Genomic DNA, 71,453 nt, shown 5'->3' on the forward strand with positions numbered 1-71,453 from the left:
AAAGCAACCTTGTAAGATTGTCTGAATATTAAACACAATGGTCCCACCAAATGTCCATGTGGTTGTTAAATATTTTGACTATCACCCCTGCAGTCCGGGGAGGAGCCGTGACTTGTCTAGATACATAGGTATTTCACCCAACCAAGCTGTTTCTATTACTAAAAAATAGAAAATTAGCAGGCAGACAGATTAGCCTACTTAGATGTGCTCAAGCTCAGCTCAAATTGTGTTTTGTCGAATTGATGGCTACTCTCCTAAATAAGAACTCTTGTCCCAGAAAAGATGAATGAAGACAGTAATTTTTCTTGAAACTGAGAAAAAAACCACAAACATAGATTCTCATTTTGACTGATTTAACAGAAAAGTCACTAAGGTAGACATTGATTAATTCAAGTTTATTTATTTACTTATTTTCTCTCCCATATCTCTCTCTCCGTCTCTTATCTCATAGATCATGTACTTTTTGTTAACAGCTTTACTGATGTATAATTTAAATACCACCACACACCCATTTTAAGTATACAAATACTTTTTAGTGAATTTATCGAGTCGTGCAACCATCACCACAATCCACCTTTAGAACATTTCCGTCACCCCCCAAAAAGTTCCCTTCTGCTGTTTGCAGTTCATCCCTATTCCCACTTCCAGCCCCAGGCAACCATTGATCTGCTTGGTGTCTCTATGGATTTGCCTTTTCTAGGAATTTTATGTAAACAGAAAATGGAATAAGCATATATCAGCAATATTTACAATAATTCCATCATAAAGAATTTTGTTTATCCATTGCCCAGTCACGGATTGTTTTCATTTTTTGGCTGCCATAAATAATGCTGCTATAAATAGTCACATACAAGTCTTTGTGTATACGTCATTTATTTTCATTTTTCTTGGCAGATATCTAGGAGTGGAGTTGCTAATTGATGTGGTAAGTGTATGTTTAATTTTTAAAGAAACTATCAAACTGTTTTTCAAAGTGGCAGTGCCATTTTACATTCCCATCCCCAGTGGATGACGGTGCCAGTTTCTGCATGTCTTCACCAACACTTGGTATTGTCAGTCTTTCTATATAGTAACCATTATAGTAGGTCTGTGTGGTATCTCATGTGACTTTATTGGGTAGTTGTATTTCTCTAATGACTAATGATGTTGAGCATCTTTTCATGTGCTTATTAGCCATTTGTATATTTTCTTTGGAGAAATGTCTATTGACATCTTTGCCCCTTTACAAAACTGGGTTGTTTGTTTTCTTATTGAGTTGTAGAAGTTGTTTGTATATTCTGGATACAGGTCATTTATCAGACATGATTTGCAAGTATTTCCTTCCAGTTTGCGGCTTTTCTTTTCCTTTTTACAATGGTGCCTTTTGAAAAGCAAATATTTTAATTTCAATGAAGTCTAATTTACCAAAGTTTTCTTTTATGAATTGAGCTTTTGGTATCATATCTAAGAAATCTTTGCCTAATCCCAGGTCGCAAAGACTTACTCCTATGTTTTGTCCTAGAAGATTGATAGTTCTAGCCCTTAGATTAGGCGTGATCCATTGAGTTGATTTTTGTATATAGTGTGAGATAACAGTCTAAGTTTTGTTTTGTTTTTGTCTTTTCATATGACTACATTGATATCCAATTGTTCCAGCATCATTTGTTGAAAAGACTATCTTTTCCTCCATTGAATTGACTTGGCACCTTTGTAAAAAATCAATTGACTATAAATGTGTCTATTTCTAGACTTTCTATTCTGTTCAACTTATCTGTATGTTTGTCCTTAAGCCAAAATCATACTCTCTCGATTACCGTAGCTTTATAGTAAGTTTTGAAATCGAGCAGTGTAAGTTTTCCTACTATGTTCTTTATGTAGAATTCTCAAGATTTTCTGCATATAGATTCATGTCATTTGTGAACCTGTGAACAGGTTTACTTATTTTCCCATCTGTATTTAATTGCTTTTTCTTGCCCCTCTTACAGAATCTCCAACGTAATGTTGAATAGAAGTGTCTGATATCTTTGTCTTATTACTAATCTTTGGAGGAAAGGATTCAGTCTTTTTCCATTAAGTATGATAGTTGTTTTTTATAGATGCTGTTTACAATGTTGAGAAAGTCCCTTCTACTCTTAGTTTTTTAAGAGTTTTAATCATGAGTGGTGTCGGATTGTTTGGACGTTTTTTCTGCATCTACTGAAATGATCATGAGGTTTTCATCCCTTATTCTGTTAGTATGGTGTATTACATGGATTGATTTTTGAATGCTAAACCAATTTTGAAGTTCTAAGAAAAACCTTATTTGGTCATGGTTTATAAACTTTTTTATGCGCTGTTGGATTTGGTTTGCCAATATTTTGTTAAGAATATTTGCATCTATTGCAATAAGGACATTGGTCTGTAGTTTTCTTTGACGTCTTTGTCTGGCTTTCTTAGGGTAGCATCAGCCTTATAGAATGAGTCAGGAAGTCTCTTCTCTCATAATACCAATAATACTGGTATAATAATAGTTACTATTTCATCTTTAAATGTTAGACAGAATTCACCAGTGAAGTTATATGGGTCTGGGTTTTTCTTCACAGGAAGATTTTTTTTAACTATTATTTTAATTTATTTCCTTCTTACAGGTCTATTCTGGACCTTCAGTTTCCTCTTAAGTCAGTTTTGGGAATTTCTTTCTTTTTATGAATTTTTCCATTGCACTTAAGTTGTCTAATTTGTTGGCATAAAGTTGTTCATAATACTCACTTACAATCCTTTTGATTTCTGTCAGGTCAGCAGTGTTGCCCCCTCTTACATTCCTGATTTTGTTACTTTGGGTCTTCTCTCTTGTTTCTTGGTCAGTTAAGCTAAAAGTTATCAATATTGTTGATCTTTTCTAAGAACCAATTTTTCGTTTCCTTGATTTGTTCTAGTCTTCAGTTTTCTAAGTCATTGATTTCTATTCTGATCTTTCTTTCTTTCCTATTGCCTTCTTTGGGTTTACTTGCCTCTTTCTCTCTATCTCTCATGTTTCTTAAGACAAAAGCTTAAATTATTGATTTGACAACTTTCTGCTTTTCTAAATCCTAGTTTAGCTCCATCTCATTAATTTTGATATTTTGTATTCTTGTCTAATTCAGTTTAAAATATTTCTAATTTCATTGTGATTTTTTTCTTTGACTCCAGGTTATTTAGAAATGTATTGTTTAATTTCTAAACATTGAAGAGTTTCCAAATTTCTTTCTGTTTCTGATTTCTAATTTAATTTATTTGTGGCTGGAGAACATACTCTGATTTAAATCCTTTTAAATACATTGAAATTTGTATTATGGCCTATTAAATGGTCTAATGTAGAGAATGTTCCACATGCATTTGAAAAGAATGTGTATTTGTTATTTTTGGATAGAGTGTTCTGTAAATGTCTGTCAGTCAAGTTGGTTGATAAGTATTGTTCAAGTCTTCTATATCTTTGCTGATTTCCTGTCTAATTGTTTCATCAGTTGCTGAAAGTGAGGTATTGAACTCTCTAACTATAATTGCTAAATTGTCTATTTCTTCTTTCAGATCTATCCATTTTTGCTTCATAAATTTTGAGGCCCTGTTGTTAGGTGCTATTACATTTATAATTGTTATATCTGCCTAATGTATTTACCCTTTATCATCATGAAATGTCCCTCCTTGTCTCTAGTAACAAAAATATTTTTTATTTTAAAATCTATTTTGCCTGATATTAATATAGCCACTCTGGCCATCTTATTGCTACCATTTGCATGGTATACCCTTTTCATCATTTTACTTCCAACCCATCTGTGTCTTTTGTGTGAAATGTACAGTATCTGTTAAATCTTGTTTAGGGTGACAATCACTGCCTTTGGATTATATTGTTCAGTCCATTTATCCTTAATATGATTATTAATATAGCGTATTTAGTTCTATTTTGTTTTCTATGTCTCATTTTTAAAATCTGTTCCTTTGTCACTGCTTTTGTGCTAAACAACATTCTTAGCATACTGTTTTGACTCCTCGGTTGCTTTACTATATTTTTGTTATTTTCTTATTGGTTGCTCTGCAGATTACCATATGCAAATTAACTTACACCACCTACTTCAGGTTTATATTGACTTAATTCCAATAAAATACACCATTTCTCTTATACATCTTCATGTCCTCCCCTCTCCTTTGTGCTATTGTTATAGCTCTCTATATGTTACAAACCCAACAATATTGTGTTCAAATTATTGCTTTATATAATCTTATGTCTTTTTACAAAATTAGGAGAAGGGAGAAAAAACATATTTACCCTGTCATTTATGTTTCCTCACAGATACCATTTCCAGGGCTCTTCATTTCTTCCTGCAAATTCAAGTTATCAAGTGTCATTTCCTTTCACCCTGAAATATCCTCTATGGCAGGTCTGCTAGTAATGAGCTTTTGCCATTTTGCTGGATATAGAATTCTTGATTGAAAGTCTTTTCTTTGTCACTTCAAATGTCATTCCACTGCCTTCTGACATTCATTCCTTCTGATAAGAAGTCAGCTGCTAATTGTATTGGTGTTCCCTGTAAAGGATGAATCATTTTTCCTTGCTGCTTTTCAGATTTTTTTCTTTTCCTTTCAACAGTTTGATTCTGATGTGTCTAGGTATATAGCTCTTGTGTTTCATATGATTTTTGGTACAGAGCAATATGCTTGTCAGTAGCACATAGCTTATTTATATTATTGTTTAAAGGCAGCAGAGGATGGATTTTTTTAGCTGTCAAGACCTAATGCATATAAGTCATGATGGATATAATTAGGGTGAACATAAATTTCAATTTTCCCAGGACAGTTCCAGTTTACATCTATTGTTCTGGTTTTATAACTAACATTATCCCTCTCATACTTAAAAGTTTCTGATTTGAATTTAAAGCTATAGAATCACTCTATAATTACATCAATTGAATGAATGCACGTGAAACATCTTCTTTGGTTTCTGGGTGTATCAGACCATGTGATTCAGAAACAAATAAAAGCTACACACACATACACATACAAAAACCTATATGGATGTGTATACACACACATTTTCTTTTTTGGTTCTGTGCTCCTGATCATAAAACAATCCACAGAGTCTCATTGAGAGTTCAAGACTGATAGTTCTGTAGTACACAGATTCTTGCAATGCTGAAGAGAGGCAATCCCAAAGCATTTGATAGTAGCTAACATTTTTGGGCATTTCAGAAACCACTGGTTCTTTGGGAGATGAGAGAAGGGAATGCACTTTAGCTGCACTGAGCACCCGCTCTGTGTCAGATACTGTGCTTGGTACTTTCTGTGCACAATTTCATTTATTCATTGCAAAATCTCTGTGAAGCAGGTATTACATCCCTCTGTTAGAGTTAAGGAAACGAAGTCTTGGAGAGGTTAACAAGTTTTCCAGGGACACATAATTGGAAAAGGAAAGAGAATGCTCAGTTCATCCTACTCCTTTCAAGTCCTGGAAAAATCAGTGGAGAGGCAGCTGTGTGCTCATGGACATAAAGGCCTAAAAGTACTCTGCAGAAACGACACTAGGAGAAAGGGCTCCTATGGTGAGGCCCTCCTGCCAAGTCTGCCTGTGAGCAGGGTTAGTTCTCACAACATCTAACAAACAATATGGCAGCAGCATGAACCAAGGAGAGCAGGCACAGAACAAGCAGAACAGAAGACATATGCTTGTACTGGTGTGCTCTGCCAGAAAGCCTTGGTCCTAAGCCCTGCTCCTGAGAGGTAATGTGTTTTAAAATGCAGGTATTATTGTTATTCAAGTGTGTTGAGGTCAACAGAGAAGGAGACAGTTGCCAGTGAAAAGATAACTTATACTCACAGATCCCAAGGGTAGGGGGCCACCATGCCATGAAGGGCCACATGGGGAAGCCCTGGGATTTGTCAGAAGGCAGAGGGAGAGGGGGAACCATGGGCAGGAGTCTTTATTGTGGGAAGGAATGGGTGAAGCAGGTTAAGCAGGCTGAGGTTTGGCTAGTTTGAATAATTTCAGGGTGCTGGGGCATAAGGGCTATCCTTGTTTGTCAGGTACCTGCCCTGGGGTGATGACAGCAAGGGGATAGTGGCCCAGAGTATGAGAGACTAATAAGGGAGTTGTGTGTGTGTGGCGGGGGGCAGGCTCTGGATTGGTTGGTGTGCATATGAAAGGCATGCTTGCAGGCAAGTTGTTTGCTATCTCTAGGAATTGATCAGCCCTGGGAGGGGCAGTCCCTTCAAGGTCAGCAAGGCCCCAAGATGTCAAAAATCAAATACAGAAATTAGAAAACATCATTATTATACAATGCCCTTTCCTTCATTCATTCATGCATTCATTGGTGGGTGAGCTTGGGAAGGGTAGGGACCTGAGGGAGGAGACAATATTGCTCTGGCATCTTTAGCCATGAGTCAGGGGATACAGTTTTGATGAAGCTCCACTTTTAATTTGATCTTCATCCCAACCATTCTCTTCCCTTCCCACTCTGCAGACACCTCCATCCCACCTCATCTGTCACAAGTATATTAATAAGAAAATGAGACCTAGCGCTTATTTAGCCAATATCTTTTTTTTCCCCTGAGGAAGATTTGCCCTGAGCTAACATCTGTTGCCACACTCCCTCTATTTTGTATGTGAGCCACCACCACAGCATGGCTACTGATAGACGAGTGGTGTAGGTTCATGCCTGGGAGCTTGAACCTGGGCTGCCAAAGTGGAACACACCAAATTTAACCATTAGTCCACTGCAGCTGGCCTAAGCCAATATCTTATCATGTTATTTCTCATGATTCCAGTTCAGTGGGTTTTTCCTGTCTAGTGTCAAGGGAGCTACAGCAAGGCTTCTTCACTCTATAATTCCCCACCATGGTGGAAATGAACGAGATCAAGTCTGACTAGCATCTGGACTCCCTGAGAAGAAATAATATTGCATTTGGCTTTCCTGGCACAAAGACTATTGGACTGAACAGAGACAGACTCAGTTACCAGCTCTTGGAGGAGGAGGTAGAGATTTTCACATTGTTCCAGTCTTACCAGTGAACGTCCAGAATTCTCTACATTTGTCTCATTAAGGAAACACACTTACAATGCAGAAAATGCTTGATTATGACCTCACACCTTTCCCTTCTCATCTCCAGCCACACATTTATAAAAACGTCGTTCTGTATGGGATGTTCGAGTACAATGATTGAAGCTACAGTGAAGCCAGGGTTCTGTGCACTAGCACTTTGAATAATTAGTAATGGGATGAGGTAGGGAAAGTAGAGGGAGAAATGGCTTGAGATGCCTGATACTGGATGTAAGGCATTAGCCATCTTAGGGCAGAGATTTCATAAAGAGGTAGCATAAAGTCAGAGAGCATGGCTGAGTCCATTCCATTCTTCCAAGATCAGGAGCATGTGTAGCAGGTAGAGGGTTGGATGACGGAAATGGAGAGAGCCCTGGATATGACAGCTCTACACCAGGAGACGTTCTGAAGTTCATGGTCCAAAAGTCAAGGGTCAGCTGGACAGGCTGCATCCCCACCAGAGAAGTCTCAAATGTTCATTGTCAAGATGATGAACTGAAAATAAAAAGAAAGAAACAGCTAGGGCCTGTCATCTCTCCATTTCCCTAGCAGCCTCAGGAATGTCCCAAGTTTGTTGATGTCACAGGAGATCCGCCATCTGATTGTTTTGCCTACAGACATAGACTTCTGCCTCAACATGAAACCTTTTTAAAAAGTTAATTAATTTGCAGCACTTTATGTTTTCCAGAGGTTCTGAGCACCTTCTGAGTGAGCTCAGGTCAAGGGCAGATTGTGTGAGAGAGAGAGAGAGAAATGTGCTTTCTCCCTGTTGAAGCAGACAGCCTCCCTGAGGCACCGTGGGCAGGGCAGCGTAAAGGCCCTTTTCCTCTTTGGTGAGGGGTCCCCCCACCTTGAGGAAAGAGGTGATCCTCCATCACAGAGGGGCTTCAGGAAAGGGAAGCAGGCTCTGTGTCTGGGGCTCTTTACAAATGAACTGGTGGGGAAGTAGCATGAAGTTCCTCCTCATCTCTATCCTGAGTCTGTCCTGCCTCTTCCTCCTCACCAGCTTTCTTACCACAACATGGTGACTTGGGGGAACAAGATTATGTGGGACAGATTTTTCTCTCCCCTGTGCCCTCCTTCTTGGCCACAGCCTGTGCCCAGGCCAGGGTTATGAGAGGCTGGCTGGAGGAAGACACACAGGCTCTATTGGCAGAGTCACTGCAGGTGAGGCCAACTCAGGTAGAGGAAGGCTCTGATTGTTTCCTAGATGGAGGGGAGGGGGCGTTCAAAACAGTAGCCCTTGAACTTGGCTGCACACTGGACTCACCAGGGGAATTTAAAAAATAACAATGCTTGGGTCCCACCCATAGAGAGTTGGGGTTAGTTGGTCTTGGGCATGTCCAGGCCAATGGCGGGGGGGGGGGGGGGTTAAAATCTCCCCAGGTGATGCTAATGTGCAGCCAGAGTTGAGGATGGCAGGGTTAAAGGGAGAGGGAGAAGGAGAGGACTCAGAAGACTTTTCCTGTTGTCTTGGAGAGTGATAACTATGGGATGGGGCAAGAGCTTACAGCAAGTGACTTGGGTCTGTTGAAGTGAGAGGGGACAGGATAAGGAGCTCATTCCAGCCCCCACACCTGCGGACACTTGGGTTGAAAGTGACACCTTGAACCTGAAGCAACGGAATGCTTCCTCCATGATTCTAGTATTTTTGGGCCTTTGACCGACTAAGAGGCTACTGAATACCAAACCTCCCTTGCACTACGGACAGGTGTCAACTCTCACACTTTCTTCACGCTTATTAGTGGCAACACCTTGAAGTAAATGAGAAATAAAGGTGGGTCTAGGGGTCCCTCTTATTTTCACAAGGGACTAATTTGAGTACAAATATCTTTCTTTGGAATCCTGGGGTATTTTATAAAGTTATAAATCAGAGGAATTATATTTATTGAATGTGTTGTAGATGATAAGGTGAGAGAGAATACTAGAAAAGAAAAATGTCCAGTGTCTGTTCTCAATGAAATTATAATGTATCCAGGGATCTGAGATACACATATGAGAAAATTAGTGAAAAGTCAACATAAATTGCCAAATTACATGATATTATTATAATCCAAACTTTTGGTGTAAGATTAAGGCCTAGAGCTCTTTCTGCCAATGGTAAACTGAGGCACAGAGCAGTTGATTGACTAGACTCAGAGCACAAGGAGAGGAGTCATCCCATCTGCTATCTAATACATGCTGTCATCCTTCTTAATCTTGGAAAAGGCAATAAAATGGTACCCAAATCCAAAGTCGCCACTGACTTTGGAAAACAGACGCTGTGTGTGGTGTGAGCATGGAAATGGGTGGGCAGAGAAAGGACTCAGAGATGGGGAAGGAGACACAGGCTGCCTGGCTGTACCTCCCTAGGTCGGAGGGAAAGCAGAGCTGGACAGAAAGGCACAGGAAGAGAAATAAAAACACGGGAAATAAAGATCATGGGAACCACTGAAGGAAAGCACCCAGAGTTTTTCCCTTTGCCTTCAGGCAGAATGTCTAAGCAGTGTTCTCAAACTTTAATGTATTTAGGAACCGCTGGGGATCCTGATAAAATGAGATCTGATTCAGCAGGTCTGGGATGGCGCCTGACTCTGCATTTCTTTGTTCTTTCTTTTACTTTTTATTTTATTCATTTATTTAATTGAGTTATAACTGATGTGTTGTGTAAGTTTAAGGTGTAAGTTAAGTGTTGATTTGATCCATTTATATGTTGCAATGTGATTACCACTGCAGCCTTAGTTAACACCTCCCTCATGTCAAATAATTATCACTTCTTTTTGGGATGAGAAGAATTAAGATCTAGTCTCTTAGCAACTTTGAAGTTTAGAACACAGGATCGTTGGCTACCATCACTGTATGGCGCTCTGCATTTCTAACAAGCTCCCCTATGTGATGCCTATGCGGCTGCTGCCTGACCACAATGAGGAGTGGGGAGAGGGCCATCCTCACCTGGGATGCCTCTTTCAAGCCTCTGAAACTCTGACCCATGCTCTCTCCTCCATCATTTTTGCTGGAATCAGCCCCTGTAACTGGTGAAAGTGGTGTATTTCTCAGGGTTTTTGAGGTGTGCATACATGCACACACACATACCCCTCAAGAATCATGAGACCCACAGGACAACATGAGCAAGGGGAATGAATAAATTGGAAGCTAGAAGGCAGGCAGGCTGAGGGGCCCACGTGGCAGAAGGAAGAGAAGAATAAGGAGGCAGCGTTTGCTTGCTCACTCTCTTCCAGGTGATTAATCTCTCTGTGCCTCAGTTTCCACATCTGCAAAATGAGGATACTATTAATCCTCAGCCCACAGGACTATAGTAATGATTACATTGACTGCTAAATGAATAGTACTTCAAAAATATTAGCAATCTTATTGTTGTTATTATCCCCTGGCTAAATGTTAACCTCCACACGCAATCATGATTCAGCAAACGTTTACGGAGCGTGGGCTCTGCCTAGCTCTGGCGGGGTCCCTGAGCGGAAGGTGTGACTTGGTCCTACCTCGTTTATGTTGAGATGAATGAACTCCTTGTTCTTGGTGCTGAGGGCCTGGAACACCCCTAATAGGAGAGACAGGAGGAAAGCATCATGTAGGGAGAGTCCTTCTACAGGTTCAGTTATCTTCCCACGACCGAGGGGCCTTCCCCGGAGCCTGTGGAGGAGCTGCTCCATCTGGTGGTAGCAAGGATCTTCTAGAATGGCAGGCCAGACTCAGGCCCACTGAGTGGGAATTGCTCTTACCTGGTGGAAGCCTCTAGAATCTCTGTGATGGCAGAACCCAGTGGCTTTAGCACTGGGTGGCTTGTGCAATCATCTACAATATACCAGTCAGCCAGCCAGCTCCTGGAGCCACAACATCTCCCCTATCTTGACTTTTAGGGGCTACAGATCCCTTGCAATCCATGGACGTTCTCCCCAGAAAAAAAGCACATGTATGTAGAGTTTTGCATGAATCTTGAAAGCTGTTCAATCTCTATGAATCCCCTATGAGAAGGTAAGCATGGAGGGGTTCCCACAGGTGGGCAGAGCCAGGGTAGGAGAGCGAGCCAGTCTGAGCTGGACGCCATGTCTACAACACCGAAGAATCAGAGACAATTGTTTTCCTCTCTGGGCCTCCCCATCTGAGTCGAAGTGGTGGAGCCAATCAACCCTCGCCTCGCCTGAGAGTCACCCAGGGAGCTTTAAAAATACAACAAAAAGGGGGAGAGGACTGTCACAGAACAAAAGAGACAGAACCCAACAGCCAAATGCAGTGGTGATCCTGGCACAACCAGGCAAATGTGAAAGATGGCCTGGGGAATTTCAGCACGGACCTGTCTCAGACGATGCGAGGACTTACTGAGAATTTAGTTAGGGTGCAAACGGCATGACGATTATGCTAAAAACAAGTCTATCTGTTAGAGATATTTACAGATAAAAGGACTGAATTTCTGAGATCTATTATTAAGTAATTCAGGGAAAAAAATGTGTTAGGGGAACAAATGAAAATGATTAACAAGATGATAATTGTTGAGGCTGGGTAGAAGGCCCTGGAAGCACCTGGGGAATGTTATAAACACTGATGCTGTGTGTCACCCCCTAGATTCTGATTTAATTGGTCTACTGTGCAGCCTGGTCATCAAATTTTTTTTTTTTGAGGAAGATTAGCCCTGAGCTAACATGTGCTGTCAATCCTCCTCTTTTTGCTGAGGAAGACTGGCCCTGAGCTAACATCTGTGCCCATCTTCCTCCACTTTATATGTGGGACGCCTGCCACAGCATGGCTTGACAAGTGGTGCTATGTCCACATCCAGGATCTGAACCAGCAGACCCCCAGCCATCAAAGCGGAATGTGTGGACTTAACCAATGTGCCACCGGGCTGGCCCCATCAAAATTTTTTGAAGCTTTCCCAGGGATTGCAATGTGTGGCAACATTTGTGTGTGTGTGTGAGGAAGATTGGCTCTGAGCTAACATCTATTGCAAATCTTCCTCTTTTTGCTTGAGGAAGATTGCCGTTGAGATAACATCTATGCCAATCTTCCTCTATTTTATGTGGGATGCCGCCATAGCGTGGCTTGAGCAGTGCTAGGTCTGGAGCCGGGATCCAAACCTGCGAACTTGCAAACCCCAGATGGTGGAAGCAGAGCTCGTGAACTTAACCACTACGCCACTGGGTCAGCCCCAATGTTTGGCAACATTTGAGAAGCACTGGTGGAGGACACGTGAGGACTGATTATTCTTCTTTATACTTCATGTATCATTCAAAATTTCCAGAATAAAAAATTAAAATAATCCTGGGGTAAAGCCCCAGCCTTGGTATTTTTCAATCTTCTCCAGATGGTGAATCTAATGTGAGGACCCCAGAGTAGATAACATTAAGCCTAAAGCACCTTCTCCCTGACATTCCTCGATTATAAGAACAAGCTGAGAACACCCTGGAGGGAAGGATTCGTCCTGAGGGGGTTTAGATAGGAAAAGGGCCGTGAGAGAAGAGAAGCCGTCAGATCTCATCATTTCTAGGTCCGTCTGACCACCCTGTAAGTAATCAGTGACTCTCTCAGCAGCGTCTTTCTGAAGTTCACCTCTCACCAGCTACTGGTAACCACCCTAGAGAAAGTCCAGTCTCCTGGCTTGACGTGCAAGGCCTTCAGGACCTGCTTACCTCTGAAACTGGCATTATCAGTCACCACGTATGCCTTGCTTTCCTCTCAGTACGGCTCTCCTGGCGCTCCTAGTCTAGTGGAGACAGGCTTCAGACAAGTGACTATGGATATGTGTTCTAAGTGTCACAAAAGAAGCAGAGGGAGCTCTAGCACCGTGGACCTGAGGAGCACAGCCCCTGCCTTGGTTTACCAAGTGCTCTGAAGTCACCTACCAAACATACTTTAGAAAACGCCAAGCAAGACTGGCTCCATAATTTGTGGGGCCCAGGGCAAGATGGAAATACGGGGCCCCTTGTTCAGAAATTGCGAAAATTCAAGATGGTGACCCAGGAATGTTAAATCAGACATGGGTGTCCTTGGGGGTGCGGGGCCTCGTGTGCCTGCACAGATGGCACCCCCATGGCAGCTGCCCTGGTTCTGAGTTACAGGCCCCTGGATGGGCTTCATTCAGCTTCAACTTTGTGACCACCCTATCACTGTGGGGGGAGGTGGATATGACCATAAACTGCACACACTAAGGACCACCTACATAATGTCTGTCTCTTCTTGGGGTAACAAATCTTGTTTGAGATAACTGTGTCAGCATCCAGGGCTTACAAAATCCAAAGGTGGGTGGAGAGGGGGGGAGGAGGAGAAGGGGATGGGGGTGGGGCAGGATGGGAAGGACTGTTCTGATTCTATGTGCTATGATGGGATTTGACCTAAAATCCACCCTTCCTCAGATATGAGGCAGAACCCCACCCCAGCCCACCGTCCTTCCACAAAGACACTGTGGGTGCGTGTAGAGAATGACTGTTAAAATAAACGCACTGCAGAAAAGACACACATTCCCCCCACAGCTAACCACACACACGTCACATAGATCCGAAGATGGCTCCCTGTGACCTGTCTTTACTCTAATTTTTGGCAGGTTGCTTCTCACGTGCTCCTGGGAGGTGACTGGGGGGAGGTGGACTCTCCCCTGGGCCCAGGACACTTACGGCTCGCGTTCTCCAGCCGGACCATGCAGTTGAGGAAGTCGTCAAAGCCCAGTTGAAGCTCCTCGTCCGCGTACCTGAGGACGATCAGCTGCAGGAGGTGACTGCTCAGCTGGAAGCCTGTGGGGAGAGTGAGGGGTCACTGTCCTGCCATGGCCAGGCCAAGCCCCAAGGGGTGCACCAGGGAGCGCTCTGTCAGCAGAGGGGCGAACTAAGGGGAGGGAGCCAGCATTCCTGCCACAAAGCTTGGGTTCCCAGACCCAGCAGGGGCTGCTGTCCTCAGTGTGAATGCGGGTTGACAGTGTGTGTCTATGTTGGGGCCGTGCTGGTGAACTTACAGCTGTACCTTCTGAGTTTAATGAGTTTGGGGTCTTGGTTTTGATGCCCACAGCACCCATCGCATCTTGCCGACTTTTCAGGAAGCCTCTAACGCTGGACAGTGTCTGAGCCCCACTCCCGCACCAGCCTGCCCTCTCGGTCTATATCTGAGCTCACTTCTGGCTGCACTTCCAGCTTCTGCTGGGCCCAGGAGGATTCCAGCTGTGACACCTGCAGTACGTGGGCGTTTCTCAAGGGCATTTCAACCCAAAGGTGTTGCAGGCTCTAGGAATCATGTGTCTCTGAAGGGATGCTGCTGGCCACGGAGAATGAGGTGGGGCAGGGAAAGCCTCGTTCACACACACCCACGATGGAGTGAGAACACCAGGCTGGAGCTGGGGACTGGATTTGAGCTCTGGTGCTGTTTGGGCCAAGGGCGGTCTGCTTCGCTTCTCTGGGCTTGGTTTCCTCATTGGTTTGGGCGAGGGAAATTTCCTTTTAGAGCCAATAGTTAATGTTTTGATTTCTAACCAGCATCCTTATGACTTCGTCCCCCTTTCATTTCAGCCTACACGCTCACTTTCTAGGAAATGTTCAAAGTGTTGCTCACAAGTCCACCTGGGGTCTTCCTGCCTCCTCAGTCCCATTTCCAGACAGAGGAGGAGCCAATCAGATGCAGAGCACAGTTTCTGCAGCCAGCACAGTGGCGCTGGCTGCTGGCGGTGGCCAGAATCCTGGTGTCTGCTCTGGACGGGCTGGAGGAGGGAGGGTGGGGGGATTTCCTGTCCCCAAGTCACGATAGGAAAGACCTGGTCACCCCTCCTCTCTGAAGGGCTCCCTTTGTCCCCTGCTCTGTCCTCCTGCCCTAGAAATGGGGTCACTAGCCCCTAAGAAAATCCCGCCCTTCTCCTCTGTGGTATTCTCCGCGTGTCTTTCTAGTCTTGCTTTCTTCACCCTCACATAGGACCCAAGCTGCTCTTGATTTTGTACATTCTGTCCCTGTATCAGACCATGAAGATGACAGTGTTTCCAAATGTTTGGTTTATCCGAGAGGGAACCAGACTACAAGCTTTGGCAGGGCCCAGGGGACACACATATGAAGCATGCTTTGTGGAAACACCATGCAGCTTGGCAGGGGCTGTGGACTCCAGGGGCCGTCGACACTGCAGCTATATGCAAAGGACAGCTGAGCCCCAGAGACTCAGACTGCAGGACAATGACTTCCGGAGGCTTAGGAAGCCACCCTTCGTGCAGGGAGCCAGTTATAAACTATGACTGAGTCATCCAGTTTGGATTCAGTGCAAAGCCAGGGACAGGGCCACAGGTGGCAGAGGGGTACGTGAGCCTGTGAGCTCCTCCCTAACCCCAAACCACAGGATCGAGCACGCCCTGCCTCATCTGTGATGATCACCATCTGAAAGCGGGCATTAGAGGTTTGGAAGAACCGCGGCTTGCCACCAAAGGGTGATCATCCGCTCGGCCAGAAAACTTGACCCGAGGCCGAGAGGCCTCACAGGGTCAGGCTGAGTTCATCCTTAGTGGGTGCATTCTAAAGTTCCTGCCAGTATCGCACAGGGGCTTAAAACGTTGGACCTAGTGTGAGCCAGCGAGCCCTGAGTCTGAGGCCTGGCTCTGCCACTAAAAGCGCCGTGACCTTAAGAAGCATGGACTCAGGTAGAGACCAGCCTCCTGCTAGGGCCGTGACCACCCACAGACAGCACCTGACAGCCGTCAGCCTGCGCCTGACATCCAGGCTTCCCTTTACCTGCGGCTCTCAGGGCGGTCCGCAGCTCGTAGGAGGACATGGTGCCGGATTTGTCAGCATCGAACTGAAGGAAAAGGTTCTATGGGGAGGAGAGCAGAGGGATGAGAACCAGAGAGCACCAGAGGCCACCCATGGCAGTAACTGGGGGACGGCCAGAGCAGGAGGAGAGATTCCTCACAAGGGCCCCAAGAGCCGAGGGTTGGGTCAGGCCCTCCAGAAGGAGTTGGTCCCTTTTGCTTTCCTTCTCCTTCTGGGCAGAAACATTGCAGTACTTCCGTCAGTCTCAGAAGTAAGTATTGGGATTCTGTCACCATTTCTTCCCTTCTGACCTTTCCAGATAAAATCCTCTAGCCTGCAGCAACTTGGCCTTTTAAAACCCCCTTCTGCTCTAGGCTTCTAGAATCCCCCAGCGGGTTACATACCGTCCACTTCTTCAGTTTGTTCCAGAACACTTTGAATGCACTAAACTCCAGCATCCCGTTGCCACTGGTCTGTGCAGGGGGCATTAAGGAAGGAAGCCGTGAACAACCTTTCAACCCAAGGCTCCCGAAGACCCTCAGGCCTGGGACTTCGGTGCGGGGACAATGGGCTGGCACGGGTGACATGGGTCACACAGATTCAGGGCTCTGAGAGAGGTGGTTTAATTATTAAACCACGGACATCTGAAGAGTGCAGAGGAGAGGTGGGGCCAGCATGAGAAGTTTCGAAAAAGCACACACAAAAAAGCTCTCATGCCCTTGGATGGGCCCCCAAAGTGACAAGACCCCCCTATCTCTTCAAGAACGTTCCCCCCACTGGCCAGTCTGAGCCTTAATTCCATTCCAACTCTAGCACCAGGCGTCTCCCAGGTTTTGGTTATTCTCTGTGAAGAAGCCTATCCTGCTGGTTAAGGATGCCACATTCTAGGAAGGTCTGTACTACAGAAAAACGCTCAACATCTATTTCTGCCCACGTATTTGGAAGGATACGTCCATTAGAGAAATGATGTTTTTACAGGAAATCAGGCTTAGTTTCTTGAATTTGATGTCCTTTCCTGAAATCACACAGGAAAGCAGAATTCAGTTGACCCCTGATAAGATAAGTCTATCCTTGTCTGCTGAAAGTCTAAGAGTGTGGTTAGACCTGGGGCTGGTGAGGGTGAAGACGTGGTCACTCTTAGGATACTGGTGAGAGTAGAAATTAACATGGCCTTTTGAGAGGAAAATTTGCAAAATATGAAAAATGCCTTAAAAATGGAAATATCCTTCCATCCGTTTATCCTAGTTTTCTTTAAGAATCCCAAGCAAAGAATTACAAATTAAGATTTTTATCATTGGGTTATTTGTAATGGAAAAAATTTAGAAATAATATAAATGACCAATGGAAGGGTATGGGCAATAATTTAGGTTATGTCCATATGATGGATTAGAACACAATCCTTAAGAATCATGTTTTTGAAGCATATTTAATGACCTGGGGAAATGCTTATAAAAACTGAGTTTAAAAGGCATGCTTTAAAGTTACTGGAGAAATTTGAAAGCTCATACACGGCTAGTGGAAATGTAAAAGAATGACTCTGGAAAATACCTGGGCAGTTGCTTATAACATTAAATAGAGTTACCATGTAACCAGCAGTTCTCTTCGCTAGATACCCAAGAGAAATGAAAAGACATGTCCACACAAAAAACTTGTACACGAATGTTCATAGCAGCATTATTCAAAATAGCCAAAAAGTGGCAACAACCTAAACGTCCATCAGTGGATAAATGGATAAACAAAATCTGGTGTAGTCATACAATGGAAGAGATCCAGCTGCAGAAAGGAATGAAGAAGACCTGACAAATGCTACAACATGGATGGACCTGGAAGACATTATGCTAAGTGAAAGAAAGGACCGCATATTATATGATTCCTTTTATATGAAAAGTCCAGAATAGGCAAATCTATAGAAACAGGAAGTAGATTGACTAGCCAGGGGCTCTGGAGAGCGGGGAGTGACTGCTACTGGGTACAGGGGTTCTTTTTAGAGTGATGGAATGTCCTAAAATTGGTCATGGTGATGGTTGTACAACTCTATGAACATACTAAAAACCATTGAATTGTATACTTTAAATGGGTGAATTGTATAGTATCTGAGTTATATCTCAAAGCTGTTATACTAAAAAATAAAATTGTATCTATAATTTAATACCAATTACATGTGTGTACATGCACACACACAGAAACACACGGACCACACATATACATACACAAAGACACACGCACGTGTATGTTAACTGGTTATTTATGGGTGGTGAGATTATTGGTGATTTTCATCTTTGTCATTAGGTCTTTCTGCATTTTCTGGAATTTTCTACCATAAACCTGCATCATTTTTGTAGTCAGGAAATAAGCAATGAAAGCTGTTTTTAAACTCTACTTAAAGTCAGCCCTGGAAAGCAGGTCTGCAGCTCTGAGGAGCAGGGAGCCTGGGGGAGCCGGAGGGGACCCAGGCAGCATGCCGTCACATGTCCCCCACATAGGAGCCCTGGGGTCGCCGGTGGGTGGTGGGTGCGAGCACTTACTCTTTTGCAGCACAGCATTTAAAACATATTCAAGCTTCTCTGCTGTCACCTCCATGTCCTGTGAAAGTGGAGACAATTGTATGGCCTTTAGCACCTTCTTTGTTAGAGCCGTGTGCCCATCTCCTGAGTGGTTGCAGCCTGCTTACTTCTCAGCCCAGAAAGGTTGGGAAAACTGGGCAAGGCATGCTTCTGGACCCCTGATCTGAAGCCCCCAGATGGCGCTTATGTTAGAGGACATTTGGGTCTGAGTCCCCACACGTCTGCAAAGCAGAATCTCCTGGAGAGCTTTGAAAAATGCCCACGCCGGGGCTTACCCTAGGGACCATTTCTATCAGAAGCCCTGCGAGTGTGGCTCATTGATTATTTTCAAAATCTCTAAGGGTGCATTTCAGAATCATTGATCTAAGGTTGCCCACTAAATTCCACTGAACCTCCACATCCACAGCATGTAGAAGCCTGTTAGAAATGCAGAGTCTCAGGCACCACTTCAGATCTCTTGCTGAGGAATCTGCATTTTCCAAGATGCCCGGGTGATTTTTATGTACAGGACAGTTTGAGTAGCAGTGACTTAGGGCTCCTTTTGCCCAGGGTTTTGAACTAGCAGTGTGCAACACAATCACCTGTGGCGTTCTTTTCACACATGCCTGCCCGGGCTCTGCCCCTGGAGCTTTTGAGGCCTGGAGAATGGGGGTTTGGGATGTTCAGCCCTAGTGAAGCGTTGCTGATCCAGCTCAAGCCCCCACTGAGCAGAGGAGGCAAGAAGGATGGAGCCATATGTCCAAGTCATAGGCTGGTTGGGAAAAGAGCAGGACTAGGACCGAAGAACTGAACTCTGGAGGTGCTTTGGTTGTTAAAAAGGTGGAATGAACCTCCTGCAACATTCCCTGCTTCCCTTCCAAGCCAAGATCTCCATTTCTGGTAACTTCTGTCCCTCTCCAGGGACACCAGAGGCTGGGGCAGAGGCTGGGAAGACCCAGGTCCCCCAGGAGTAGCCAGGGCCCCCAAGAAGCAAGCTGAGCAACTGAGAGGGCAGGAAATGGGGGACAGACTGTCCTTCTCCAGTGGCTGGCCCTGGCCCTCAGCTTCCAAAGCTGGCCACGCCTCTGGTGTTAATGGACAAAGTGCTGGTACACAATTGCAATTTAATGGTGGCTTTTCTGAACAATACCGCTTTTGACCAGAGCAGAGAGAGCCTTCTAAAGGCAGTGATTGCTGGGCTGAGTTCAAAGGAGCCAGCTCTTTAAGGCTTTCTCTAGCCTCACAGACAGCTGCTGGGTGGGTCTGAGCTCCTTTGGGTGGCAGACTGGTGTGAGAGGTGTCCTGGAGGAGGTGGTCTTTAGGGCCTCTCAGATGACCAAGGCTGGTCTCACTGCAACTAGCTCCACCGTGCCTCGGGCGCCAGCCCTCTGGGAAGCGTTTCTGATGACACTCTCCTGCATCCCTGGGTGGGAAGCAGGCTCCTCAGCATCGTCGGGGATCAAGGGCAGCCATACCTCACCAGCCACTTGTTCAAACAGGGCCCGGAACTGCTGTTCCTCCTCTGTCTCTTGGCCAGAGAGCGTCGGCTTTGGAGGCTAGAAATCAACCAGAGGAACTTGCATTGGACCCAGAAAAAAGAAACTTGACATTTGCTTTCCCAAGAAATAGCAAAAAAGAAGAGGCTGGGCTGGAGGTGGTTCTGCCCCATGGGAGAAGTCGGGACCTCACGGGCTATTTGGTGGAGCTCAGAACTGGCCTGGACCATTAGCAACAGCTGTCTCGATTTCTTGCGAAGGCTTTTTAGAAGGAGAGTCTGGAAGGACTTCTCAGTGGGACTCTGTGAGCCTGCTGGCCTTAGAGATGAGCCTGCGAAAGGAAGCCAGACTCCTGCCGGGGTTGGGGTCCCAGCCAGGGTGGGCGTCACTCCCTGCACTTCCTCTGTCTTACTGCTCACCACCCTTGACTGTAATTACTTGCTTAATCATCTGTCTTGATAGGTGGTAACATCTTTGAGGTCAGGAGTCTGTTTCTAGCACGGAGCACCAGGACTGGTGCAGGGAAAGGGCTCAGTAAATGTTTTGGGTGTTTTGTCTTGTTTTGCTTTTGGCTTCATTAATAAGGCACAACCCAGAATGGGCAGCAAGGAGCGGCAAGTTCCCTTCTCAAAGCAGATCACTGCTGACTTTGGAAGCCTCAGACTGTGCCGGCCGCACCTCACACCTCTTGAAAGTCTTCCAGCCCTTGGACGAGTATAAAACCAGCCCCCGCCTCCTGACAACGCACAACATAGGGAGGAAGTTATGTGTTTCCCCAAGTCCACGGCAAAAGAATCTACCGGCCTCTCTTGTTTTCTTTTTATCGATTATTTTTCTTAAACTGAATATGTTTTAAAGATACTCCATCCCTTTTGCAAGCAGCAGCCGCCTCTCAGCGAACAGAGCGAGTCAGTAGCACAGAGAAAGATCAATCCAAATAAAGCTTTCTACCGAGCACCCACCTGGTTCCATGCTCGTGCCTGCTGGGACCCGAGAGACTAGGAGGGACAAGCCTTGTTCTCCAGGAGGTTGGAACCAAGGTGCCTACCTGATCGCACGTAACCATTTCCTGGACTTCAGAGTTTGAATTGATGCTATGGTTACAAGGACGGGTTCCAGGACAGTCACTGAATCCCACCCTCCCTGGGTCCATGAGAAGACTCACCTCAGGAAGCTCAATGTCTACATTTCCATCCACGTCCCTGTAGGAGCAAAAGCATGTGACTCATTGGCGGCTCACCTTCCTCATTAGGATGTGCTGCCCTAAAGGGCCCAGAGGTATCGGAAGGTTCTGTTCCAACTGGAGCCCTTCTTTTTCAGTGGTGTTTACATTTCACAAGGTCTGCAGACCCCCTGCCCTGACCTCCCTCTCCCCCGTCACTCAGCCCCTGCCCAGCAGGAAAAGAAGAGGGAGGGTGTTTAGCCATCACTCAAGGAACACTCGTAAATTCTGGCCTTCTAGAAGTAAAAGAAGCTAAGCCAGCAGTCCCTCCCTATTTCCTGAGTGCGCCTTAGCAAGGGATATTTATGAAGCGTGACACAGAACAGCAGAGCAGACCCAGAGCTGAGCTCTCTGCATCTTCTAAGGAGGTACAATTCCTTGGAGACAGTCATTCAGCCCGTTGAGGGTTAATCATTTGGGGGGGGCGGATTTTAAAAGATTATAGAGCAAGCTGAGTCAGAACAAAAAACGACTGCCCCGAGCCGCATCCTTTTCCCTGGCCCCGCCCTGAAGGATGTAAATCCTTGCTCCCACTGTGGGAGGTGGGGCGCTGTGTGGTTGTGTGCTTATGTTTGGGGAACGAGGGAAAACCTGGAAACACGTTTATTTTGCTGTTCATATATTTAGGGGAACCCACAGTGTTTGGAAAGCAGTAATACTGAGAGGAGGAGCAGGTTTCAATTTTTGCTGATACTAAAAACCTTTGGAAGAATCCAGTCTTTTAGGTTAAAACCTAAAGCGCTCGCAAAGAAAAACTGCTAAAAACTCAAAGGGAATACAAAGAAGCACACAGTAGCCTCTCTTCCTCCTCGCCCCCTGGCACACACAAAACCCCTTAGAGCTTTCTTATTGTTGTTTGGGACCCTCTCATGAGAACTAAACTGATGCAAATAGAGCTTAATGTGGGTCTTCTCTCCTCAACCTCCAGAGCTGACTCTGGGGCTCCATGTCACAGCAGATTAAACTATCTTGTTCAGGGCAAGCTGAGAATGGCGTCAGCTTTGCCACGTATAAGCTGCCGATAAATGCCAAGGACTCTGACCTCACCCACCAGCAGGACAGAGGAGACACAGAGTAGGATTGGCACAGCCTGGCTTCTCTCTCTCATTCTTGCACCCACAAGAGTCGCCAATCTGTGTGGATGTCGTATGGGTGGCTTTGTGTAGGCAGATACTGGCAATTCACCCTCAGTTTGTCCTGGTATCTGGGAGATGACTGGAGAACAGCTCTCCCGCAGAGTTTTTTAAAGACTTTATTACTTCTAATTAGCTGACGAGAAAAAAACATGCCTCCTGTAATCAGCTTAGGAAACTCAACCAGGCTTTATAATTGGGAGTCTTCTCAATGACTGCCACCAACCTAGTTTTACCCCACTAAACAAGAGATAAAAACCAGAGGAGACCATGTGGCCACAGTTGTCTCTCTCTTGTTGTCTCTGGTCAGTCCTTTGTTGTGGATTGATCTGACTTAAATACAGAATTAGTAGGTTTGCCATTCTCTGCAAACTCTAGAATGTCTCCATTGGGAAAAGAAAGAGATTCTTGTATCTTGAACCAGTTTTTCCTCTGCCGGAGAACAACCAATGGAAAATGGGCAGTAATGGGAAATTTTTTCCATGAAGTAACTGATACAAAATAATTTTGGTGACATTGCCCAGGAGAGGTGGCACAATGTCAGGAATGTAAAACAGTAGGCAGACTGTAGTATAAGCACCAGACCATTAGCTTTTTTGATGGCAATGTAAGTGCCTGACATTAAACTTTCGATTGCTGAGGTGTCCACTTCAAGGGAATTCATTTCAGATAAACAGATTGCCAGCTACACAACCGGATAAAAGAGCCAGGCCACCTCCCCCAGGAAGTTCCCTTTTGTTGGGAAAGCTCTGGTTGACCCAGATAACTGACCACTTGCTTTTCCCTTCCTGTGCTTTAATTCCTGCTCTTATATTTTAAATTCACCAAAAAAGAGTGAGCCCACGAAACCCTAGGCTCCCCACCCTCGACCCCAATAAAAGCGGAATGCCAGGTCCGCTCTGTCTCTCTCTCCCTATGACATTGCCCTGGGGTCCCAGGCTTGCCGTGTGTCTTCCAGGACTTCTGAGTAGTAAACCTTATTTTTTCAAAGTTCCCTCATGGTGGTTACTGAGGTGTGTCTTACAATCATAATAAGCACCACAAGGGCCGGTCCAGCCACAACATCGGCTGGGAAATGTCTGTGGAGGCTCGCCACACCAGGTCCCGGCCAGAGCCTCAGGCATTCTTCACCAATAGCCTCACTATCTATGGGCTGAGACCAACTGCAACAACACGCCAACATTTATTTAAACGGGAGCTGAAAGAACGTGCCATTTTTGAACCTTGCCATAGCCACTGACTTCATTGTGCACAGGAATAAGTCTAGCATCCCTAAATGTGGCTCCCACTCCAGAAGCTTCTTGGTAACAGGGTCTGGAAAACAAAGGGCTCCACCCTTCAGCTGGAGAGAGCAACTTTTTAATAGTTTGTCTGGAGGAGGGAAGGAGTGAAACTAAAGCGGAAATGTATCCTGCTTTGCAAACTGATTGAGAAACCCTCCCGCCTGGTTTCTCAGGTCGATCATGGAAAAGGCAGGAATGGGGTCATGGCTCCCACAGACCCCTGGTGACTTCTCTGTGAAGGAACCACTAAATGAAGAGGGACTCTTGAACCTGTTACTCACTGGGTAATGGCTTTCTTCTCGGAAAAGATCCTCAGGCAGAAATCGGCTTCCTGATGGGGCTCAAAAGTGCTGGGAATCAGGATGTATTCCCCAGGAGGCAGCTTGAAGCGGTCGGAGACTTCTCTCAGGTTGATGAAGGTTTTGCTTCTGGCCTGGGAAGCGTGGTATCTGAAGAAGTCCTTGCTCAGGTGTTCGTCTTTGCCGGGGCACTGTGGTGGGGAAGCAAGGGGGGCGGTTCTCTTGGGAGGGCTGCTGATCTTGGCTCCTTGGACACAGTTTGGGGTCTGGCCATTGAATCTCAGGCATGAGGCCAAGGAGGAACTGAGGACTTAGAACCCAGAGGGTGGACTCTGAAGAGCAGTCTGTTCCTACCCACCTTGTAAATGGCATAGCCGATGGTCAGCACGTTGGCACCAAATCTCTTGAGTTTCCTTCGATCTTTCTGCATCAGGGCTACAAGGAAAGTGCAATCCTCCTGTCCCTCATCTGTCTCAGTCAGGGACAGTTTTATTTGTGGATTGGTCCAAAAGGTATCTGCCATTTGAAAGACACAGGTTATTTCCCTTTCCTTTAACAAAACACAAAAGACACACACACACATATACTCACTCACGCTTCCCTATCGACCTCCACCACAATCTCCCAAACCTGAGAAAATAATTTCCTCTCTCCCTCTTCTGATCGCCTTCTTGCCCTAATTTCCATAAGCCACTATGAGAGGGCGAAGCGTTCTCCCTTTCGTCTCCACCTTGTTTTGAACCATTTCCCATGCAGTCTTTCAAAGACATTCTTCTATGTCTAGTTGGCTACAGTTTGTTCCATCTTATTCTTTCCATTTGGCATTTCAAGGAAATGTGGCTGTCCCCCAGCATCTTTTCAATGGTTGTGCAATTTGAGCAGAGTGGCCCTCACTCCCAGCTCCAAGGGTGAACTTGGATTGGTCTATGCTGGTCCCTCTTGCCTCGGAGAATTAGAACAAAGCCAGTCAGCCCACAGCATTCACCAAGAAATTTCAAGGAATTCCTAATTAGAGGGAAGCTGAGGACTTTTGTTTAATGACCCTTAGGAGTTGTCACTGAGCATTTCAGTGAGGGCTCGGGAAGCCTTGCATGCTCTGGCAGCCCCCCTCTGACTACAAAGAAATCCAGACGGTGGAAGAAGACAACAGAGGAAAGAGGGCAGAACAGAGAATTACAAACAAATGGGCTGATAGAACTATGCCCGAAGCCCGCCTACTTATCCTCTGAACTTTTCAATTATGTGGGACAATAAACCCTTTTTATTGCTAAACTAGTGTGAGTTGTGTTTTCTATTACTTGTAACGGAAAATAATCTAAGCGGTAAAACAAGGGAATTTCTCCAAGCAATTCTTATCCAACTTCCTGCTAAATTCCCGCAGCCTTCTTTTCCCGGTCAGCCCTGAAATCCCATGGTCTGACTCCACGTTTCAGGCTTTCTCTAGGGTCTTGGCCCTGATCCATTGATGGCCCCCGGTTGGACTGGACACTTGGGAATGACAGAGAGAATGACAGGCAGACTACCAACCCAGGAAATTGCGGCAGCCCCCAGCTGTGGAGCCCCGCACCCAGCTTCCTTGATGGACCATCACCTCCCATTTGTGGAGAGCACCCTCCTCCAGGGCATCCGGAGTGAGGTTGCAGATCTCTACTTTGTCAAAATGGGCCTTGAAGTCCCTAAACGCCATCCTGCAACCAAGTGGACAGAGACAATGCATAAGAGGTGATGGTCATGACATGGTCCATTCATTCATTCAATCATCTAACCAACAATTATCCAGTGCCTGCTCCTGTCTTCAAGGAGTGGGGAGACCTCAGGTGTGGGGAGACAGAAAATATACACACAGGCACAAAAGGCAAAGAAAGGTTAAAAAAAAGGTTTAAAATGGGGAAAAAAAGTAAAAACTTAGGCTGACTATATATAAATGCTACAAAGAAAAATAAAGTAAGGTGAAGGATGAGCATGCAGGGGTGGGCGCCATTTTAAACAAGGAGGTAAGGAGGACCTCACTGATCAGATGTGGAAACCTGAAGCATGGGGGACGGGGCACAGTGGCTCTCTGGGGGTTCCAGGCAGAGGGAGAGCAAGGTCCTGAGATGGGTAACTGCTTGATGTGCTCAAGGAACACCAAGAAGACCAATGAGGTGGCACGAGGTGGCATAAAGGGATAAGATCCAAAGATATCGATGGGTCAGGTAGGTCATCATAACGTTTCTGGCTTTGACTCCGAGAAGATAAAGAGCCATGTGAAGGTGTCAAACACAGGAGTAACATGACCCATGGCTGCTGTGTTGAGAAGAGACTTCAGCGGGCACAGAGCCACCAGCTGGGAAGTTAGTCCATCATCCTGCTGAGAGATGAGGGTGAGTCAGTCCAGGCTGGTAGGAGATTTGAGACATCTTCTGAAGGTAGATCCTACAGGACCTGCTGATGGATTGGATGTGGGGGAGGAGAGAATGAAAAAGAGTCAAGATGTTTGGTTTGAGCAACTGGAAGGATAGAGATGAGGGGAAGGCTGTTTTGGAGCAAGTTCGGGAGAGAAGCTCGTTGAGGTTTGGACATGTTAACTTGGGCTGTCTATTAGATATTCAAGGGGACTGTCAAGTAGGCAGTTGAGTATATGGATCTGGAATTCTGGGAAAAGGAGCTGAAGACACAAACCTGGGAGTTATCAATGTACAGACTGTCTTTAAACTCATGCAACAGGGTGAGATCACCTAAAGAGTGGGAGTAGATAGCGAAGAGGGGGCTCCTTGGACTGAGCACTGGGGCACTTCAGTGCTAACAGGTTAGGAGACTAGGAGGGACCAGGACAGGACCTTGAGAAGGAGCCCAGGAAGCAGGAATCCAGGGAGCCCAGTGGCAGCCTTGTCAGTGCTGCTGAGGGATCGAGATGACTAGATTCAGCCAAGTGAGAGCCTATGGTGTCCTTGGTGAGGGCAGGTTCCATGGCATGATGAGCCACACACCATAGCTGAGGGGAGTCAAGAGAGTGAGGGCAGAGAACTGGTGAGTTTTGCCGTAGAGCAGAGGAGAGAAATGGGTTGGTGGCTTGAGTGGGTCAAGAGAGGTTTTTTTCCTTTGAAATAGGTGAAATTATAGCATTGGAATGCTAATGTAAATGATTCAGTAGAAGGGAGAGAATTCATAAATAAAGGGAGCCAGAAAGTTGCAAGAAGTATGTCCTAGAATGGGTGAAAGATGAAAATGGGAAGAGATGGGCTTTTGCGTCAAGATCCCTGGAGGAAAGGCTCCTTACCCAGAGAGCTGATGACTTTAATACCGTGCCCTGCCTGGGGCAGTTTCAGGCCCAGGTGTCAGGGGCAGCTCCTTGAAGAAGGGCAGATGTGGTAGGGGCAGGGCAATGGATCGACCGCAAGGACACTCTTCTCTGCTGGGCCTCTCACTGTCCATTTCCTCATTTCCTCTGCCCCATTTCTCCTTCCTTCTGTGTCAGACCTTCCTTCCACTAGCTTCCACCTTCCACTAGCCTCTCACACTCTGGTTCCTCCCTCCTGCTCATAATTGCCAATTTGGGGGAGGATACTAATGCCAGATCTCAGCTTTTTTCTGCAAGTTCTGCTGTTTTCACGTAACTCATTAACCCAGAGACTCTGTACACAAAATTTAAGGTAAATTTGTCCCTAATTTCTGATTCAACAGATTGTCAATCTCTCAAAACACCTTGCCTGTTTTCCACAGATTTCTCTGACTTATGACCTCATGGTTCCCAATGCAGAGAGGGCTAGCAGGCCACCAAAGTTCATACACTAGGATGGACCAAGGACAGCACCCCACCCCCTCCATCTAGGGCAGGATGTCAGCAGTGATGTGTGTTAATTCTGGGCCAAGGCTCTTAGGAAGCAGGGATGTCTTCTCCAATCTTTCATTTTCCATCTTCTTGCAGATGAGTTTCCTGCGGATGACTGTGTGACGCCAGGGGATGGTGGAGCCACACAACGAAAGGAGCTTGGGTCCTTGAACCACTGCATGGAGAGCCACCCACAGGACAGGAAGGTCCTCCTGCACTGTTGCAATGAGTGAGAAATAAACTTTGTTGCATTTGAGTCTTTGTACGTTTTGAGACTATTTGTTACAGCATCTGGTGTTATCCTGAGTCAGGTGCCTGGAAGTATGGAATCATCATAACAGATTTCTAAAACATGTGATGTCAGCTTAGCAGTTGGGCCGGAGGTTGAAAGGCAATATTAGAGATGGAAAATGGATATCCATGTTGTGAACGGCAAAACATTTGATAAAAATGTTGTTTGTAAAAATATGGAAAACAGAACAAACGCCTAATAAAGCTGTGCTCTAGGGAAAAAGAATAGAAAAAGCTGGAATATTAGTGTGTGCAGGATTTGGCTTGTTGCATTTAATAAGGTGTTAGAAGAAAGAAATGAACTCTGGTAGGAACTGACTGGTTTGAGCACATGAAAGTGAATAGAACCAGAAATCAGAAACCTGTGGTCCTCCAGGGTTGGAAGAGCCAATTGTTTCTAGATCCCACAGGAAAAATAAGACTGAAAAAAGCTTCTAGAGTTGAAGGCCCATTAAAAATGTTCAGTTAAACAAAGAGATTCAGCCCTGTGGGAAGTCTAGATTAGGAATGCGTCCTTCTTCCTTAGGTCTGTATTTTTAGATGCTCTCAAGGCAGCTGCCTTCAAGGGTCTGCCACCAAGCTGGGCCTCGAGAGAATGGACTCTGAGCAGCAGGCTGCCTGTCTTCAAATTCACCGTGCAAACTTGGATGACAGAGAATGCAGACAGGGATGCTGGGCTGGAGACCAGAGGCCCTGCTCATGTTTTCTGGATCTGACTAACCCTCTTGAAACCCTTATACAAACCCGGAGATGGGATGAGTCCCTCACACACGACAGATTAAATTTTCTGCTGACAGGGATGAATATGAAGGATTGGAGACAGATGTATTTGATTTACCCCAAAAAATAAAATAAAAATAAAGAAAGATGGTGCTCCCTAAACCCAAGGTCCTGGGGCAAGTTCACATCCACTATGCAGTTAATACAGAAATGGAAACAGACATGAGCACTGTACCAGAATTCCCCATCGTCGAGGGCAGTGTGACACAGGCGTCTTTGCTCAGCTGGGCTGACGGAATGCCACTCAGAAGAACTAGGAGTGAACAAAGTCAGTGTTTAGGTAGAGGGTCGTGAACAGTGGCCAGAACAACCCCAGCCTTGGGGTGGGGGAGTGCCCCTCCGTAAACCGTGGTTTGCAGTTATGTGAGGAATTGATCCTGGTCAGTGACTACTCACTGGGCCCCAGAAACGTGCCAGGGGATCCAGAGGCTGGTCAGAAAGCACATCTCCAAATGCAGCTAACGGGACCATCTGACCCTCCTCCGTAGGAGACTATCATGGGACCGTCGCAGGAGTTGAACACCACCAGAGAAGCAGAAAGAACCCACTGGAAGCCACAGTAGACTGAAATGTGTGACCTGGAGCACTTGGCTACTCCTCTTTGTTTATAAGGTGACACTTTGAAAAGTGACAATAATTCCTTATGTTCACCCATGCTCGACATCTGATGTACCAGCTTCCTTCTTTACGTGACCTCCCTGGGAAGCCAGGTAGAGTTTTCTGACATATACGTGCCTGTCCTAGGGACAAGAGGGCTCAGGTGAGCAGCCGCCCACTTTCCTCCAAACTCAGGAGTTCCGCCCCCAAGTCCACTGTGTCTCTGTGAGCCCACAGCTGCCTCCAAATAGAAGTTCAGATTGAGTCCCTGCCACTGTGGTGCCATCCCTGTGTGGCCACCTCATCTACACCCTATAGATCCTGACTTCATGGGGAGGACTCAGGAGATCCGAGTGAAGGATTCAGGAGGAGCATCTCTCCAGGTCCCTCGCGCCAGGGTCAGAAGAGCAGACCTAAGAGCCATTATTTTCTTTCTGAGCCGTCACCCTCCAAGTGGCTCACACCCAGATAATGGGCCTGACAGGCTAAGCAGCACTTTCTGCCCTGTTCTCCTAACAGCCAGGGGCAGGATCACGATGGGAACCGGCCTTCCGTCACTCCCAGGCTGAGTGGGGGGAGAGGCGAGCTTGTTTCCAGCCTTGACTCCAGTAAAAACACACTTTCTTTATGTCTCCCTCTGCGTGTTTCCCAGGAGAAGGAAAAAGGGGCCCTTATCCTTTTACAGATCGCATTCTCTAAATCAAGGAACTCCACAGCTCTATTCACTATATGAAGCAGTCTCATTAATTTTGGTTTCAACATTTCTGTTCTTTCCATTTCCGCCAGGAGAGGGAGGCCGATCTCTTCCCTCCTCTGATGTTGGTCTGCTCTGAATCAGTCTCTGACAATGGCCCACAGTTCTGAGAAGGCGGAAGCCAATTGGGGGGATCAGGGGGGACGAGAGGTCATGCTGGGGGGCAGGAGGGATGGGACACAAGAGCAGCCATGTGGAGGACAAGCGGTCCTGGAAATGTGTTCTGGGCCCTCAGGCTGGAGTCTGATTAATAAAGACGAACACCAATGGTTGGTGGCCTGGTGGCTTTGTCTGAGCTGAGGACAAACACCGGCTCAGTTTTCCTCAAGTTCTAGACTTGCTGCAGGGCTCCTCAGAGCCCCACAAGCCATGGATGGGCCAGGGTAGTGGTGGTGGGGAGCCCAAGGGGCAGAGGCCCCAGCCGAGGGAGGAGGGAGTGAAGGAGAGACAGCTCAGGTGGGCCCTGCCTATGGATGTCTAAACATCCCCTGAGGCTAGTCACCTGGGCCACTTCCCAAGGGATGAGGAGGGGACACATATCAAAAATGCAGGCCTACCTTTATAATTGGGGACCAAATAAATAACCCTGGTTGACTGCTCTGTCATGGATGAATTTCCTCTTTCACTTCTATTTCTCTTCTAAGCCACTGGGCATCTGGCCCATGGTCACTGCCCATTAGAGAGAACCCTACAATGACCTGCTTGGCAATATTTCATGGATCCTCACCCCAAAACGCTCATTGCCACCCATACCTCCATCCTAAACACACACACTCATACACACATGTGCACATTGCTTATTACAGCTACTCATATGAGAGATAAAGCCTTTCACATGGGGATATGAAATATCCCATGGGAAGGAATATGTTCACTGACATAAATACAATTCTATGAAAGTTAAAGAGTCATTATAAGAGTCTTCAAGTTTGGGCCCGAGGGCTGGAAGGGGAGGAAGTAAGGCCACCCAGAAGCAGGACAGGACCCCGAATAAGAGCCAGCAGGGAACTGTAGACAAACTACTCCTCCTTCACACTTCTGAACAAGCCAGCCATGGCCCCACAAGCCCCATAAGCAGCAAGAAGGAGGGGACCCACCAGAGAGACAGGGCGGGGACTGACCTGTCGCTCCAGGACCCGTTCCACTCCACGTGACCCCAAGGGTTCCGGACTCTGATGAGTTCGATTTTCTGGCCTCGGCAGTTTACCTAGAAGAGAAAAGCATTGGGAAACATGAAATGATGAATTCATCCATGAGCTCCAGAGTGGGTCCTCTCCAGCCAGGGCTGCCTTTACTGGAAGTGTCGTCTACAACACGCTAAAGAGGTGTCAAAACTCATCAATTCTTAACTGGCTCTCAGGATTTTCTAATTCCTATTGAACACAATGGCTAGCATCACCAATGATATTATATTAATTTCCCCAGAATGGGTATGCTCCATCTGGGAAATGGAGTAGAACTGTAATTAACATGAAATTAGTCCACGTCAGTCTTCAAATGCGTGAGCTTTCTCTCTAGATCGGGATCTCCCCAGAGGCAGGGGTCAAGTCTTATTTGTCTGTGTGTCCTCAGCATCCAGCACAGTGAGTGGTAAAGAGTAATTTTTGGAAGTGCTCATGGAACCATTACTGAGTTTTCTTCATCCTTAGCATCTTATTCACAGGAGAACGATAAGAATATAAGCACATGCTGGGAATTGAAACAACAACAATAAACAAAAAAACACTTCTAAGTCTTCTAAATCCAACATTCTCCCCCTTTCAGGTGTCACATGAAGATCTCTGCTGTTCACACTGAGAAGCCTTGAGCCTGTAAAGACGGATGATTCAGCCACGTCCTTGAACACTCTGCCCTGGAGCAGGAAAGAGGACCAGCGCATTTTAGAAAGATCTTGGAGGAAAGAGAGTGGAAATAAAAGACTTCTATTCATTGACAACCCAGAAATTTTAGCTCTCAGAGCACTTTATCCACATGCATTTGACACAAATTGTAATTTTGATGTGTAAAAATAATTTAAGTTAGTATAACCTCTCCAGAGTTCAAGATGCAGCCTGTAGTTCACCATTTAAGAGGTTCATTGATTGAAATGTTCAGGGAAGGTAAATTCCTTATAGGTGGAGAGAAAGCAAAAGGAACTGAACAGAGATGATGGAAGAATTCTGTTGTTACCTGGAGTAATATTTAGAAGATCTAACATTAAAAACTGTGTGCCTACTCAAGTGAGTGAATGGCAAGGCACGCACGTACAGACAGAGAAGCAGGGACCAACACAAAGAGCTAAAATTCTGAAGAATCCAATTGCATCTCCCACTGTGAACACTCTTCTCACAAACCGCAGTGGGGAGGAAGGCCAGGGCTTCCTCCTGTGTCTCTACTCCTTGCTCGTTGGGAGTGTGTTACTCAAAACATGGGCAGTAACCGGAGGAGACCGGATGCACCTGTGTCCTCTACATACTGGGTTTGAGAGTTGTCCAGGAGAGGCATGGGGGCAAAGAGGGGGGCAAAGTCAGGTTTGGACTTCACTGATTGAACCTGAGAGGGCGCAACCCTTAGCTTGTCTTCCTCTGTCATCTCCTCCTCTTCCCTTCTCTTTCCCATGAGTCCTTCAAGGAGCTCTCCTCCCAACCAAACACTCACTAGAAGCCAGGACGATGCTGTGTGGGGGTCTAGGTGGCCCCCAGGGATCAGTTCCGCCCTGGACTTCAGCTGCAAAGACTAGGATTTGTGACGGTTAGTTTTATGTGTTAACCTCACCGGGCCACGGGGTGCCCAGGTATTTGGTTGTATTTGGTTGGTTCTGGGTGTGTCTGTGAGGGTGTTTCTGGATAAAATTAGCATTTGAATCAGTAGACTGAGTAAAGCAGATGGCCCTCCCTATGTGGGTGGGTCCCATCTAATCAGCCGAAGGTCTGATAGAACAAAAAGGCAGAAGAGAGAATTCACGCTCTCTGCCTGACTGCTGAGTTGGGACTTCGGTCTTCTGCTCTCAGACTGGGACTTATACCATTGGTTCCCCTGGGTCTCAGGCTTTGGAGTTAGACTGGAGCTACATCACTGGCTTTCCTGGGTCTCCACTTACAGATGGCAGGTCATAGGACTTCTCAGCCTCCGTGATCACGTAAGCCAATTCCTCATAACAAATCTCTCTACATATATATATATATAGCCTATTGATTCTGTTTCCCTGGAGAACCCTGACTAGCATAGGACTGATGTGGAATGAGGGAAGAGAAGAAAAAACAAAGACCGGGTTTTCACACCTGCTAAACAAGTTGGGTCCTGTGGTGGAATCACATGTTTCTCTCTTTCCTGCTTTGCTGTTTTGAATTCCAGCCTGCCTCCTTTAGATGAGACATTCTCTGAAATGTCTGAAAGTGTGGTTTAAACTGCGACACACTAAATCAGTATAAGCAACTAGCATTGTCGAGTCTATCCGTGTACTCTGTCAGCAGGGGTTCATGTCGCCTACCTGGTCAATTCCCGTCACAGTGTAGGCATGACCCTTAATGAGACCGAAAGGCGTCCGGGCTTCAGATTCTGCAGCATTTCTGATCTAAAACATGAAAAGAGCAATGTTGAACCCATTGTGTAAGTCAAGCCTTCCCTACCTGGCCAGACCCAGCTCTGTGCCTGGCCCGGCCACGCCTGCTCCCCCAAGTGAGGGCTGTGTGCCTGGAGCATAGAAAATGGGTACACAGGACACCCCTAAGATGGTTAGCAGTGACATACAGCAATTGCCCATCTCTTCCCAGGGTGAGGAGACTCTCATTCCCAGATCAGACTCCAATGAAAAGTTGACTCTTCTGCCCATAAACAGAACAGCTTGAACATCCCCATCATGCAGCACAGCACGAGACAGACGCACAATCACATAAGCAGAAGAGACGATGCGAAGCATATAACAGTATTACATACAGCCCCATGCCACAGACTTCAAAATGGAGAGGAAATGGATAATTTAGTAGCAAAGAATAAATTCCCAAGGTTAATCCAAGAAGAAATAGAAAACTTGAATAGGTTTCAAAAAATAGATGAAGTAAAATGATATGTGCATTTGTATGCATAAAGAAATCAGAAAACAATACTGTTTGATTTCTATCTATTGATATATTTCTTCAGGATATATGAAGTGAGAAAAACAAGTCTCAGAAGAGTATATAGGAAGATTCCATTTAGTACAATCAACCCCCTCCAACCTCCGTGTTTGTGTACATCTGTGCGTGCCTGTTTGTACGAGCAAGGAGAGTAGTATGAAGGGCGCACCCCAGGTATCACGGGGTAGGATTCGGGGAGGAGATAAAAATTTGCCTTTATACCTAATCTCAGGATTGTTCCACCTGACACAGCAAGTATGGCTTGCCTTTCTAATTTGAAAAACATTAAATAAACACTTTTGTTTTAATTAAAATAAACATTGACACCCCTTCCCCCAACAAGTGATACCCTTCCTTGCATGTGGCCAGGGCACCTGGCTTAGACCTCCAGCCCTGGAACAGCACCTGAAATGTGAGCAAGCGAGCGACTTACATCAATGGAGCAGCCCACCAGAGAGCTCCTCTTCAGGGCCTTCTCTAGAATCTCATAGAAGTTCTCTGGAGCCTCTTTAGTTTCGAAGGTCTCTGCTACACCCCCCGTGAAGTCTTCCATGGCCTCGATGGCGTTGCCCCCCTTCAGAGCCTCGTAGCTCCCGTTCAGCCTATAAGGGCAGCAAGAAAGCATGGAAACTGCTGCAGGGAACAAGGAAGGCCACCAGGTGGCACCCCTTAGCCGGAGTTTTCCCAACTTAGTTCTAAGAACCATCTCCAAAAGGCTTGCCCCAGCAGGATAGTGAGGAGGAAGATGGGAAGCAGGGAGGGGGTTTACTTGGAGGAAACAAGAGATCCTGAGCTCTCTGTGAGATAGGCAGTGTGGTGTGCAGGTAAAGAGCCTGGACTCTGGTCCCTGAGTGGCTGCAGGTTCAAGTGCCAGCTCTACCACTTACAAGCCGAGTGATCTTGGGCCAAGTCACTCACTTGGTGTTTCAGTTTCCTAATGTGCAAAATGAGGGTGATGGTTGTATGCTCCCTCCTAGGACTGCCATGAAGTTTAAATGAATCTCTCTCTCTTACTCCCGTTCAGGGGTCTGACCATGAGGGTGTTAGTTATACGTAGACAGAGAGAGAATTGAAGACTTCTCTCTTCCTTTCTGGTCTCACATACTCCCAATCATTTTTCCTCATAGTCTTCTCTTTTACTAATATGACTGTGTGTGTGTGTGTGTGTGTGTGTGTAGATACTTTGCTTGAATTTTAAAATAAACTTTTCCATTTATAAGAGTTTTAGATTTATAGAAAAACTTGCAAATAGTAGAGAGAGTTCCCATATACCCCTCACTCAGTTTCCCTTAATGTTAGCATCTTACATTAGTATGGTACATTTGTTACCTGACTGAACCCATACATTATTATTATTCAAGGCCACACTTTCTTCATATTTCTTTAGCTTTTACCTAACATGCCTTTTCTGTTCCAAAATCCCATCCAGGGTATCATATCATGTTTAGTCCTCATGTCTCCATAGACTCCTCTTGGCTATGACAATTTCTCAGACTTTCCTTGTTTTTGGTGACTTTGACGGTTTTGAGGAATACTGTCAAGTGTTTTGTAGAATGTCCCTGGGTCGAGATCTGTCTGATGCTTTCCTCATGATTAGACTGGAGTTATGGAATTTGGGGGAGGAAGACCACAGATGTGACGTGCCCTTCTGACCCCATCAGGGGTACACACTGTCATCCTGACTTGATGCTGCCTTGACTGCCTGGCTGAGGTGGTGTCTGTCAGGTTTCTCCACTGTGAAGTTCCCTCTCTCTGCCCTTTCCACACTGTCTCTTTGGAAGGACTTCACTTTGCGCAACCCTCACTTAAGGAGTGGGAAGACATGCTCCACCTTCTTGAGGGCGGAGAGTCTGTCACGGACTAATTGCCCTGAGGAACTCAAGGGAGGTTTCGGAGGCATTTAACTGTTTCTCCAAATTGTTTTTTTGTTGTTGTTATGTTAAGAGATGCAACCACCAACCACCTTGAATCAGACTGAGGCCACTGCAAGAGCAGTGCCTGCACAGGTGACCATAGCATGTGGTGTACGTGGAAGCAGGTTTTCCAACTGAGCCTGTGCAAGAAAATACCTCCCTCTCCCTTTTGAATATTCATTCCCCATACGAAATAAAAGGCCTCTGCTTTCCCAGCTCAGGGAGCCACAGCTTTGGAAAAGATTCCACATGGTCTCCTTATTTGCAGCAAATAGATTTTACTTTGTGTGACAACTACTTCTGGTGAAGGCTCTGATTTCAACTTACCAAGAAGCAGACCCACTTTGGTTTGGTATCACATCTACATAAGGCACTTGGAATTCTTCTACATGGCAGACTTGCCTCTTCTCCCCTATTTATTTATATCAGTATGGATTCATGGATATTTATTTTATACTGTGGTTTATAATAAATACTATTTTACTTAATTTGCGGCTCAAATTGTTCCAGCTTTGGCTATTTCCAGCGGCTTCAGTTGGCTCCTGTGTCCCTTTGACATGATCCCATCAGGTTGTGTGTGTGTGTGTGTGTGTGTGTGTGTTTAAACCATGTCCTCAGTTTCTGTCACTACAAGATGCTCTAGGCTCATCTTATGTATTTCCCGCCCCAGTCCTAGAATCACCCTTATCTCCGAGGAGCCCTGGTTCCTTTTATTGGAGAAGAGTTTTAGAAACCAAGACCTGAGAAGAAGGAGTGCTTGTTGCTATGGGATTGTCATTGCTTCTAGGCCCTCTCAGCTGACAAAGCAAGGAAATATACGTATGCATACTAAGCCATGTATATATACATATAACCATAAATATAGCTATATGTAACCATTCCTATTGAACTAAACATGAGTTTATACTGATGTCTCCAACTCTAATTCACTACCACATGTGTCATTTTAGCCTCCCCTCCGTGCTTCTGTGTAACCTCTCACTCCAACAATGAGAACCTGGCTTCCACCATCTGCCATCTATTTACTTGTTTGATTCAGTACATGTATCATGAGATCATAACTGCTGTCCTGTACCCTTGTGAGAAACAACTTTATCAGCCAGAGTACAATGAATGCTTATGTACAATTTCTCTTGATTTAATCTTACAGACTCCACTTATTTCCAAAGTTACTCAGGTCAGCACCTTTCTCTCCTACCCCTTCAGCGAGTTTGCTTCATAGATCTGTAATGCAGTTAGATTGTTTTGTCATAGTCTGCATTTCATCTTGGGATCCCTCACCCCCCCCACATGATTTTTTTAATTCACATATATTAAGGTACACTCTTTATGCCATTAAATTCTACGGGTTTGATAAATACAAATGCATGGTGTCATGTATTCACCATTAAAGTATCATACAGAACAGTTTTACTGCCCTAGGAAAAATTCCCTGTGCTGCACATATTCATCCTTTCCTCCCTCCTTCTCTCCCCGCTGAACCCCTGTGGACCACTGATCTTTTTACCATCTCCATACTTTTGCCTTATTCAAAATGTCATATAATTGAAATCACACAATACGTAGCCTTTTTCAGATTGGCTTCTTTCATTTAGCAATACGCATTTAAGATTCCTTCACGTCTTTTCATGGCTTGATAATGTAATCACAGGACCAGGAACAGAACTTCCCACTCCAAAATATGCCCCTTTGGTATAAGAAGTATTTTGGGCTGATTATTTTTTAAAAAACAGCAGACCCAGGGAAAGCTCTGCAGACTTGGTAGAAGTTACCCATTTGTAAGGGAAATTTACATTTATAGGAGAAATCTCCATAAGGGGGCCTTCCTCTCTGTGCCAGGAAGGAGAGAAGACTAAATCTCTAGAAACTCTGATCAAGAAAGAAGGCATTGACTTAAATCTACAGAACAACTTTGCCCTTGTTTACTGTGCTGATCTCATCTTAACAACAGAACGTCAACACTAGTTTTCAGGGGTGGGGAGCCAGCCAGGAGCATGCACAGAAGAGAAAATCTTGATCTGCCAATCAAAACTCATCCTGCCAGTGCTTCTGCATACCAGCCTGCCCTCCCTAATCCCTTAAGCCTTACTCTATACCCTGGATCAGGGAGACAGAGCTGAGAGCTTTCCTTCTGTCTCCTTACCAATCAATTGCATAATAAACTTTCTTCCCTCGAAGACCGGTGTACCACAGTTGGCTTCCGTGTGCATTGGATGGAGAGAGCTTTTGCTCAGTAACAATAATTCATTGCTTCTTATCACTGAATAATATTTCATTTTCTGGATGTACCATAGTTTGTTTATCCATCCATCTTGAAGGACATCTTGGTTGCTTCCAGTTTGGGCAATTATGCCTAGTGGTGCTATAAACATTTGTGTGGACATAAGTTTTTATCCAACTCATTTACCAAGGAGTGCAATTGCTGGATCACTTGGTAAGAGTATGTTTAGTTTTGTAAGAAACTGCCAAATTGTCTTCCAAAATGGCTGAACCATTTTGCATTCCCACCAGCAAAGAACGGGAGTTCCTGTTACTCCATGTCCTCGTGTGTGTAGTGATATTTCATTATTGTTTCGGTTAGCAATTTTCCAATGACAAATGATGTTGAACATCTTTCTATGCGCTTATTTGCCATCTGTACATCTATTTTGGTGAGATGTCCTCCTGACCGTTTTTGGCCTCTTTTAACGACCAAAAAATAAACAAAGATTTTCTTTTTAGGAAACCTATTCTTTACTCTTCTCTCTGAGGCAAAGGCCTTAGTTTTCACATTCTGTTGAATCCCACCAGCTGGAGCTCTTGGCCCCAACCTTCTGCACAGCTGCAGGGGGAGGGTTTCCCTATGCTGGGCTCACTGAGAATGAAGCTGCGCCCTGCCCAGCCCTGGAGAGTGCAGGAGCTGGCCCTGGAGAGGAGCCTGCTGAGGTTCCCTAATGGGGGGCTCACTGAGGGGCAGAGTGGGGGCTGGGCTTCCCCAGCTGTGCCTGGAAGGCGTGACCCTCTGCTCCCCTCCAGCCTATCCGATGGCACTGAGGGCATCTGCACAGGCCCGGGGCGGGGGGCAGGTGGGCAGGGGGCACCTGTGCTTTTTCTTTGATGGCTTTAATTCTGTCCTGCTGATTTCAAGGTTAATTTAACCCAGTTTACCTTGACTTTATTTTGCCACTTGTGTGCCCCCCTTGGAGGTAAAAGCATGACTCTCCTTCCTGGTTCCATCTCTGAGGACCTGAGACGGGCTCCCAGGGGAGATCTGCTGTCATCTGAACTCAGAACTCAGACTGCTGTGGCCTTTCGTGGCCAAGCTGGTGGGCTGGCAACCGAGAGCACTGGAGGGAACTGAGGCCAACAATGCTGCTTCCATTTCACTAGTATGAGGTACCTAGACTAGTCAAATCCACAGAGACAGGAAGCAGAATGGTGGTTGGCAGGGGCTGGGGAGAGGGGTGAGGAGTTAGTGTTTAAAGAGTGCAGACCTTCAGTTTTTCAGGATGAAACAGTTCTGGAGAGGGATGGCGGTGATGGTTGCACAGCAACGTGAATGTACTTAATGCCAGTGAACTGTACACTTAAAAATGGTTAAGATGGCAAATTTTACCACAATTTTTTTTAAAAGAGAAAGGAAGGAGCATTCTAAAGGGAGAAAAATTGATGTCTCGATAGCTATGTGGTTCAAAGCCCGGACTCTTGAGCTACGAAAACGTTTTAGGAAGTATGGAGAACCAAGTGTTGTCAACACATCCAGAATTTCCCTCTGCTTACCCTCCCAGATCTTTCAAAGGCCAGATTCGTGATGCAGGGAGAGAAAGGGGACATATGTCACCTCTATGCCCGAGGATGGGCACACCTAGGCCATGACAGGAAAGCTGCTCCAGCCGCGCTCCTTTTCTACCTCCAACACTGACTGAGCCCCAAGCAGGTGGGCCCCGCCGCGCAGCACCTGTAAACCCAGAGCTTCAGTCCCCCCACTCCATAGAAGCTCCATGAAAAGGCCCGGGGAATAGAGACCAGGCTTCCTGAGACAGGGACCTGCCCACGCCGGGAGCCGGCACTCACTTGGCATATGCTTTTTCCAGCAAGGCACTCCAGAACTCATTGTGGTCAGCGGAGTGGAGGAAGATCAAGCGGTCCCTGAAGGTGGGCAGTCGGTCATCGATCACCACGTCCAGCCACTCACTGTGCTGCCAGAACTGTTACCATGGTAGAGATGGAAATTATGGGAGTAAGTAACATGAGAGGTCCAGCCCCATCTGTAAGTGTTTCTCACTTTGCTTTTTCTCCCTCGGAGCAAACTGCCTTTACAGCCTTGAGGAACACTGCCCGTGGCTTCCATGGTGGGGCCACCTGGACCGTGTCCACTAAGCCACATGCTGAGCATTCCACCCCACCACCGACATTGGCTCAAAGACTTAGTGTCGACCTATCAAAGCCAGGGGCAAGCAGGACAGGACCCACATGTGGACACTCTATGGTGCTCTGAATTAGTTCTTCTCTTTCACAAGAAAAAGGTGGTGTGTACGTGTGGTCTGCTCTTGCACAGCTCGGTTCTCTGTGCTTTTCTACCACCCAGCTTCAGCTTCTGTCTCGGATCTTCCTTCACCTTGAGATTCCTCCTCGCCCAGAGGCAGAGCCTCTGAGACTGACTTTTTGGTCACTCACACACAGAGAGAGGCGGGAGTGAGACAGGTGGACACTCACGCCAGGTGTGCGGATGTGAGGCGAGTGTGCATGTGCACATATGTGTGTGTGTGCTCTTGCATGCTCAGATGCATGTACCTCTGTGTGTGTTTGTGCAAGTGTCTGCGTGTGTTTGTGTGTGTGCATGCATGTGTGTGAGCATGTGCATATGTTTGCACGGATGTGTGTGTGTTCTTTCTCATTCCATTGGCCTAAGAGAGATGCTAAGTTGAGAAGAAAGAGAAAGTCGGAAGAGGAGGGGAGCCATTTACTGACAGCTTTGCGGTGGCATCCTGAGTGTCTATGTCAATGAGTCAACCCCAGTCAGACGGGGCCAACCTGGTGCCTGGCGCAGGTTGTGTGTTTTCTTTTTTGGGGGGGGGCGTGGGAAGATTAGCCCTGAGCCAACATCTGCTGCCAATCCTCCTCTTTCTGCTGAGGAAGACTGGCCCTGAGCTAACATCCGTGCCCATCTTCCTCTACTTTATATGTGGGATGCCTGCCACAGCATGGCTTGCCAAGCGGTGCCACGTCCGCACCTGGGATCCGAACTGGCAAATCCTGGGCTGCCGCAGCGGAATGTGCACACTTAACCGCTGTACCACCGGGCTGGCCCTGGTTGTGTGTGTTTTAAGGAATACTCCCTCAGGCTCTCTGTGATGGGCCCTCAGTGGTATGTCAGGGGGAGTGCCACTGATACTGCCACCTGTCCCAGCTGGGCTCCTCCTTGGGGGCTTTGCCCAGGCGCCTCACCTTCCCAACATGTCACCTCAGGCTGTCTTGGGGGTAATGTGACTTCCAGGTCTGCAGAGGCATTGATGGGGCAAACGTTTAATGGCCAGGCCTGGGCCTCAGGACTTCCTGAAGAGGAGCAGGGTTGCAGGGAGCTCAGGGCTGGCCTTCCAGGGGAGAGCTGGCTCAGAGGGCCTTCTGGGGTGGCGGAGAGATGCCCCCCCAGCCCAGAGGGCTCTGCCGACCTCCCGCCCCAGCACACCTGTGCTGTGGCTGAGGACAGCAGAGGACCCCTGAGGAGGGACGTTTATTTCCAATGCCCTGCATGTGACTGGCAGGGCCCCAAGAGGACCAACCCCCGCCTGATCAGAGGCAGCTCTGAGCAGCAGTAAAGGCCACCAGAGTCAAAACTCAGATTGCAGGCCTTCGGGACGGAAGGGACGGGGCTGGCGGGGGCATGGTGGCTTGTGAGGAGAAGGTGGTGATGCCTGGGGCAGGGGGGAAGGGAGTGTCTGCTGTGTGCCTGCTGGGCCGCCTCCTTTGTAGGATCTCTTTTGTTCTATGAGAACCCCGCAAGGTTAGCATCAGTCTCTCCTTTTTCCAGAGAGCATATGAGGGCCCAGTCTCACTAAGAAAACTGCCTCAGGTCACCCACTGAAGGAGGCGCAAGGGCAAGTTTCAAACCTGGTCAGAGCCTCCACAAGGACTGGGGGTGGGGAAAGTGGGTGAAAAGGGAAGGGGAGAAAATGGGTAACAAGCTCCCAGGGAGCCCCGCCCGAGTGTGGCTCCTCACTCGTCCCCCAGGGGATCCCGGCAGAGGATGGTTCTGCGTTTCTCTCAGCTTTTATTTTTTAAACTCACTCATGTCTCCAAATCTATATTTCTTCGATAAGGAGAATCTCTCCATTTATCAGACATAATCCAGTTCACAAAAGGTATAATTGTTTTAGGCCATTTATGCTTAAAGCACAAGAAATTCCAAATGCTAAAACCCTTAACAAATGGACCTCCAGATTTGCAAGGTGGCCCTTCAATTTCACTGTACGCTTTCTGAAAGGATTTGCCACAGACGCCCACTCTGCCCTTCTCGGGCATGTAGAGGTTACCCCACGACAGAGCAGGTGGGGGCGCTGTGGGGTGCGGGGCTCTTGCACAAACAGGCTCACATCCCTCCCAGGGTCACCAGGCAGCTAAAGAGGCCCATGCGTGCATCACTTTGGGCCCCAGGGAGGTGAGTCCGCTGGCCACGCTCCCTCTCACCTGGAAATGGAATATCCCAGCATAACGGGGGCCGAAGCCTTGGTCCTGGGGGACCACTCTGGCCAGCGCTTTCTCATTCAGCGTCAGGGAGGCAATGGCAGCCAACAGCCAGCAGTCGCCTGCAAAATGAAAGCCATGAATCACAGTTTCCATGGCTACTTCACAGGAAATGGGACTACTCTGTGCCAGAAGGAGCTGTGTGGCGTTCCAGATGTGGCCACATCTTTTCTGCATTTAAAAACATGGACAAAATACCAACAAATACCTCTGTCCTCCCTCAGCCTCCCTTCCCGGCTCTTCCCCCGCCTAGTTTATCATAAACAGCTGTCATTGTCTTGGCAACATTATAGGATATGCTTACTTGGGTTACAGACCCACGCTCCATTATGCATCAGCTCTGTGGAATTCCAGCAACTTCCTTCCAGAGGCCCAAGGCAGTGTCAGCGTGGGCCGGGTGAGCTGACATTTCACAGATGCAGCCCAAGCAGGTCTGTGGCACTTGGGGGGCCTCAGAAAGAGGCCCCTGTGGTGACTGGAGAGCACATTTCTGGGACTGAGCCCCCTCCTCAGCCCAGACTCAGTTTAGTTATAGATAACGGTAGCTCCATGGGCATTTGCTTTCAGTTATCTCGCATTTTCAAGATTTGTTGGATAACCTACTGATTTCTCCAGTGTCTTCACGTTAACACACATCTAAAGGAAAACTCAAGAGTGAAGTCAAACACCAAGGAGTATGTTACCTGTGTCATACCAGACTCCCAGATGCATTCGTTTGCTCTCCTTGAGAAGGGAACGAACCCCTGGTACAGCTTAGCAGCCTTTTAGACGTTGCTTATGAAATGTGTGACAGCAGATATCTGCAAGTACCCATCTAACTGACAGGACCAGTTTTATCCCACATCTATTTGTTTTCAGTAGAGAACACCACTGTCGTTGGAACTCGTGACCCCATCATACTCAGTTTGGCTTTCTCGGCGTTCACATCTCTGGAGAGTACCACGTCCCACTGGACTTGGGTCACGTCACTGACCCCTTTCTGGTTGTTGTACACAGGCAAGAAGACTCACAGAGGACCTAGTGTCAGGAAAGCTGCTTGAGAGTCGCTCTGCCTCTGGCTTTCCCTAGGGTGTCGCCAGCAGAGGACAGGCCGCTGGTTTCTAAAGCATCAGCTGGTCTTGGGTAGCCTCAGTTCCAGCCTCGGGGAGATTCCGACAGGAGGGGACACAGGCTGGAGAATTTCAGGACCATTTTTTCAGCAAACTTTACTGAGCACCTCTCGGGTGGCAGTCCCTGCTTTCAGCTCGAGGGTGGCCTGGGCGGGCCAGAGTCCAATGAAGTGACCCCGTGTTGTGGGCTGACCTCCTCCACCCTCTTCTCCAAGTTATAACTTTGCCCAATATACAAAAATATGTTTCTTTTCCTGGCCTGAGAGTGTAACACCTCATGTCTCTTCAGCCAGGAATGCTCTCAACTTTTGAAACGCAAGATTTAGAAACCGATGTCATTTATGCAACTTAAAACAAAGGAAGAAACTCAACAACAAAACAGGATTGCTTTATCTCTGTGGGGCCTCTGCCGATGGGTAAGATTGGCCACCCCAGCTCTGTGCCCAAGACGGGGTATCCCCAAAGGGATGTTGGGGCTACAGGTGGATGGACTGTAGCACGCAAGGGGGTGCTAGAAGGGAGGCATGGGCAATGGTGTTGGTGGTGTTCTAGCTCTTATTTTGGGTGGCCGGCTCACAGCTATCCATTTTATTGTTATTCTTCATGACATTTACATATGTACAGTATTTGGATGCCATAAAAGTGTTACGAAGTAATAGTTATAATCAACTACCAACTAATGTTAAACGTAAGGCTGTAATTCCAAATATGTGTTTATACCAACGTGACAAACCAAAACTGAAAAACAAAGAGCCCATACGACGATTTTCTACTGAATAGTAATGCAGGCATATGGGGGCAGTGGGACGGGAGGCAGAGGAAGAGTAAGGGGGAGAAACGAGAGGGGAGATGTCGGACAGAGCCGGCAGAACCTCCTAGGGAAGGCTTAACCTCAGTAAATGAAGATCAATCCGAATACAATTTTTTTTTGAAAAGTCTAAATTATATCTAGAATGTGTAATTCTATCATCTCTGTATCTCTCCATCTCTCCGTCTCTCAACTATCATCACTCTAGGTTTGGGACATCCCGGTTCTGTGTTTAGGACAGCTCGGTCACCCAGCATGGAGGTTCCAGTGTGGTCCACTTTGACCATGGGTAACCTCAGCCCTAAGAAAGTTGGTGTCTCACAAGCTTGCAGTGGTTTGCTGTCTTTGGCTGATTCTACTGGTATTCTTTTTTAGGTCTCTCCCTCTTTTATTTCATAGACAGAATAAAGTAAATGCAGCCCAATTTAGGACTAAATCATGAAATGCAGGACCCAATTTTGCTGGCTTGGGGGCACTCTCAGGTCATCTGAAGGAAGGAGACTGAGTTGCTCCGGGGGGGGCTCCCCCAAAGTATGAGCCCCTGGGAGGCAGTGTGGCATAATAGTTAAGAGCAATTCAGATCCTGACTCTGCCTATCCATCACTCTCGAGACTTTGGAGCAGTTATTGGCCCCCCTCCACTTTGGTTTCTCATCTGTAAGATCTGGAGGGTGGTTGGGAAGATGAACTGAGGTGATGCGTGCTTAGGAGAGTGACTAGCAGGTGACCGAGTTAATGTATGCGAGTACAAGCTACTGTTGTGGAGCAAGAGAGCCAGACCAGCACTGCTGGGTCTCTCCACTCTCTGCAAACTCCTGGGCTGTGAGCCCAAGATCACAGGCACTTCCACCCCCAGGGGAACAAGAGCATGAGGGGCTCGGAGTCACTGGGCTCCATCCAGGGGGGAGCTGATGGGCAGACTGGGCCGGAGGGTGGGAAGGAGGCAGCAGAGGGTGATAGCAGTGATGTCCCCCCATGTGCCCCATGGGTTTCCAGGGACCCCCATGCTGCTCTTGCTGTGGCAGCAGCTCAGAGGCCCCATCCCGATGGCTCCCATGGGGAGGTCTGCTCAACCCCCTCTCTCCATGCTCTGTCTGCTCACACTTACCAAGCTCCCCCTGGCAGATATCAGTCCTGGTGGCCCCTCCAAGGATGAATTCTGGGTTTTCCACTATTTCCTGGAAGAATGAGAACATTGTTAAAGTGAGGCCGGCCACGTAGCAGTGGGCCAGCCTGATGGAGCGGGCTCAGGGACACTCTCCTTTCTTGGAGCAGAGGGCTTTTTTCCTGTTTGATTTTGTTCCTGTGGAGGGACATGAGGAGGTCAAAGGTGGCTGTCGCTCTGTACCCCACAAACCTGTCTCTGGGCCTGTCTCTGGGAGATCACAGCCCTGGGGGTGGTCCTACCTTCTGGGCAGCCCCTCAGCACCGTCCCCCAGCCAAATAGACTCCCACCTTGCCTGGCTGCAAAGTGGGACCTCAGCCACGCACTGAGGAGTCCCATCACCGCTCAGGCCCAGGGCCAGGAGCCAGGGGCTGTGGGTTCAAATCTCGGCTCCCAACTATGAGCATTGTGCCTCTGTGGGCTTCAAATCCTTCATCATAAAATGAGGTACCACATACACCACAGACTCCTGCCTAGGATGAGACACAAATCCCTACTTGGGCCACTCAGCTTCTTTCTTTTTTAAAATATGCATTTAAGTAAAAATTTTTTGTATATCCATACTATATAGTGAGAGATATGTGCATATAGCTGTCATATAATTTAACCAAAGTGTATTATATTTATTATATATTACACATAATCATACATATTATTGTATATAATATAATCATTAATATATATTAATACATATAATATGGAGGAATATGCATAAAACATTAACAAGAAAGTGTTTGAAAGCAATTATGTAAAAGTCACATATTCCTTCCATTTTTTTGAGGCACCAGGCTCCATTCCTGCACAGACTGCAGAGAAGAACAAGAGAGAAAAAGTCTCTGCCGAGTGACTAGGGGACAGACCATAAACAAGTGAACAGACACAGAAGTTCAGGAGCGGTGCGTGCCAGGACAGAGAGTGACAGCGCGGGACGGGGGCCACGTTAACTGGGCTGCTCAGGGAGGGCCTCTCAGGGGAGCAGGCAGTTGAGCAAGGAGTCATGTGAAGGTCCAGGGAGAGGAAACAGCGAATCATGAGACAGGGAGGAAGTTCTGGCACACAGCAGATGCTCCATCATTCCAACAGGATCTGAAGCAGAAGAGTGAGGGACTTTCCCACCTGGTTCCAGAAACCAGCTGGAGACAGAAGTGCACCACAAACCCAGGCCTGGCACAGGCTCAACCGACATCCTGAATGCCAGCCCCTCCCATCCCTGCCCTCCGCTCCAGGTAGCCTTTGGTGTCTTATTGCCGTTAAATCACCCGCATCTCCAATATGGCAGCAAGGCAGCTGGAGGTGAGGGAGGCGGCTCCTCTGTGCCAGTCTCCTGGCTTGCTGGTGCAGACTCTCTCCCACCATGCTCTCTCTCCTCCTTCACCTCGGCTCCAAAGGCTGTTTGCAGGTGGCTCAGAGCTGGGCCAGTGGGAAGGTGCAAACCAGGAAAGTGTTAGTGGCCCCAGCAGTAGCCCTTGCCCATCAGCAGAGGGAGCCTGGGCGGGTCATCTAACGTTGTCGGGCTTTGTCCCCACCTGTCTCATAAGACGCAGACCACCCTCCTCCAGCTCAGATATTTTGGGGTTCTTGCAGAATGTGCATTGGAGCCCCTGCCCCACAGGGCACCCCGGGAGACCCCACAGCACCCCCTGCGCGGCCCAGCCCCTATCAAGGGAGTTGCTCCAGGGCCCTAACAAGCAATGCTCCCACTGCCCTTGTTACTCATTCCTAACGCAGATATAGAATGACCCCAAAGGCTGGCAGATCCCTGCCCAGTAGGCCATGCTAGATGCCAGTTCCCCTGGAGGGGAGGTGTGGAGGACCCTCCTTCCCACACTGGCTGTCCTCCCCTCCTCCACCTTTTGGCCTGGCACCCCAACAGCACCAACTGCGCCTGCGGCTGTCACCGCCTCCCAGCTCCAGCCTTACAACTGGTTGTTCCTGTCCAGGAGAATTTCATCAAATTGTACCAAACTGTGTACTGATGGAGAAAAACAGAAAAGAAGAAAACTCAGAAATTCTCACCAAGTGAACACAAATTAGCCATCAGGTACAAACTGGTGAAATCCTCAGATGTGTGACTGTCTAGTGATTCTGTGAGTCAGTGCAGATGTGCGCCAGTCACAGGGGGTTGTGTGTATGTGGGCGCTGAAAGGCGGCTGTGCTGTGGGCGAGGGGTAAATCCCCGTGTGCCTTGCAGCAGCGCATGCTGACAGATGTGGGTCCCACCTGTGCCACACATATGTGACTTGTGTAGGCATGTGGTACACATGTGACCATGTGTATGTTCCATATGTGTAGGTTGTGTGTGTACTCTGGGTTCCTCACATTTGTGCCTGAGAGTCCTGCATACATGTGTGGGACCCACAGGTGTGTTTGATCATGTGAAATGCTGTTTGGGGGCTTGAGGACGAGGGTTATCTGAAACTACAGTCCTGTGACAGGAACAAACCTGAAGTGAACCTGGACTGCAACTTGGGGACCTGGGGAGCCCCGGAGGGAGGAGGACCCTGGCACCACTAGGTGGTTTTCCTGAAGGATGGAGGCCTGGGCATCCTGGGATGTTTGTCTCCACGGCCTGTTCTGTTCACCTTGTACATCATCAGGGGCTCAGTTCAGCCAAACACACAGACTTTTAATTAATTAAGTGATTTAAGTAATTAATTTAAAAAGAGAAAAGCTGCATTTCTGACAAAGTTGGAGAGGCTGGGCCCTACGATCGACAGCTGTGTGCTGATCCCCACTGTGTGCCCAGTGCTGGGGAGGCACGTGGAGACACAGGGGTGTCCCAGAGCAGCTGATGGCCTCTGGGGGGCGGTGGACCCACACAGGGAGCTGCAAGCCTGTTGTGCAGGGATCTGGGCCACATGCCAAGGTATGGGCAGGCTGCAGGGGGCTGTCAGCCCACACTGGAGAGGTAGAAAAATCTTGAGGAGGGAGGTGTCCTGGGTTTAGGCTGAGAAGTTGGGGAGGGAATTGTATGGAAGAAAGCAGATGGATGAGGCAGACAGGGAGATGGAGAGAAAAAAGGCCAAAAGGAAGCCCTTGTGAACGGAGGGAATCTGGCTGCAGGCTCAGGGAGGCAGGCCCTCGGCTGGACTGTGCTGTGGCTGTCTCCCATTAGGCTGGGAGACCCCCCACCCAAGACCCGCTCCTCCTCACTCAGACACGCAGCCCTTTCACAAGGCCTGGTGCAGACCACGCCCACCGGGGGTGATCTCACCTTCTCTCCAAGTTGAGCCCGTCACACCTACCCCACCCCAGGCCCCCAGGTCATCTCCCACAGTGCACTCCTTGCCCTGGGCTCCCTGGAGGGCAAGGCTGGCTGCCTGCCACCTCTGATGTCCACTTTTCTGATTGCAGCTGCTCTTGAGCTTCACCCCCTGCCCCCAAGCACAGCTGTGTTTGACAAGAAGGTGGTGCTGCACAGGGCACCCCGCCCCGTGGTCCCGCTGGGCAGCTCAGCACTTGCTGACAGAACGTGCACCACCTAAGTCTGAGCAGAAATGCAAACAGCACCCAAGCCACAGAGGCCTTCTGGAGGGACACTGGCACCTCTTATCATTTCCCTGCTGCCTCCCACCTGCCCCCAAACCAGGGACTTTGGACCTCCATCCTGCACCCCAAGCCCCTTGCTCCTGGTCTCCCAGAAATCTGTAAGATATAGTGCAAAGCCCCCAGCCCCCGTGAGCAGGAAACAGAGGTGTGTTTCTGGGAATGAGGACGGAGGGGGCAATCTCAGGTGCAGACAAAGCAAAGGGCAGAACAGATTCTAAAAATGAAACCACAGGAAGGACAGCAACACAGTAGACCTGAGTTAAGATAAAGAAATGATTGTTCAACCCTCAGCAGAGAGCAGAGGGGCCCGAGTGTATCAGGGACCTTGGTCTGTGGATGGAGGCCTCACTCATCATTTGGGGCAACACTGAGAGGGGATCAAGAGTGAAGACGACCATCTCCTAGAGCTGAGATCTGGGACTCTGGAATCCCTGGGGGATCCTGGTGGGCCCCGTTCCAAGAGGGAGACCTCCGGGAGTGGGAACAAAGACGTTCTCCACCCTGGCCTCTGCGCCTCAAGCTTTCATCTTGGAAAAACTCCAACTTTGGCAAAAAGAAGGTGAGTTGTAGGCTGCAGAATTACACCTTAAGCCTGGGGATGGCAGTGTAGACTGTGAAGGTGGGGCACCCTCCAGGAATGGAGAGATGATGATGTTCTGTTACAATGACAGCAGTAGAAATCACAATGACTGACACTTATTAATTACGGGCCAGGCTTTCTCCTATGGGCTCGACATGTGTTCACACTGTGGTTCCTCACAACAGCCCTGTAAGGGAGGCAGCATTATCCCCCTGTTTTGTGGAAGAGAAAACTGTGTCTCCGTGGTGTGCTGCTCGGATCCCCCATCAGGGAGGAAGGCTTGTTCCCATGTCTGGGAGTGTGAAAGAGCTCCCTCTTCCCAGGTCATGCTTCTAGGGGGTATCCGCATCCAGTGGCTGATCAACAAGGGGTACAGACACAGGTGGGCTGTCACCCCAACGTGGGACGACTCTGAGGGGCCGCCCAGGTCCAGAGCGCCCCTGCACTTGACTGAGGCCTTCATGGGGCCACACCACAACCCAGTGGCCCCTCCCGCCCAGTTCTGCTCCCTTCCCTTCCATGGCGTAGATCCTAAGCACCCCTGATAAACTGATAAACGTCCTGCAGACTACTCTTTGTCTGGGGTCCAGAGAGAAGGTCAGCCAGCTGTACATGCTTTATTCTCAGGGTGGGTGGATGTGCTGTCTCCTGCCTGAAGGAACAGAGGCAGAGGGCGGCAGAGGGCTGGCCCAGGCGGGCTCACAGAATAGCCCGGTGTCTGCTGACACCACATTTGGCTTTCAGGGCAATGAGGGGTGCTGCCTACTCCATCAGGAAGCAATTTATGGGTGAGCGTGGTGGCCAGCGCCCTGGCACCACTCTGTATTAGCTGCATGACGTTAACATCCAGGCTCCAGTTTCTCCATTGGTAGAATGGGGATGATAATAATGCCTAGCTCTTAGGGTTTTAGGGGATTAAGTGAGATAGTCTTGGTCAACAGCAGATGTTGCCCTGGCCATAGTGACTGTTGGCTGTTATCAGGGTTTTGAAGGTGCCGGATGGTGGATGAGGCTGAGGGCACAGTGGGGTATGGGATAAACAAGCGCCTGCCTCACAGGAGACCCTGGCTCTAAGGAGGGACAGGGCAGCTACGCAGATCACCATATTAAAAGGGCTTAAGTGCTGAAATAAAGAACACGGAGTGTGCTCGGGGAATAAAGAAGGTTTCATGGGGGGTCCACAGGGCATGAGTCCAAGTTTCTCAAGCAGAGGGGTTCCCAGACCGTCGGAGTGTGCAGGCAGGAGGGGACGAAGATGCTGCGGAGTCTGACCATGAGGACAGCACGGGGTGCCGGGGCGGCAGGGGGTGCGGGGTAAGGCTGCACACAGGATGGGGCTGCTGGGGAACCCTCTTCATTCCTAGGCAATGCTGAGCCCACCAGGGCACTGAGGAGGGGATGGCGGGACCCCTGGAGGCAGTGGAGGGACAGGACAGGCTAAGACTGGAGGCAGGGAGACAAGTTAGGAGGGAAGGAAGCTACTGGAATTTCTCAGAAGGAAGGCTTAGCCATTCCACAATAACCTTCTCAGACTTAGGAAAATACCAGAGACCCAGAAGCAGCTTACACATGAACCAGGGCAGGATGGTATGTAGGCACGCGTGCACCCGGGCACATGCAGACACACACGCACACAACCACACAGGGCCTACAACAGGAAACAGCAATAGAGAGCTTTCCACTGCAGAAACAACAGCTTCTGTGTACTCTGGGCCTGGCCCCAAAGAGCCCAGAGGTTTTTGTGTTTGTTTGTCTGTTTTTAAATAGAGAAGTTATATATTTAAAACATCGGCATTCTTTTCACGTAGGAGGTAGAGAGCAGGAAGATACAGTGAACTCTGTGCGGCTCATAAGTAAGAAGAGATTCAGAGCTAATGATGACGATGACACCAGTAATAGTAATACAACAATAGCTGTCATTCGCTGATTTCTGTGTGCCAGACATTGCATCTACATTGCTCCTTATTGTTCCACTTTACAGCCGAGGAGACTGAGGCTTGGGGAAGTTAAGTGACATGGCCATAGTCACAGGACAAATTAGCGGCAGGGTGGCAAATTAGCACTCAGAGGCCCACCTTTAGGCCCAGCCCTCTGTACTCTCCATCTTGCCTACAGCAACATGTCCCCACAGGAACCGCTCCCAGGCCAGTTTCCACCCAAAGGGAAAGAGAGCCAGCGGCAGGCAGAGGCGGAGCCCTGACTAACCCAGCATGGCAAATATTGACTCCTTGTCCCAGGCTCCAGCAGGTGCCCCCAGGGACCGTCACCTCCAGACTGCTGGGGTGGGGCGGTGCGGATGCTGGCTCCCCTCCAGGAAGGGAGATGCGTGGTTCAGGGAGAGAACCCCTGCTTCACCTGCATTCTGTCCATCACATCTGTGCTGCACGCATGCTGAGTGAGCATCCACCCACACTGTGCACCCTGGGATCTGGATCAGAAGCCACTAGCACGTTCCATGCATCATCGCAGCGTAAGCCCCTTGGAGAGGATGGGGGACTGTCTCCCACCCGTCTCTGCATGTTTGCCCTTGGGCTCTGGTGGAACGTCCTGCCCAAGACTTGTCCTGGATAAAGCTTTGACTCTTACTCACCACCTACTGACAAGACCCTCTCTGAATTGGGCCGGCCTCGGTGGAAGTCAGAGGACTGGTGGCAGAGTGCAGGCAGACTCCCAAGGCAGCTCCCCAGCGCCAGCTTTCCTTACTAGTCTCCCCCGCCACCGAGCCACACCTCTGCCTGCCACCCCCATCCCTCCTCGCCACACTCACCCCCGGCCGTTTCCACACAAAGGGGATCTGGGGCCTCTCACTGTAGAAGAGAGAGGAGCTGTTGGCTGGGAAGTCTGCATCCTCAAACAGGGTGCCCTTCTGCAGGCTCTCCTGCCTTAGCTGCTCGAAGCTCTGGCCTGAGGAATGAGTGATACGGGCGTCCTTGGGAGTCGGGTGCTCCTGGGGCCCTGGGGCCGGATGGAGGTAAGGCATAGCTGCTCCCTGGCCACCCAGCTGGCTCAGGTTGGCGATGGATGGGAAGAAGTGAGATGTGTGTGCCAGTCAAGAAGGAACCAGCTCAGGGGCACCTGGGCTGAGTGGCCCTTGCTCCCTACCTGTTTGCCTGGGAACCTCCCTGTTAGAATGAAATGGGGCACGCCCTGATGGCAAATTGTAGGGAGAGCCCTGGGCCCTGCCAGGAGCTCCTGCAGACTCAGAGAGAGCTGTGAGGCTGGGCCAATTCCGGGCAGAGGCAGCAGCCTCTGCTTAATGCACTGGGGGAGTCCCAGTGGGAGAGAGAGGATTGCTTTCTGGGGAAAGACAGCACGATAGCAAACTGGTCCAGGAGGTGGCGGCAGCGCTTGTTTTGCTGTGGGGAGAGAGCACTGTGTGATCTTAAATCAGAGAATTGCAGAGTTTTGCATCCAGCTGGAGCTTGGTGACTCTGATCCTTGGCATGAGCGAACACACAGAGAACATTCAATTCTTCTCCAGGGCCCACATGCCTCTCTTCTCCAACATTCCTGACAGCTGGTCTTGGGAAACATTTGCAAAAACAGACATCACATTAATAAAATTTCTTGCCCTGTAAAACTCTGCAAAGAGGGTACCACATTTGAGAAGAAATGAAGTCCAGAAAATGGAAGCATTTTTTAAAACTGACAGCCACTGCGGGAAGCCCCTGGTTTTCTAAGCACTTTATGATGATTTCTTTGTGATTCTCTAACTAGCCAATGTTGGCTTTTGGAGTCAAGGGGTCTTGAGTTAATGGGTGCAGTTAAAAGCTTGTGATGTGAGTTTTTACATGACCTCCCAGTTCCCGGAAAAGTTCACTTAGTTCCACGCACTTTCTGTCCAGTGGATCTCGTGTATTGTTTTACAGAGAATGTGCAGACATCAGAGTCGGAGACATCCGGGTTGAACGCCCAGGTTTGCAGGGGGTGACCCTGGGTGGGGCCCGTCTGAGCCTGTTTTTGCAGTGCAAGTCAGGACAATGGGGCCTCCCAGGCTGCCATGGGGTTCTGGGAAAAACCAGCCTGTAGAGTCTGGCACGTGCAGTCAAGAGCTCCTGAGTCCTCCCATCCCTGTCCTGTCTGTCCCCTGTCCTGTCTGTCCAGTGCCCTTCTGAGGCTCATTTCCTGCCACTTATAAAGGCTCTCTTGTTATGTCTGTCCACACAATAAAGGATTCTGGAATGATTCTCTGCTAGAAATAGTGGAGCTGCCAGCATCCTGTGTCCCACTGCCCCGTCAGAAAGCTATGGAGACAGGTGGGACAATGTGAGGGCCATCCATCTCAGGTGACACTTGGGTCAGGGAAATGCCCACCAGCCCAGATTTCTGTGAATTTCTCCCTCAAACGCTCAAGCAACTGGGAAGTGAAATTCAACATTGTTGAGAGTCGTAAAGGGTTTACTTAATGCTGGACCCTCTCCAAGCTCCAGAAATTACTGTCCTTATTCCGTGCCCATCACAAACACCTCTCCGGACAGGAGTCCTGTCCTTCTACCTTGGTCTCTCCTTTGGACCGGAAGAATCAGTCTTTTTATTTAAAGTCTATTTTGGTCACTAGGTAATCAGAGAACTGCACTGTCATTTGTGACTAAAGCAAAAATGCCTCCAAGTTGGAAATACACTAAAAGTGTTCAGCAATTCTTTAGCCAACTGGCGTGCATCTTGCCTCCCTGCTCTCCAGGATTGTTGTCCAGTGCGGGAGACCAGGACTGCTGCTGGGTCCTGCCTGAGCGTGCCTGTCTGTCCCTGCAAAGGTCTGCAGGAAGGATGCTGTGCTCAGGTGGCACCACCTGTCAGCCTTCACGATCCCCTCTAAGTCCAGTCCCTTGGGAAGTGCCATGACCCCAGGGCAGGGCCCAGGGCGCTCTGTGCTGACCTTTCCTGCAGACCTTTTTGCCCTGGACTCAGGGCTGATCCTAGCGCCTCCATGCCCGACCCCAGCTCACCCCGGGGGAAGTAGAGGCCAGACACACATTTGCAGGATGCACGCTGAACCAAGGCCTCAGAAAAGCAGATACCATTCTTGAGGCTCTCAGTTTAATTTTCCAAACCTTTGCTTCTTCTCAAGATGCAAGATGGTTAGAGGAACTTCAGCCCACTGTTTGGAGGCCTGGCAGCCCCTCACACACGCTGGGAGACACTCTGAACACCTCAGAGTGCAAGGCCCATGAGTTTGCTCACAGGAACAGGGTGCACTTCTTGTCATAAGCCCTGCCTGCTTGTCACCAGCCTAGAGGCATGGGTGACTTTGAGCCCTGCGAGTCCCACAGGGACCATTCATCATTTTAGCTGTAATTTCCTCCCCCTAGCCTAATAACCCACTAAAGTGAATTCTGAATTAATTGAGGCTTCCAGTCCTTTCTCTCTCTCTCCTCTGTACCCTTGCACCCACAGCGGAAACACTCTGTTTCTTTAGAGTACGGGCCTGAGCAGGCCTGGGAGTGCTTGCCCGGCAGGGCAGGGAGATGCGAGGCTCTTGCCTGGGTGGGTCTGTGATGCCTCAGGGCAAAACCCAAGAATAAATTCTCTCAATCTTCATCTGGTGTAGTGACTTTGTCCCAGGACTCAAGCGGGCTCGGACATTATGGCAGAGCAGACTCATCACCAGGTTTCGGCAGGTGTGCGAAACAGCCGTGACCCTCTCACGCGAAGGGTTCTGTTTTCTGCGCCTGCGCAAGGCGGATAATGCGCCTGCGCCAAGGCGGCGGATGATGGTTGTGCCCACCGCCTGCTGTGTGGAGAATGGGTTAGCAGGTGGAGGAAGATACCCGGGAAGGTGAGTCAGGAGGCCTGCGCAGGTGGTGAGAGGGCCCCGGGTGGTAGAAGAGAGGCGAGAAGAGAGGAAGCTCTTAGGAGAATTACTGCCGGGGCTTCCTGTTGGGGCGCTAGGATGTGGCTTTCTGCTCAGACCTGAACAAATGAACGGATGAGGTGCAACCTGGAAGAAAAGTTCAACATTTTAAATATGTTGGGATGAAAATCCCCTCCTCATTGCTGGTGGGAGTGTAAACTAGTATCACCTTTTTGGAGAGCAGTTTATTAATATCCATCAAAATTACAAAAGCACAGACTCTCTCACCCAGTCATTTCCTTCTAGTAACATCCTGCAGATAAACCTGCACCCAGGAAAAGTGAAAGATGTACATGCCTATTCATTTCATGGCACCATTGTTTACTTTGGAAAAAAAGGTGAAAAGCACTCAGTGCCCACTGTTAGGGAGAATGATCAAAAAATTACAGCACATCTGGGGCCGGCCAGTGGGGCAGCGGTTAAGTGCGCAGGTTCCGCTTCTCCGTGGCCCGGGTTCGCCTGTTTGGATCCCAGGTGGGGACATGGCACCACTTGGCACGCCATGCTGTGGTAGGCATCCCACATGTAAAGGGCATGGATGTTAGCTTAGGGCCAGTCTTCCTCAGCAAAAAGAGGGGGATTGGCAATAGTTAGCTCAGGGCTAATCTTCCCCCCCAAAAAATATACATATATAGCACAGCTAATTATGGAATGGAATAGCATGCAGGCACAGAACAGGAGGAGGAAACGCTAGACAAGGACATGGGAGGGCCCTGGGGCCCTGGAGTATCCTGTTCGATTGAAAGGTCAAGGTGCAGCGTGGTGTGCAGAGTATGCTATCATTTATGGAGAAAGGGGAAAAAATTGTATTTATAGCTGCATAAGAATCTTGGAAACTCCACAAGGAGTAGTAAGAAGGTTCCCTCTTCTGGGGGTGGATGGAGTCTATGAGGGACAGAGGTGGTGGGGAGACATCTCTATATGCCTTTTTATACTTTCTTCCTTGTAACCCTAAAGGCTTACCTGGTTGGATTTCTTTTTACGTTTGAGATGCCCGTGAAAGGGTGACGTCAAGCGTGTGGTCAGACAGTGGGACAGAGACGCAGAAAGGAGGCCTGGCCCATTGGATGCCCTGTCCTCCTCTCTGAGGTTCTGAGTCCCTCTGGATCCTGGGAAGGTTCATTCCCTCAGTGTGGCTCTCCTAACCGCCTCCCTCATACCTGACCTCTGTGTCCCAGTGTCACTCACGGTGTGTTCGAAGGGGCTCTGCACCCTCAGGGGTGAGAAATGACAGCTTCTGCAGAAGGTAGTGGGGACAGGGGGGCTCCAAATTCACACACTGCATCTCATGTGTGCAGAAATGGAATCCCCTCTCTTCTGGTACCTTCTTCCCTGTGGCCCCTGAGCCCTCAGACTGCCCAGAGCGTAGGTTATCCTGTCCCCTTTGCAGAGTGTTCAGTCCAGTTGCATAAGTTTTCGGTTTTAAGTATTATTGTCTCAGTCACTCCCAAGGCCAAAGCTGAATCCTCTTAGGGTGAACACCATCTTCAGTGTCTCTGCCACTTCCCCTTTCTCCATGGTAGCACATGGGCTCAGGCCTCTGGCCAGCCAGCCCCGCTCCACAGTAGCTGCAATCCTCCTGTGGTGCCAGGACCAGACCAGAGGTCCCCAAGTCTCCTGGCCTCTCCAGGATTGGGCTCCTCTCTCCGGCCCTAGAGGGCTTTCTTTCTAAGGTGGTGATGGCCCTTGTGTTATAAACTGTTATTGGTAATTTGGTAATTACCCTTGGTAATTTGCTTTATGATTAACTCTCCAGTTGCTCCTCCAAGCTTTGATCTGGACTTTTAAAAAGCCCATTTTGTGGGTTCTGAGGAGATGCTGTGCCCTCTCTTGAAGGGCCAACCTTCCAAAGTCTCACCATCGATGTTTAAAAGTCCAGCTTGAAGCTCAAAGTGAGCAAGGCCGTCTTCGTTCTGGGTGGGCTCTGCCTCCCTCTCCCTGTGTTTCACCCCCAGGAAGCTGGTGTCCTTGCAGAGGAGGTTCGGGAGTGGTGCCCTAGTGCCACCCCATTTCCTGGAAGGGGAGAGCTGGTGTTCCATCCACCACCTCCCAAGTTCACGTGGGCACCTGGGTACCAGGTGAGACCTCCTCTCCTTCCCCTGGGGCCTGTCCTTCCCTGGGGCACCCCGTGTTCCACCATCCCGCTGTCCACTCCTCCTCCCCGAGGGGAGCCCAGCTTCTCGTTGGTGGGAATGAGCTGTGCATAAGCACCACATCGGGGTGAGAGGTCTTCTCCAGGCACCCAGCCCAAATCTGCCCCTGCCCCCTACCAAGTCTTTGGCCTTAGTTGTCTGACCCCAGAGAGACTCCAACTTGGAGACACATGGACTCATGGACTACCTGCTGGTTCCCTTCCCATTTCCCAGGGCTGCTTAGGGTGCCCACGGCTTCTCTCATCCCCAGGCTTTTTTCCTGGCTTGACTGTGAAATATAGTTTCTTCCAAGGCCTAATCTCCCCAAATAAACTCTAGGCCACTGCCCTTCTGGCCTGTGGTCACACTGTTGGAATTGCTTTTGCATCCCTGAGAAGGGGTTTCACCCTTTAAAAACTCAGCGTGGAAGGCAGATAAATATCCCGGCTTCCCTCTGCTGACCCTGTGACACTTCTCTCCCTGCAGTGTCACCTCATGCCAGGATGACTCTGCTGTCTCGTCCTCGTTAGGGGCAGTGGTGGATGCTGTGCACAGCTCCCTCCGGGTCTCTCTGACACTCAGTTGCCTGCCCGGCCCAGCTGGGCTCTCATCTCTGCAGCCTCTGCTGCGCCATCTCCTGCCTGCTCCGGGAAATGCCCTGGGAGAAAGGGCAACTCTTAATTCTCAGCCCCCACCTTCCTCTATGGTGGAAATTGTCATGTTTGGGCCGCCCGGCATGATCTGAACCTTGTTCTTCCAACTAGAGAGTTTCCCATTTTGTATGTCCATTACCCAGGGTTGGAAGCAGGACTCGTTCCCCATCTTCCTGGCTGCCCCGGCAACACGACTGTGGCTCTGCTCCTCAGGTGCCCTCATGCAAGACTGATTCAGAGCGAGTGATGTGGAGAAGCGGGAGACAAGGAACTCATTTTGTGCGTCGTGTGTGCAAAGTGATGGTGGAGGCGTTATGTGGTGGAGGTCCTTATGGCAAGCTTCTGGGGTCCCCTCATTGGTATCCTGTGTGAGCTCTAGCATGCCGGCTGAGGAACAAGGTCTTTGCCATCGGCAGTGACAATGGCGTTTCTCTAAAGCAGCCTCATGAGGGGTCAAGTATCATTTCTGGCTTTGTTCTTTCTGAGCCTGGATCTCTGGCTCCCCTTGAAACTGTCAGGTCCCTAATATCCTTTAGAAAATGGTTTTTCTGCTTAATCTAGCAACTGTTGTTTGTGACTAGACATCCTGACTTGCATGCTGCTCTGTCCCCTCCTGGAGCTGTGGGAACTCTTGGTTGATTTCCATGTGATATATAGAGGCTGAGGGACATGGAAACTGGGTGGGCTCGCAGGGCCCCCTCCGCCGGAGCAGCCTGCTGCTATTCTTGTCTAGGTCCCCTGCGCTCACGTGGGCTGCCCTGGGTAGCTGTCTCCCCTACAGATGCCAACAGGACCTGGAGCACAAGGCACTCTGTTGTCAGCGTCCCCTGCAAACACCTGGAGTTTGTCTATTGCTCTCCCTCTACAGGTTCGAGCAAGAGGATTAAGCGTGTGTGTCGGGGGTGAGGGGCGGTGGGCAATGACCCCACACATGGAACTGTGATCCTCATCTTCAGCTTTTCCCAACTCCCCCTGCCCTCGCCCCATCACCACAAGCGTTTCCAATTTCATACATTCCTTCCCTCTGACTTTTGGATTTATAGAGGGCACTCAGTAACCTTCTTATGCTAGATTTGGCTTTAGACATGTAAAATATCAGTTTAGGAGATTTGGAGAAAATTCTTTTTCTCTCAACCAGTTCAGTGGATTTGCCTTCGGACTGTTACCTCACCGTGGACTTAAAAATCTATTTTGAAACTCAGTTCTGAACCCTTGGTTGGGTTCTGTCCTTCTAAAGTGATTACAAACATGGCCACAGATTCTTTGCAGCCACTCCAGTGGGAGGGGAGTCGTTTTCCCCTCTAAGTCTGGGCTGGCCTGGGAGTTGTTTGGATCAGGACAGTGCTGAAGAAGGGAGATGTCTGAGTCCCTGGCTCAGCTCTGGACACCTCGGAACTTCTGCTCTCGCCCTGAGAACCCTTCCGGCACTGTGTCCACAAGCCCTGACTGCCATTCTGCTGGGAGAGGGACCACAGGGAGAGAGGCACCAGTCACCTCGGCTGTCAGGAGCCATCCAGCCCAGGCCCAGACATCTGGGCAAGCTCAGGTGGAACCATGCAGCCCCCCCAGAACAGGACAGTCATCTGAGCCTGACGTCAAATGCCAACCACAGACTGGTGAGAAACAACCTGCTGTTGTTTAAAGCCCTTAAGTTGGAGGTGGTTTGTTATGTAGCAAAAGCTGACACACCTCCCATGAAACAGTGAATATCTTGGAATTAAGGTGGCAGAGGGGATGGGTAATCTTGAGACGGTTAGGAACTAAGCGTGACTGGGTGTAAAAATATACCAGCTTAGGATTCAGTGTCTAAAAATATCCCTGATCCATATCATTTTCTAAATCAAATTATATTTGGCCTGAGTGGCCAGTCTCCAGGACTGATGAAAGATGTAAGTTCAGTTAGCTTCTGGAAGGGCTCTGCCCCTACCTAGGGTTGTACAAGCATTCCAAAGATGGACCCCCGAGGAGAGGGCGGTCGTTGGCATCCATGAGGCCTTCTTGCTTTGATGAGAAAGCAGCACGGGAAAGCTGGAGAGGCTCTCGCAACCCGTGGAATCCATTCCAATGGCTTTGTGAGGGTGTCAATTGCCCGGGACCCAATTCCTGCATTGAGTCTCCTGTCCCTGCTGTTAGTCCAGCCCACTTCTCCCCTGGATTGCCCAAAGGAAACATGGGTTGGAAGGGGTCTGGGGGACTCCCTCCTTCCTTTCTAGAGATGCTGTAGGGGGTTTGCTCTGAGTCGGAAGGATCCTTCCACCCCAAGTCCAAGCAGGACCATGACAAGCACACTCTGATACACCAGAAGGAATATCCAGGCAGAACGTTAACTGTCCTGGATCTTCCCAAATCCAGAAGGCTTCATGATTACTCAGCCTGTCCCAGGGTCCTGGAAGGAGAGCCCAGCTGAGCTTTGAGGAGGGCTTTAGATTTACTGTAAAATCAAGCAAGACCCTTGGACCCCGATTTTATTTGGGACTCATACATCTAGGGAGATTGGAGTAAGGGGGACCTGAGGCTCCAGGAACCCCTTGGGCAGGGGCCTTTGCTGACAAGTCACATGGCTTTGGGCATGAATGATGCAGAGTGGGAAATACCTTGGAGCATCTTCCATCACGTAGGGGAAAGGACAGTCACAGGGAGCCACTGGAGGTGGTCTGCATGCCTGCCCTAGGGGCACCAGTCTCCAAATCCCCATCCACCCAGGATTTGTTTCTGCCCACTCAGCGGGCTCTAAGGAAGTCCGTTCTGTGAGAATCCTGCAGGTAAGATTCTCTGATTGTCATTCACAATCCTACTGGTTAAGCTGGATCAGGGATGACTAACTAGCAATGCTGGTAGGACTGTATATGGCCCCTACTCATTTTTCTAGGAAAAGAGTCCATATTTTTCACCAGATTCCTAAATGAGCTATTTTTCCCTTGAGCTAAAAAACTGCTTATCTCCAGTTTGGTTTCTAGTTCTAACATTTTTGTACTTTTTGATATTCGGTTACACAAAAGATAATCAGAACAGAGAAGATACTTTCTCTTCACATCTATCTTCGTGTTATCAACAATATTATCGTATGCTTGGTTATTTACTATTTTTGATTCCAGGGAACATTGATGAAGTCATTGGCTGCCCCCAGCAGTGGATTGATTCTCTGTGCCATCAGGCAACTGAGGGACTTTTCTTGTAGAGAAACCACATATGGAATCAAACGTACAGTTGCGATCTTCATCTGATTAAATTTGTCAAAATCTCCTGTCAGGCTCCATGACCCATGGCTTTTATAGTAGCCAAGGAGGCTAGTGAAGTGAGCAATGGTAGGAATTTCCCACCATGCATCTCTCCAGGGTTTGACGAGATTGCTAACCTCCCCAGTCTCCCCCTTGGGTGTTGTGTTGCCTGGGGTTTACGCTGAGGGAAGGGGCAGTGCCAAGAACTTCTATTTGGTCCCTTTCCCCTAATAATCTTCACTCCTTGGTTCAGGAAACCAAAATGGGAACTCCAGCAGCTGCTAACTATATCTATTCCCGTTATATATTCTGGAACCAGGGAAATAAGGACAGGATGGGTCCCTGGTCCCAGTGAACAAACTAAAATGTGGGCCAAAGCTCCTTCTATCCCCAGACCTCCAAAAGCTCCCACTCCAGCCAATGTGGCATGCAGCCCTTCTGATCTTTAGAAATCAGCATATGTTCCACACCAGTATATAAAAGTCCCCAGAAAATGCATTTCCCTTTTACCAGGGTATGGTCACACTGGTAAGTGACTGCCACTTTGGGAACATTGGGGAGAGCTGAGGAGGAGAAGCATGGCGTACATCTCAGACAGGTCATTTCCCAAAGGGCTCCAGTCTCCCCCTCAGTCTAGGGGCTTAGAGTCCAACACCTGATTAGAGCCTGGTACCCAGGGAAGAGACCATGACTCCTCACTGTAGCAACTACTGTATCTGGATTTTTCTTGAAGGCTGCCCAACAATTTCATTTCTAGGCACATATGATCATTATCCATCACTACATATTGCCGTGGGTCACATTCTCTAATTACCGTTCTGTCCTTGTGGCTTACTGTGTGAATCACACATACCTTGTCTCTGCTTGTTGAGCCGTCTGTTCCTCCAGCCTTCATGATCCCCTGCCATCATCTCCTGCAGCGAAGGACAGTGCCCCCACTGAGCTCATCAAGGATGCTAGTGCCTCCTACAACAATGCCTTTTTGAATTCTTTCATGAAGGCTGTGAACTCTTCTCCCTCAAGCATGATTAGGGATGACTAAGCAGGTTGAATATCATTCATAGATCTGTGCCAACATTCCCATTTCCTGATGCCTCCTGACTCCTTCCTGCCCTCCTCAACAGTGTACCAGGGATATGCCAGGATTTTGACCATTTGGACCCAATGTAGGGTCCAGAACATCAACACCACTTGCAGGTGGTCAAGGCAATATTTTAAATCCCAAATACTGAGTGAGGACGTTCATGTCAAGGAAATTAGTCTGGTCAAGACCTTCATCTTATCCCTTTGGTCCACCACTCTTAGAACTCATTCCCACCCACGCTGCCCAGGCTTTGCCAGCACAGATTGGCACGGTCCTGTAAGCTTTCGGTGTAGTCTCTCTCTTCCAGGAAGGTCCTTGGAGCTTTCTATTCTGGCTATTTTTAAATCTGTATGTAAACCTACCTCTATTTGGGGCTCCTGCCAGAACAGATCAGCAAAGTCAAGCAATTCTTTCATTGTCTAGAAGACCTGCTCCCTGAGTGAGGGGTGAACCTGGAGGGACAAACAGAAGTTATACAGCAAGCTAGCAACGGATTACAGAAAAAGCAAGAAAAATAATTTCAGAGCAGTAGATGTATGTACATTACCTTAATTACAGTGATGGTTTAGGGGTCCGTACATATCTCAAGACTCATGAAATTATACACTTTAAATCTACAGAGTTTTTTCTTACATAATTATACTTCAAAAAGCTGTAAAAAAAATTTAAAGACTAACACATTTTGGAATCCGAGCATTCTGTACTTATCAATAAGAAGTACTAAATAAACAACTCATTTTAAAAAAACACTACCAAGTCATATCCAGCAATTCTGGTTGGTCAGGAGAGTTGAACGCGGTAGAATACATTAACTAAGGTTCTTGAATTATAGGAAGCTAGACTTTATATAGTGAAGTCATATTTATTGTCCAATTTCCTTCTTGACATTTCCTTTTTTTATTAGTTTATACCTTGTGACCCCCTTCACCTATTTCACCCACCCTCCCAAACCCCTATATCCCACCTATGGCAACTACCAATATATTTCTGTATCTATGAGCTCAGTTTTTGTTTTTCACTTTTTTTAGTTTCCACCTACATGTGAGATCATGTGGTTTTTGTTTTTCTCTTTCTGACTTATTTCAATTAGCATAATGCCCTCAAAATCCATCTATCTTGTCGTTAATAGCAAGATTTCCTTCTTTTTAATGGCTGAATAATATTCCCTGTGGGGTGAATATATATTACACCATGTTTTCTTTATCTGTTCATCCACAGATGAACACTTAGGTTGTTTCCATGTCTTGGCTGTTGTGAATAATACTGCAGTGAACGTGGGGGTGCAGATATTTTTTCACGTTAGAGTTTTTGTTTCCTTTGGCTAAATACCCAGAGAAGAATTACTGGATCATATGGTAGTTCTATTTTTAATTTTTTGAGGAACCTCCATACTGTTTTCCATAGTGGCTGCACCAATTTACATTCTCACAAACAGTGCACATGGGTTCCCTTTTCTCCACATTCTCACCAACACTCGTTATCTCTTGTCTTTTTGATGATAGCCATTCTAACAGGTGTGAGGTGATATCTCATTGTGATTTTGATTTGCATTTCCCGGATGATCAGTGATGTTTAGCACCTGTTCATGTACCTGTTGGCCATTGTACATATTCTTTGGAAAAATGTCTATTCAGATCCTCTGCCCATTTTTAAATCAGATTGTTTTTATGTTATTGAGTTGCATGAGTTTTTATACATTTTGGATATTAAGCCCCTATCAGATACGTAGTTTGCAAATATTTTCTTACATTTGGTACATTGCCTTTTCATTTTATTGATGGTTTCCTTTGCTGTACAGAAGCTTTTTAGTTTGAAATAGTCCCACTTGTTTATTTTTGCTTTTGTTGCCTTTGCTTTTGTTGTCAAATTCAAAAAATCAGTGCCAAGACTGATGTCAAGGAGCTTACCATCTATGTTTTCTTCTAGGACTTTTATGGTTTCAGGGTCTTATGTTCAAGTCTTTAATCCATTTTGGGTTCATTTTTGTGTATGGTGTAAAATAGGAGTCCAATTTCTTTCTTTTGCAAGTGGTTGTCCAGTTTTCCCAGCACCATTTGTTGAAGAGACTGTCCTTTCTCCATTGTATAGTCTTGGCTCTTTAGTTGTAAATTAATTGACTGTATATGTGTAGATTTATTTCTGGGCTCTCTATTCTGTTCCATTGATGTATGTGCCTGTTTTTATGCCAATACCATACTGTTTTGATTACTATAGCTTTGTAATATAGCTTAGAAGCAAGAAATGCGATGCCTCCAGCTTTATTCTTCTTTCTCAAGATTGCTTTGGCTATTCAGGGACCTTTGTGCTTCCATACAAATTTTAGGATTGTTTATTCTACTTCTGTGGAAAATGCCGTTGGAATTCTGATAGGGATTACACTGAGTCTGTAATTGCTTTGGGTAATAGGGACATTTTAACAATATCAATTCTTTGAATTCATGAGCATGAGATCTCTTTCCATTTATTTTTGTCGTCTTCAATTCCTTTCATAAGTGACTTACAGCTTTCAGTGTACAGGTCTTTCACCTCCTTGGTTAGATTTATTCTTAGGTATTTTATTCTTTTTGATGCAATTATAAATGGAATTGTTTTCTTAATTTCTCTTTTTGATAGTTTGTTTTTAGTGCATAGAAACACAACAGATTATAGATATTGATTTTGTATCCTGAAACGGTCCTGAATTTTACTAGTTCTAACAGGTTGTTTGTGGAGTCTTTGGGGTCTCTATATATAGTATCATGTCATCTGCAAATAGTGACAGTTTTACTTCTTCCTTTGTGATTTCTTTTCTTGCCTAATTGCTCAGGCTAAGACTTCCAATATTATGTTGAATAAAAATGGTGAGAATGGGCATCCTTGTCTTATTTCTGATCTTAGAGTAAAAGCTTTCAGCTTTTCCTCAGAATATGATGTTAGCTGTGGGCTTGTCATATGTGGGCTTGATTATGTTGAGGTTCTTTCCCTGTATGACCACTTGGTAGAGAAGATTTATCATATAGGGATGTTGGATTTTGTCAAATGCTTTTTCTGCCTCTGTTGGGATGATCATATGATTTTTATCCTTCATTTCATTAAAGTAGTGCATTACGTTGATTGATTTGCAGATGTTGAGCCATCCTTCATACCTGGAAGAAATCCCGCTTGATTATGGTGTATGACCCTTTTCATGTGTTGTTGAATTTGGTTTGGTAATATTCTGTTGAGGATTTTTTGCAGCTATGTTCACCAGGATCCTTCTTGACATTCTTAAACTCTAAATTTAAAATGTCATCTCAACAAAAAATCACAGTTAAATGCAAATATATTCTGAAAGTCAGAAAGTCCTTAGAAGTAATTTACAATAAGACATAACAATTGAAAGGAAGAAAGATTCTAATGAACTTACTTTTCTTAAGAATTTTAGCTCTTCAGAAGAATTCTCATTAAGATAAATTTAAAAGGCAAGCTTTAGGATAAAATTAAGAACTTTTTTGGGCAATATATTTCAGTGTAACTGAAACTCATGTAATTTATGTGCAAGATAGTAAGGAATAATAAGCAGCCATTAAAATCATGTTTTCAAAAACATTTAATGACATAGATTAAGTGCTCCTATTAAGTGAAAAGGTAAGTGGGAATGTAGGATGACTGCACCTAATTTAGATGAAAGTGTACAGATATATTGAGTGATAGTTTTAAAATTTTCTAAACTGTTTTATTGTCATTATAATCAGAGTTCCACAAATACGCATTGTCATGATATACTATTTTGGTTAAACTGGACACACAGAGCTGTGATGTAGACGTCATTCCTCACACTTTCCCACTCCACCCCCTGTGCATCCTGGGAGGCAGCGACCTCGTCTCTACTTTCTGTCCTGGAACCCAGGGCCTGACTCAGGTGCTCAACTTCAGGTGTCCTGAAATACTGCCCTTGGAAGATGCCTATTTTTTCATAGTGTGAAATGACAAGACAATGGTTTCCACTAGAAGGCATCCCCAAAATATGAATTTTACAGAATTTATTTTGAGATACCTGCAATTCTGTGAAGATGTCAAAGTTTGCATATGGCTTCTTTTGCTTACAGAACTGGAGACCCTGCAGCATTCCTGCCATTTCTCACGTGGCCACCAGAGGGCGGTGCGTGGCTGCTCATGACAATGACACAGCCCCACATAAGTCAACAGTTTACAAATTAATCCTCTTCAGAACGTGTTTTCTAAGCTTAGAGAATTTATTTAAGGATTATTTATTGGCTTTCCTTCTTCAATTTCTTTGGACTCTAATGAAAATTCCCTACAAGTAACAACTATGCCCTGACTGGAAGATGTCCCTCACTACACACGCAGACCCAAAATTCTAAATGATGGGATGAAGGGGGGTCCTTACCTAAAATAATATTAAAAAATTAACCCAAAATGGATCAAAGACCTCAATTTAAGAGCTAAAACTACACAACTCATGGAAGAAAACATAGGCACAAATCTTCATGACCTTGGATTTAGCATCTGTTTCTCACGGGTGACACCAAAATCAACCAAGGAAAAAACAGATATACCGGATAGATGGCCACCAACGTGATTGTCGTTCCGTGTGGCTCTTACTGTGCTCCAGGCACCAGGCAAGAATTGCACAGGCATTTCTCAACTAATTCTCCTGACAACACATTAAACCGCACCATTTACTTTCTCCGTTTTAAAGACGGGGTCACTGAGACTCAGAGCCTTGCCTGGGGCCGCCCAGCTGGAAGGAGGCTGAGCAGGGACTAGAACTGCGGTCTCTGTCTTTGGACTCTGCACCCACACTGCTCCCCCCTGGAGCTCAGGGGTCCAGAATTCCTCCAGATCCAATCCCCTAGGCCTTGAGACCTCACTGAGCTCAGGGGGCAGTGTCACCCCCTATGACTGGGGCTTGCCATGTTGGCTGGGATGGCCGGCCTGGGGCCCTGGGGGCTCTCCCTGTACCAAGACCCAATCCCTGGGCAGGAACCCTTCTGCTTAGTCCTTCCTGCTCTCTACTCTCCCCTGATCCCTGCTCAGTGGAGCTTCTCTCTCTTTCCCTGGGGACAGCCCTGAGTTTCCTCCCTCTGAAGAACTGTGTGCTCTGACTGGGGGGCCCCATCTCTTGGCAGAGAAGAGAGAGGTTGCTGACTATGGCCTCCCCGCAGCCTCAGGTAAAGTGGACTCTCCCTGATCTCACTTTGAGGGAGGTGAGGCCTCCATCCTTCTCATTTGGGGTCTTTAGCAGGAAGCAGAGCCCCCTCCCTTACAAAACTGAACATGAGGGATACCGACACTGGGGGCTGGCAGGGGCAGGAGGTCACCACTGGAGGAACCTGAGGGGGTTTAGGGGCCCTGCCTGGGGCTGAAGGCCTGGGTGAGGCTCTTCCCATCCTGCAGATTCCACGAGCACCTGCTGGGCTTTGTAAAGGTCTCTTGTGCTCACACAAGCTCAAATGGTTCTGCTGTTGCAACTACAAACTTCATCTGGATGAGCACGTGCAAGGTCGTGTCTGTAACTCCCTGATCTGCCCTAGGAGGCTCCTTCCTGAGAAAGCAGCCCAGCTGGGGGGAGGGGAGTGGACAGAAAGCAGTGGCCTGGCCTGCCCCCTCCACTAGCCTGGAGGCAGGGCCCGGCTGCCTTACTTTGAAGCTGAGTTATGGAGCAGAAGGGGCTGGGGTAGCCTGGACCAGGGCCTGGGGTGTGTCATGGAAAGGGGCCTGGCTGGGGTGTCTTCCAGGACATAGAGCAGAGGATGCTGTGGGGGGAGATCCCTCGGGGGTGGGGGCTTGGGTGGGCCCTTCTCTGCTCTAGGGGTCACTCCCAGGTACCCTCATGGCCTCACTCCTGGCTTGTCCACCTCCCTCCTTCGGGTGTCACCTCCAGTGTCTTGGAGTCCCTACTCTCCCAAACAGGGCTCAAACTTCATAAAGACACTGGAGATATTGGAAACTGCAGCCAACACCTAAAAAGTGTATATAAATTGTTCCAGAAATTCTGCTTCTAAGGATCAGTGCTAAAAAAATAGAGATTTGTGGACACAGATGTACCCTCAGTACAATTATGAGAGTGAAAAATTGGAAATGGTCCAATTGTTCACAGCTGGGGCTGCTGAGTAAGTTGTGATGTGGGGACACTGAGAATGCACAAGGGGACAGGACTGACTGTGCATGTCCACCTGTGGGGACATCAGGCTATAGAAGAGCAGGGCCCTAGGATCCTGCCCACCACTCCCTCCCACACACACACACACACACACACCCCACTGCAATTAAAGGGGAAGGGCTGGGAAGATGGTAATTACTTGTTATTTCTTGGTAGAAGGAGTGTATCTTTTTTCTTATTCATATTTGTCATTATTTTAGTAAATAAACATTGTTTCTAAAATCTTAAAGTATATAATGTATTTTATTATATAATATATTAGTAATAAATGGAAACAATTTTTTATAATATGCACATTAAAAAAATTTAAGCATGGCCCATCCAGGAAAATAAAAGATTTTCACGGTGCCTTACTGCCCCAGACATTTCCCTTACGGTTTCCATCTCTTGCATCATATTTATAAAAGTGATCTCTATCCAAAGATAATTAATATATTTATGATTGGGGCTTCATTTTTACATAATCTTTGATCTATCATGGATTTTCCTTCTTAATAAAGAATTATTTTTATTAAAAACAAAAAAAATTTCAAGCACTCTCCTCATACACTGCGTAGCCAGATACAAATGGCCACATGTTGTCTGATTCCACTTATATGAAAAATCCAGGAGAGGTAAATCCATAGACACAGAAAGGAGATGGGTGGTTGCCAGGACTGGGGCTCAGAGGAAGGACGGCTGACTGATTGACAGGGTTTCTCTATGACGAAAATGTCCCTGACCTAGAGAGTGGTCACGGCTGTGCAACGTTGTGAGTGTTCTTCATGCTGCTTAAATGTACAATTTAAAAGGATCAAATAGTTAAAATTTGTTTTAGTCAATATTATAAGATGAAATATAGGAAACCGTTAAGTCTATGTAAAATGAAAACCAAAATTTTTAAAATGCAATAATAAGAGAGAGGAAGGAATTCTCTGGTGCTCCAGCTCAGGAGCTGAGACCAGTTGCTGCGATGACACAGGTGGTTGTTCCTGCTCTTGAACTTGAATGACAGCTGTCAAGCAGGCTTGAGTCTGCTCTGGCTCTGAATCTGGATCTGTGGCTCTGAGCTGCAGCGGGCACTGGAGTTGGAGCCAGTGTTAGCTCTTGAGGTGGTTCTGGATCCTGCTCTGGAGCTGGCGCTGTAGCTCCAAGAAGAGAAAATGCTATCAACACGACTGGCTTCCATGTCCCTTCCAAATAAAGGAAAGCTCTCATACCAATCAGTGAAGTCTCGGTCCGAGAACCACCCCCAGGAAGTCTTCCGAGGCTGCTCATTGCTCCTGGGCCCACCCCAGCCTCTGGAGGCTCTGCTCTGTGGGGCCAGTCCCATTATCACCACACACACACACATCACCCACCCCAAGTCCTCCTCACCCTCAGTCTCTGCCTCAGTGGACGCATGGTGCTTGAGCTGTGCCAAGAGAAGGTTGGCCTGGCACTCCAGGTCCCGAGCCTGCATGTTGAGCCCCATGTAGGGCAACAAAATCTTCAGGTGGGGAGATTCTGGGGCCTGAAAAAACCCTCAGAGTACTGGTCCAGCCAGGTGCCCAGAATGGAAGAGATGGTCCTGAGGACAGACAGGTGGGCAGCAGGGTCAGAGGACTGGCCTTCCCTTCTGCACTGCCCTCCCAGGGCTCCCCTGTGGGGCCTGGGTTCCTGTCCCTCCAGCTCCTAGCTGTCCAGAGGCTAGTCCTTATCTTTGTCCACCTCCAGTCTGGCTGTCCTGGCAGAGACAGGCCTGGTCACCAAGGAGGGGCTGGCAAAAAGCCTTCATAAGTGACAGCCCTTGATCAGTGGTGCATGGCCTCTCCTCTTCCTCAGGGAAGCCTGACACACTCCTCTGTCTGTCTTTTGCCCCTTGCCCACTGGAATGTCGCCTCCATGTGGGCAGGAAGTGGTGGAGTCTGCTCTGTTCCTTGAACTCACTGGCGCATCGTAGGTGCTCCATGAGCATCTGACCAATGAGGGAACAATGGGCTCTCTTGCCAGGCTTCCCGGGGCCCTCCTAACACCTCAAACTTTAGCTCCTGTGCCTACATGCTGCCTGATTTGCTAGGTGCCTCATGCGGGTCTCCTCCTCCCACTGACACTAATCTCTAACAGTGGGGTCCAGCGGGTTCCTGAGCCCTCACTGAGTGCCCTGAGCACCAGCTGAGCACCACTGTTGAAGTTCTACCAGATTAGTGAGCAGGGTACTTCCCACACCCCCTGTTCTAGATCCCAGGAAGGGGGTGGAGCAGGGCTGGGATGGGGAGGGGACAGACATGGATGGAGTCTCCTGAGGGCTGCCCCCACTCTCCCACAGCAGTTATGAAAGTTATGACAGCTTTCTTGTTTTCTACAAGAAGCCCTCAGACCTCTGCCTCTCCGCAGGAATCACAGGATGTGTGGGATGCTGGATGCTGCCAGCACCCGGATTCACAGGCCCTCTCTCCTCTCTCAGTTCTGTGGAGAGAGGAGGCCCTCCTACTTGATCAAAGCCCACCCATGTTTTCAGTTGGTTCAGGGGTCCAT

At 47.7% G+C, this 71,453-nt stretch overlaps 1 protein-coding gene across 1 annotated transcript; it reads right to left on the minus strand.

Moving 5' to 3' along the window:
• Positions 1-4,231: 4,231 nt before the first annotated feature.
• On the minus strand, positions 4,232-52,933 carry CAPN9 (calpain 9). Its single transcript, XM_014865707.3, has 20 exons — positions 52,642-52,933; positions 45,689-45,758; positions 42,608-42,726; positions 39,995-40,128; positions 34,462-34,630; positions 33,404-33,487; positions 31,056-31,141; positions 28,759-28,836; positions 25,229-25,389; positions 24,060-24,217; positions 23,684-23,892; positions 20,930-20,966; positions 19,744-19,824; positions 18,251-18,308; positions 16,676-16,740; positions 16,130-16,198; positions 15,708-15,786; positions 13,628-13,744; positions 10,505-10,563; positions 4,232-7,520 (listed from the first exon to the last, which is right to left on the minus strand). Exons 1-20 carry the CDS (start codon positions 52,852-52,854, stop codon positions 7,494-7,496), a joined length of 2,073 nt encoding a protein of 690 aa, XP_014721193.1. The 5' UTR covers positions 52,855-52,933; the 3' UTR covers positions 4,232-7,493.
• Between the last annotated feature and the right edge of the window lie 18,520 nt (positions 52,934-71,453).

The sequence above is a fragment of the Equus asinus genome, chromosome 2, assembly GCF_041296235.1.
Source record: "Equus asinus isolate D_3611 breed Donkey chromosome 2, EquAss-T2T_v2, whole genome shotgun sequence".
Lineage (NCBI taxonomy): Eukaryota > Metazoa > Chordata > Mammalia > Perissodactyla > Equidae > Equus > Equus asinus.

Bases quoted from the DNA above. Each gene is read 5' to 3' on its own strand.
- CAPN9 (XM_014865707.3), bottom strand. From the start codon at position 52,854: ATGCCTTACCTCCATCCGGCCCCAGGGCCCCAGGAGCACCCGACTCCC. The intron at 34,631-39,994 runs GTGAGTGCCGGC...CTGCCCTTATAG, and splicing joins CTGGAAAAAGCATATGCCAA to GCTGAACGGGAGCTACGAGG. The intron at 33,488-34,461 runs GTAAGTCGCTCG...TTCATGTTTTAG, and splicing joins TGGTGGGCTGCTCCATTGAT to ATCAGAAATGCTGCAGAATC.